The sequence below is a fragment of the Salmo salar genome, chromosome 17 (assembly GCF_965601325.2).
Source record: "Salmo salar chromosome 17, fSalSal1, whole genome shotgun sequence".
NCBI classification, from domain to species: Eukaryota; Metazoa; Chordata; class Actinopteri; order Salmoniformes; family Salmonidae; genus Salmo; species Salmo salar.
In genome coordinates this window covers 58775189-58834465 of record NC_138307.1, presented here as the reverse complement: position 1 = coordinate 58834465, position 59277 = coordinate 58775189, and the positions used below count along the sequence as shown (strand labels likewise).

The window sequence follows — 59277 nt, the reverse complement described above, 5'->3', positions numbered from 1 at the left end:
GCATGTCTGCCAATCTATCCTGATGGTGTCACGCCCTGACCTTAGAGACGTTTATTTTCCTCTAGTTTGGTTAGGTCAGGGTGTGATGTGGGGTGGGCAATCTCGTTTATCTATTTCTTTGTTTTGGCGTAGTGTGGTTTCCAATCAGAGGCAGCTGTCCATCGTTGTCTCTGATTTGGAACCATACTTAGGCAGCCTTTTCCCACCTGGGTTTGTGGGTAGTTGTTTTGTTATCTGTTACCTGACAGAACTGTTGGTTTTTTGTGTTTGTTATTTTTGTTCGAGTGTTCTCAGCATTAAATAATTATGAACTCTTACCACGCTGCGCTTTGGTCCCCTTCTTCTAACGACAGCCGTTACAGATGGACCTTATGGGAGCTTGAGGCAAATTTGTTCAGCATGAGGAAAGATGCCTACATACAAAGTTTCAAGTCTCTAGGACAACTGGAGCAGTGAATATGAGGGTTTAACATCTCAATCACACCTACAGCATCATTGCATTTTGGTACTCCAGAAGTACATTAATTTCCAATGGAACGCTGCGTTTGCCTTGCAGCATTGCATTGCAGAGGCAGTCACGCAAAATTGTCATTGCGCAAAATGGTAAGCATCAACATCTGGACATGTGTGCAACAAAAATCCAAGGTATGCACCACACAGAACACACTGCAACTGCCTCTGCAATGCAATGCTGCAAAGCAAGCGCAGCATTCCATCAGAAATGAAGGTACTTCTGGTGTACCAAAATGGAATGATGCTGTAGGTGTGATCGAGGGGTTAAACCCTCATATCCACTGCTCCATTTGTCCTAGACTTGAAACTTTGTATGTAGGCGTCTTTCCTCATGCTGAACAAATTTGCCTCAAGCTCCCATGAGGTCCATCAGGATAGATTGTCAGACATGCATTTAAGTTATGTACCCAGTAGGTCCCTCAGGTCCTCTGGCACTGGCTTTCAACTATCCTATCCTAAACTTTGTCTTGCCTCATGCTGAACAAATGTGGACCCATAAGGTCCATCAAGAGAGATTTTCCTCCATCTTGAACATTTTTGAAAACCTTTGAAAAAGTCAGAATAAAACAAAATTCAGTATGTATGTCTATGGTACATCTCTTAACTTAGTATGAGAAAAGCTAACGTATTGGTTAAGAGATCAGATATGACGTGTTTAAATCCTTTGTAAATCCACTCCACAATGGCCTATCAACTTTTGAGGGGCAAAGCCATTACCTGTTACATTTGTCCAGTGGTTTAAAGTACTTAAGTAAAACTACTTTAAAGTACTACTTAAGTAGTTTTTTGGGGTATCTGTGCTTTATTTTACTATTTATATATTTGACAACTTTTACTTCACTACATTCCCACAGAACATAATGTACTTTTTACATTTTCCCTGAAACCCAAAAGTACTTACATTTTGAATGCTTAGCAGGACAGGGAAATGGCCCAATTCACACACTTATCAAGAGAACATCCCTGGGCATCCATATTGCCTCTGATGCTTCATTTGTAAATGATGTCTGCGTGTTGTAGTGTGCCTCTGGCTATCTGTAAATAAAATAAAAACTAGACAATTGTTCTGTCTGGTTTGCTTAATATAAGCAATTTGAAATTGTTTATATTTTTACTTTTGATATTTAAGTATATTTTGCAATTACATTTACTTTTGATACAAAAACCAAATACTTTTAGACTTACTCAAGTAGTAAGTATTTTACTGGGTGACTTTCACTTTTACTTGAGTCATTTTCTATTAATGTATGTTAATTTTACTCAAGTATGACATTTGTGTACTTTTTCTACCACTGCATTTGGCATTGATATTTAAAAAATATATAGCTATGAGCAGCAATGAACAGGGTTTATAGGATGACAGAAAGGACACAATATCAGTTGTATAAGCAATCCCTAGGTGTAGCCTAGTGGTTGAGTGTTGGGCCAGTAACCAAAAGATTGCTGGTTTGAATCTGTGAGCCGACTAGGTGAAAAATATGTCAATGTGCCCTTTAGCAAGGCACTTAAGCCCAATTGCTCCTATAAGTCAATCTGGATGTCTACATGATTTGAATCATAGTTGGTATACTCCACATTAGTGTTCCAAAATACATCAATAAACTATACCAAACATAGTTGTACTCCACATTAGTGTTCCAAAATACTTCTATAAACTTTCAAAGCTGTAATACGTTGACTGCGCAAGCAGCAGGACTTCCAGTTTCCAATTTTCCTGAATAAAATATTCACCTTTCACAACGTTCAGACCACATAATAGGGCAACAATATGTGATTAAAAAGATATAATCACAATATTTCACATTGTCTGTATAATTGAAATCTAACATTAATTTGCATGAGACAAAGCTCCCTTGCTCAAAAGTTATTGCTCTAGTATCCTATGGTGCCACTGGTGCCAATAACATATATATAGTGCCACCAACTGGTCTGGTGCAGCCATCAAAGGTTGCAGTGAATTTATATCCACACAGCTTCTAAGGACATATACATAAGGTTTACATACCCAATGTCATGACCCATGTCCATCGGTTTAGTTCTTATAGCCCTGCTGCTATATTTAGCTGAATATAAACTAGTAGCTAGCTGTTGTTGCCGATGGTGGAATCATCTAAACCACTGGCTCTTGAAGCCCCCATGAGCTCCCAAGTCTATAAGTAGTCAAGCTAACACATTAGCTAGCTAGCATTGCAAATTAGCATTTCAATAGCTAGCTGGGCTGTTTTACAAGAAAATGACTGATATGAGTCAAACACTGTAGCTAGCTAGCAAGCCTTCCTCTGAGGTAATGTAATTTGGGCACTGGAATGCTAGATTTGTCTTTTAATTTTAAATTGACTGTCATTGAAGTTGGTGGTTACTCGTGGTTCAAATCCAAGGTGAGAGAAACTGTCCGTCATTATTTGTATTTTGGTAGGGGTCGGAGTGACGTCACGCACCTGTTACACCCCTTTTCCTAATCAGGGTTAATTCTGGTTGTCAGTGGTCTAAGGGGGGGTCTGGGGTCTAACTATACTGAACAAAAATATACAGTGCCTTCGGAAAGTATTCAGACCTATTGACTTTTTCCACATTTTGTTACGCTACAGCCTTATTCTAAAATGGATTAAATAAATACAAATCCTCGTCAATTTACACACAATACCCCATAATGACAAAGTGAAAACAGGTTTTTAGAATGTTTAGCAAATTTATTCCAAATAAAAAACAGGAATACCTTATTCACATAAGTATTCAGATCCTTTGCTATGAGACTTGAAATTGAGCTCAGGTGCATCCTGTTTCCATTGATCATGCTTGAGATGTTTTTACCTGTGCTAAATTCAATTGATTGGACATGATTTGGAAAGGCACACACCTGTCTATATAAGATCCCACAGTTGACAGTGCATGTCAGAGCAAAAACCAAGCCATGAGGTCGAAAGGAATTGTCCGTAGAGCTCTGAAACAGGATTGTTTCAAGGCACAGATCTGGGGAAGAGTACCAAAAAATGTCTGCAGCATTGAAGGTCCCCGAGAACACAGTGGCCTGCATCATTCTTAAATGGAAGTAGTTTGGAACCACCAAGACTCTTCCTAGAGCTGGCCGCCTGGCCAAACTGAGCAATCGGGGGAGAAGGGCCTTGGTCAGGGAAGTGACCAAGATCCCAATGGTCACTCTGACAGAGCTTCAGTGTTCCTCTGTGGAGATGGGAGAACCTTCCAGAAGGACAAACATATCTGGCGCACTCCACCAATCTGGCTTTTATGGTAGAGTGGCCAGATGAAAGCCACTCCTCAGTAAAAGGCACCTGACAGCTCTGGATAAGAGTGTCTGCTAAATGACGTAAATGTAAATATATTTTTCAACTGTACTGTGATGTTTCACAAAAGTTCTGAACCTTCCTATTTTCAGTTTCTACAGATTGTAAATTAAAGATAAACATTTTTGCTAAGAGCATTATTATATTATTGATCGATTTACTTTTTAAATCACCCAGCAGTGCTATTTGCAGAGTTAGCTCCAAGTAAATGTTGCAATTCTTTCGCCATTCCTGAACCTGCGACCAAAACAAGCTACAGTACAGATGGACAGTACAAAAACAAAGGATCTAATGATTCTGTCTCGCAGAGCTGGGATGGATGTATCCCCCCATATATATATATAACATTCTATTGAACTAATTTACATGACCCATTAACTTAGCCATGTGTGTCTGTGTAAGTCTCATATTTTACTAAGCACATTTTTGGTCTGGAATTTGTCTTTCAGCAGAAAGACCAGAGTGAACACTTTGTGAGAGATTGCTGGCGTGGTGAAGGACAGCACTGTGACGGGTCAACCAATGATTTATATATACACTAGATGGCTGATAGGGGGTGATGTGTTGAAGCCACTGTGCCTCCATCTTGGCACTCCGTCATGAGTGTAAAAAAGATTTTTGGAAGCTATAGAAATGTATTTATTAATGTGTACGTTCATTTTTGCTAAATTGTTCTATTACACGGCTAAACATTGACCTCCTGAGTGGCACAGCGCAAGAGACGCCACTGCAGTCCCTGGTTCGATTCCAGGCTGCATCATATCCGGCCGTGATTGGGAGTCCCATAAGCGGTGCACAATTGGCCCAGCTTTGTCTGGGTTTGGCCGGGGAAGGCTGTCATTGTAAATAAGAATTTGTTCTTAACTGACTTGCCTAGTTAAATAACGGTAAAAAAATTATAATCCTTAAAGTATCATTTTTAGAGATGACTAATGTTACTGTCCCCACTACTACAAAAATGTAACTTAAATAAATGTAATTTTGTCCTTGAAACATTTAATTGAAATGGAGCACCTCCTACTGGGGAGTGGCAATATGTCCAACCAGTGGCTTCATAGCCTCTCAATGGTAAATACATAGCATCAGCAATCCAGAGTTTATATACAACATTGGGGTCAACATCCCACAGCTGGTTGGACTGGAGGACGGTACAGTGCAGTACAGTACTGGTGGAAAGTTTGGACTAGCAACATCAACTGAGTCCGTACTTCAGGCCTCTGCCACAGATCAAGCTGGACCAGTAATTATCATTGTCATTACATTGAATGAGCTTATTCGTATCAGATGAAAATAGAGGTCAATTTATGTTATACACTGTCTTCAGAAAGTAGTCACATCCCTTGACTTTTTCAACATTTTGTTGTTACTAAGTGGGATTGAAATGGATTTAATTGTCATTTTCTGTCAACGATCTACACAAAATACTCTATAATGTCAAAGCGGAAAAAAGGATCTATAATTTGTAAAAAAAAAAAAGACAAATAAAACACTAATATTTCTTGATTTAGATAAGCATTCAACCTCCTGAATCAGCGATTACAGCTGCGAGTCTTTCTGGGTAAATCTCTAAGAGCTTTCCACACCTGGATTGTGCAATATTTGCCCATTATTCTTGTCACAATTCTTCAAGCTCTGTCAAATTTGTTGTTGATCATTGCTAAACAACAAATTTTAGGTTTTGCCATTGATTATCGAGCAGATTTAAGTTAAAACTGTAACTAGGCCACTTAGGAACATTCAATGTCTTCTTGGTAAGCAACTCCTGTTTAGATTTGGCTTTGTGTTTTAGGTTATTGTCTTGCTGAAAGGTGAATTCATCTCCCAGTGTCTGATGGAAAGCAGACTGAACCAGATTTTCCTCTAGGATTTTGCCTGTGCTTAGCTCCATTCCGTTTATTTTTTATCTTGAAAAACTCCACAGTCCTTAACAATTATATGCATTAACAATTACATGCATACCCATAACATGACACAGCCACCACTACGTTTGAAAATGTGGAGCGTGCTAGTCAGTAATGTGTTGTATTGGATTTGCCCCAAGCATAAGACTTTCTATTCAGGATAAAAAAGTGAATTGCTTTGCCAATTTCTTTTGCAGTATTACGTTAGTGCCTTTGTTGCAAACAGGATGCATGTTTTTGAATATTTTTATTTTGTAAAGGCTTCCTTCTTTTCCCTCTGTCAATTAGGTTAGTATTGTTAATTACAATGTTGTTGATCCATCCTCAGTTTTCTCCTATCACAGCCATTCAACTCTGTAACTGATTTAAATTCACCATTGGCCTCGTGGTGATATCCCTGAGCGGTTTGACTCCTCTCCAGCAACTGAGTTTGGAAGGACGCCTGTATCTTTGTAGGAACTGGGTGTATTGATACACCATCCAAAGTTTAATTAATAACTTCACCATGCTCAAAGGGATCTTCAATGTCTGCTTTTTATTTTATTTATACCCATCTACCAATAGGTGCCCTTCTTTGCATGGCATTAAAAAACCTCCCTAGTCTTTGTGGTTGAATCTGTGTTTTAAATTCACTGCTCAACTGAGGGACCTTACAGTTAATTGTATTTGTGGGGTACAGAGATGAGATAGTCATTCAACAATTATGGTAAACACTACTATTGCACACAGAGGGAGTCAATGCAACTTACAGTATGTGACTTGTTAAACACATGTTTACTCCTGAACTTATTAGGCTTGCCATAACAAAGGGTTTGAATACGTATTGACTCAAGACATTTCAGATTTTCATTTTTAATTCATTAGTAAAAAAATATACAATACCGTTCAAAAGTTTGGGGTCACTTGTCCTTGTTTTTGAAAGAAAACCAATTTTTTGTCCATTTAAATAACATCAAATTGATCAGAAATACAGTGCAGACTTTGTTAATGTTGTAAATGACTATTGTGGCTGGAAATGGCAGATTTTCAGTGGAATATCTACATAGGCGTACAGAGGCCCATTACCAGCAACCATCACTCCTGTGTTCCAATGGCACGTTGTGTTAGCTAATCCAAGTTGATCATTTTAAAAGGCCAATTGATCATTAGAAAGCCCTTTTGCAATTATGTTAGCACAGCTGAAAACTGTTGTACTGTTTAAAGAAGCAATAAAACTGGCCTTCTTTAGACTAGTTGAGTATCAGCAGAATAACAGTTACATGTAGTGGAGTTACTTTTAGTCATTTCCATATTAATTCAACATTTACCAATATTTTTTTTGGCAACGTGAGAAATTGCCAAGAAACTGAAGATCTCATACAACAATGTGTACTACTCACTTCACAGAACAGCGCAAACTGGCCCTGACCAGAATAGAAAGAGGAGTGGGATGCCCCGGTGCACAACTGAGCAAGAGGACAAGTACATTAGAGTGTCTAGTTTGAGAAACAGACACCTCACAAGTCCTCAACTGGCAGCTTCATTAAATAGTACCCGCAAAACACCAGTCTGAACGTCAACAGTGAAGAGGCGACTCCGGGATGCTGGCCATCTAGGCAGACTTGAAAAAAAAAAGCCATATCTCAGACTGGCCAATGAAAAGAAAAGATTAAGATGGGCAAAAGAACACAGACACTGGACAGAGTGTCACGACTTCCACCGAAGTCGGTCCCTCTCTTTGTTCGGGCGGTGTTCGGCGGTCGACGTCACCGATCTTCTAGCCATCACTTATCCATTTTTCATTTTCCATTGGTTTTGTCTTGTCTTACTTCACACCTGGTTCCAATCCCATCAATTACATGTTGTGTATTTAACCCTCTGTTTTCCATCATGTCCTTGTCAGAGATTGTTTGTTTTGTATGTTCGTGTATTATGCATTGGTGCGCGACGGGTTCTTGAACCCACTTTTATTTATCATGTAACTTTGGTTTTGGAGTTTTGTTAAGTCTATTAAACGACTCCATTTATACCAAGTTCGATTCTCCTGCGCCTGACTTCCCTGCCACCTACGCACACGACATTACACAGAGGAACATCCCGGAGTCATCTCTTCACTGTTGATGTTGAGACTGATGTTTTATGGGTACTATTGGATTAGCTAACATAACGTGCCATTGGAACACAGAAGTGATGGTTGCTGTTAATGGGCCTCTGTACGCCTATGTAGATTTTCCACAAAAAATCTGTCGTTTCCAGCTACAATAGTCATTTACAACATTAACAATGTCTACACTGTATTTCTGATCAATTTGATGTTATTGTAATGAACAAAAAATGTGATTTTCTTTCAAAAACAAGGACATTTCTAAGTGACCCCAAACTTTTGAACAGTAGTGTATATATATCAAAAACATAATTCCACTTTGACATTATGGGGTATTGTGCGTAGGCCAGTGACAAAAACATCTAAACGTGTTCTATTTTCAATTCAGACTCTAACACAACAAAATGTGGAAGTCAGGGAGTGTGAATACTTTCTGAAGTCACTGTAGCTGGTATTCAAGGTTTTAATGTCTTGTCTGTTTTCGGTCTATATTCCTGTTTTACAGCTTTAATGCTCTGGAACCTGGTGTTGTTGTCAGCAAGGAGTGTTCGGACTCAATCGGGACTAGGTTTCAGCTGCTGTACAATGCTGATGCTTCCTCCCAGAGATGGTCTGCTTGTACAAACACAAACTGGACACAGCTTGACAACCATATTTTTTGGAGAGGATCTTTTTTTTGTCATTGTCTGCAACACGCACAAAAACATTCCAAAAGGAACACACAAAAAAACATGATATTAGGTCAGATAATGTTTATGACAGCATAAAAGTTAAAGTAGTTGCTAAAATGTACAATCATGAGATTTCTGCTGTACCTTCCACCTTTACGGACTTGGTGACCACCTCAAAATGAGTTGAGACCGTATTCTGAGCGTGGCACATAATCTTCTCTGACTTCACATGTCGCTCGACCGTCATCTCCATCTCACTGCCGTGGACAGTGAGACCATCAATGGTCCAGCGGTAGTCACAAGCGGGAGTGCATTTGGCAGTGCACTGAAACATGGACTTGAAGCCGACTGCAACAGAGTCTGGGCCTATGACGTGGACCTCTGATGGACCAGCTGATAGGAGACAAAAATTAGAGGAAGAAACTGGTTCAAGTATCACTTCAACCAAAACCCCCAAATCACTCTTGAATCATCAAATATAAACTACATACTATATAAGGGAATGTGTGTATATTGATAGATGAAGCTATTGGTGTGGATATGGACAATTGCATTACACTAACAACAAGAGGGAATCTACAATTGTTAGAGGAAGCTCTAAACCTCAGAATAACCTACATGTCACAGGTATTGTCCTGGTTTCCATGGCATAGAGCCCAGACACACTGTTGATGGCCTTGCAGTTCAGGGTAACAGAGGTGGCCAACTCTTCGGGAGTTACAGTAATCTTGTTCCCCTGCCCCCCGAGCCATCGGCCCTTTATCTTCCAGGTGTAGTTGCAGGAGGGACGGCAGTCTGCGTTACACTTGAAGCTTTGTGGGGCCCCTGGTGACATCAGGGCAGGGCCTGTGATCGATACGTTGGTTGGTCCAGCTAAAAGGAGGAAACCACACACATTTAGATAATAGTCTAGATCCTACGACCAATGTGAAAACATGAGCAAAATAATTTAATCTAGCACTAATCCAGTAATTCAGACATTTTGTCAGTAAATTACAACACATTGAATTATCCCTCCATTCCTAATATCATAAAGACCATCACCTCTAATTTCAAGTGAAGTGTCATAAAAACAACAAACCACCAACACACCTAAAACCTGCAGTATCTTTGTTACTGTAGAGGACCTCCCAGAGTCATCATTCCTTGCAGTGCATGTGAGGTTTAGGGACTCCTCCCATTGGCGAGCTGTGAACAACAGCTCGTTGCCATGCCAAATCTGCCCGTCGATACTCATTCTGTAGCTACAGGAGGGAGAGCACTGGGCAGCACAGTCAAAGCTGCGTGGCACACCCACTTTAACAAAGTCAGGTCCCACAATGGTTAGTTCCAAGGGACCATCTGAAAATTACAGTGCACAATCAGGCAATGTAGGCCTACTGGTTTTAGAATGAAGGATTTCTTGGATACAGGGTGTAAATGTATTCTTGTAACAGTGATAAATTACTACAAAGATAATCCAATAAAAGGCCTTCACTTCTGTAGTTGGCTGATAGCTGATAGCACTACCCTACTATCACAGTCATTATTCAAAGTACCCAACATTCCCATCAATGCAGTGATGTGGTCCATCCTGTAATAATTTGGCTTGGCTATTATGTGATGTGGTTCACTTACTGGTACTGCCACTCCCTCCATCAGTGGTCAGAGCTGATCCTGGAAGTTCATTAAAACAGCCACAGTCTATAATCAACACATTGTAATGTAACACTATTTTCACCCAAACAAAAGCTGGACTTCTGTAGACATTGAAAGTAAATGTAGTTATAGAGCTTAACAGGAAGTGTCCAGACCTACTGACTGATGTTAAACCGATTTTGGCATCCTCAAAAATAAATGTTATCATAAAACAATGTTGTTATATATTTTTAAATCATATTACCTGCTAGGTACACTAGCAGCAGAAGCAGATTGAGCAGGGTGTGTGTATCCTTCATTGTCTTGCAGCGATGGAGTGAGGTGAATGGACACCAGGAAATATGGGACTGTTACAGAGTCAAGTAGTAGAGTGAGAAGGTAAACAAACACACCTTATCAGAGAGAACAAACTGAGAGCAAACCTGCCCTGCCCATTCATACCTGGCCATTAAAAAATATATTATTTCTGTAGTGAACAGGACGAAACAGAACTGGCAGCTTTTACTATGAACTAACATGTAGAGGGCAATGTACTGAGGTATAAAATAAATGGTCTCCAACTCTCCATCCCTGGTCCTGGGGAGCTGAAGTCAGTTAATTTACTATTTTTAATAGACAGAACCAATTGGAGGGAAAGATTAGAGACTATATGTGTAATACATGAGTGTATGACGAATATAGGAGTGTCGAGAACTTGGTTTCAGGGCATGGCTTGTACCAGAATCTCTTATCAAAAGTCAAATACAGTCCAATGATGTCATACCTTTCGTTCTTTTAATGTAATTACCTTTAACCTCAAAACGTTGTGTATAATACAAACTTTTACTTTAGCTTTAGGAAAGCAGACTGAACCACTAGGATTTTCCTCTGTGATTTTGCCTGTGTTTAGGTCAATTCCTGTCACGAATCCCACCGAAGGTGGCTCCCCTGCCTGCTCGAACGGCGCTCGGCGGTCGTCGTCGAGGGCCTACTAGCCACCGCTGATCCCTTTTTCCTTTTTTTACGCGCCCGTCTGTTTTGGCGTGACCGGTTTGTGCCGGAAGAAATAAAGGACGTTATACTATACCTCTGCTCTCTGCGCCTGACTCCTACCACCACTCCTAGTATCCCGTGAAAATTCCATTTCCTTTTTATCCTGAAAAACTCCCCAGTCCCAACGTTTACAAGCATACTTTTAACATGATGCAGCCACCAGTGGTACTCTGTAGATTATATTGGATTTGTCCCAATCATAACACTTTGTATTCAGGACAAAAAGTTAATTGCTTTGCCACATTTATTGCAGTTGTACTTTAATGCCTTGTTGCAAACAGGATGCATGTTTTGGAATATTTGTATTCTGTACAGGCTTCCTTCTTTTCATTAGGTTATTTTTGTGGAGTAACTATAATGTTGTTGATCCATCCTTAGTTTTCTCCTATCACAGCCACTAAACTCTATAACTGTTTTAAAGTCACCATTGGCCTCATAGTGAAATCCCTGAGCGGTTTCCTTCCTCTCCGGCAACTGAGTTAGGAAGGACGCTTGTATCTTTGTAGTGACTGGGTGTATTGATATACCATCCAAAATGTAATTAATAACTTCACCATGCTCAAGGGTATATTCAAACATACAAAGTATTGACTCAGGGATGTGAATACTTATGTAAATGAGATATTTCAGTTTTTCATTTCTTTATTAAATTATTATTATTTTTTAAACATAAAACCACTTTGTCATTATGGGATATTGTGTGTAGATTGGTGAGAAAAATTATCAATTTAATCAGTGTTGAGTTCAGGCTGTAACACAACAAAATGTGGAATAATGAGATCGTTGGTACTGGTGGCTTTGTAGGTGAATGCATCATCCCAGTACTGTAGTTGACCCAGGGTGTAACCTGGCAGTCAAAGGTACAAATCTTAAGGACAGAACTGCAGTAAAACCTCCAACTGAAAAGGGACAGACAATAAATTAATATTAATGTTAGTTAATTTACTATACTTTCTCCCTTCATTAAACATTCATTTTGGCAGTTAAGTAGTGGAGAGTGGAGTAACATGAGGGCACTGATCTTGTTGGTAGTTTATCAGGATTCTCAGACATTTGTAACCGAGGATACTAGAGAAACTGAGTAAAGAAGGTACTGTAATGTTTCGTAGGCCTCATCTGACTTATTACAATGTAAATTGTTCCTCAGCCTTGCTCAAAATGACTAAGACAAATTTGTGTTCCTAAGAAATTCACAAAATGCCTGAAAATCTGAATGTGATTATTCTATATACTGAAATGAAAAGACCCACCTCCTGTCCTCGTGGTGGTTACTGTGATAGCTGTACATCCCAGCAATTGCATGGTTGGTTCAGCATGTAAAGTCCATAAAGTTGTCGTAGTTATTAGCATAACCTGTCCTCGTGGTGGTTACTGTGGTATCTGAAACAAAATAATATCAGATGGTATAAGTCAGCATACATCACTATAAAACAAAAGGTATGGCCGATACTGACTAAGCATCTCTTCAGCATTACAGTTACAATTGGGGCAAAATAAAATGTTTTCCATAACACATGAAACACAAATATTTCCTACCAGTCACCCCCTTTTACCTTAATAACTACATAGATTGGAAAGGACATAAACGGTGCATCATAGTCATTATCCCACCCAGCAACTCTATATCCTGCTGGGAAACACCAATTTGTTGGCACCAGAGCTCTGTTCCAATATCCACACCATCATACTACTTAGAATGCATGCCAAATTCATTTGTTCATTCTAAGTGGTCTGCTACTATGGACATTGGAACGTAACCATTGGCAATGTTATCTATACACTACAGTAAATGGATCGAGATGACTGCTCTTACCTGTTATAAGGATGAGAAGCAGAGAGAGGTGAAGCCTGATGAAGGGATTCTCTATGTTTGGCCCTCTGCAGAGAATGTTGTCTCCTCAGACAAGGGATGGTATTTTCTACCCTTACATTAGGTAATAATCACATATGTGATTAAATCTACTTACCCAATCATCTGACAGATCAGATATCTCTGGGAAAAGGCAAGAAGGCATAGCTACAAACCTGTGACAACATTTCAAGGAATGTGGAGTAGGATCTGTGGCATAATAAACATTGCATGAGCCATCTTATCAAGCCAGTAATTTACCACACAAAGCGACACACTTTTTTGTTGTTGATTCCGTCTATACAAAGGTCTTTCTGAAGTTTAAGCCAGTCTACATGACTGTAATAAACATTAAATGTACAATGAGAAAATAATCTTTCCAGTGCACATACAGTAGCTTGATTGTCAATTGAAAATATGAACTATGAAATAGAATGTTTTCTGTCAGCTCAAAAACAATAGAACAGTATTTCAGAGTGCATTCTATATGATCAGCATATACAAATAGCACTTAATGTAAGATAATATATCTAGTGGTCAATGAATTACATTCCTTCAGATAAACATTACTTGTTAAATATCACAAAGCTATATTGTTTGTGTCTTATTAACAAAGCAATCATTCTAGTCCGGATTAAAATGCAACGGCTGTTAGGCGTATTGATCGGCTGGCTTTAGGATCATGCGGAGAATCGCTCAAAGAGAAGCTGCTAGCCTGTGCCCTTGAGCGATATTCCAGGGTGCGTTCTCAGAACATGAGCAGATCAGCTGGCAGGCATGTTCACAGTCATTTTTTGTTTAGTCCCCTCCTGTGCTCCCTGTTCACCCACGACTGCGTTGCCAAGCACGACTCCAACACCATCATTAAGTTTGCTGACGACACAACAATGGTAGGCCTGATCACCGGCAACAATGAGACAAACTACAGGAAGAAGGTCAGAGACCTGGCAGTGTGGTGGCGGGACGATAACCCCTCCCTCAACGTCAGTAAGACCAAGGAGCTGATCGTGGACTACAGGAAATGAGGGGCCGAACACACCCCCATCCACATCAACAGGGCTGCAGTGGAGCGGGTCAAGAGATTCAAGTTCCTCGGTGTCCAAATCACTATGGATTTAAAATGGTCCACTCACATGCGCACAGTCGTGAAGAAGGTGCGACAGCACCTCTTCCCCCTAAGGAAGTTGAACAGGTTTGGAAAAGGCCCTAAAATCCCCCAAAAGTTCTACAGCTGCACCATTGAGAGCATCCTGACTGGCTGCATCACTGCTTGGTATGGCAACAGCACTGCCCTCGATCGCATGGCGCTACAGAGTGTGGTGCGGACGGCCCAATACATCACTGGGGCTGAGCTCCCTGCCATCCAGGACCTCTATATCAGGCAGTGTGAAAGGAAGGCCCAGAAAATCATTAAAGACTCTAGCCCCCAAGCCATAGACTGTTCTCTTCTTCTGCACAGCAAGTGGTACTGGTGCATCAAGTCTGACACCATGAGCAGCTTCTATCCCCAAGCCATAAGACTGACAAATAGTGCCTTCAGAAAGTATCCACACCCCTTGACTTTTTCCACATTTTGTTGTGTGGGATTAAAATGGATTTAAATGTCATTTTTTGTCAACGAACTACACAAAATACTCTGTATTGTCAAAGCAAAAAAATGTATTCGAACATTTGTAAATGATTAATGAAATATAAAACACATATAAAACACTAATATATCAACCCCCTAAGTCAATACATGTTAGAATCACCTTTGGCAGAGATTACAGCTGTGAGCCTTTCTGGAAGCTTTGCACAACTGGATTGTACAATATTTGCACATCATTCTTTTTAATATTCATCAAGCCATGTCCAAGTCTTGCCATAGATTTTCAAGCCGATAAAAGGTAAAACTGTAACTAGGCCACTCAGGAACATTTAATGTCATCTTGGTAAGCAAGATATTTTTATATTTGGCCTTGTGTTTTAGATTATTGTCCTGCTGAAAGGTAAATTTGACTCTCAGTGTCTGTTGGAAAGCAGACTGAACCAGGTTTTGTCTGTGCTTAGCTCTATTACATGTATTTTTTATCCTGAAAAATTCTCCAGTCCTTAACGATTAAAAGCGTACCCATAACATGATGCAGCCACCATTATGCTTGAAAATATGGAGAGTGGTACTCAGTAATGTGTTGAATTGGATTTGCTCCAAACATAACACTGTAAACTTTAGTGCCTTTGTTGCAAACACGATGCATGTTTTTGGAAGCTTCCTTCTTTTCACTCAATTAGGTTAGTACTGTGGAATAACTACAATGTTGTTGATCCATCCTTAGTTTTCTCCTATCACAGCCATAAAATGTTTAAAGTCAGTATTGGCCTCATGGTGAAATCCCTGAGTGGTTTTCTTCCTCTCTGGCAACTGAGTTAGGAAGGACGCTTGTATTTTTGTAGTGACTGGGTGTATTGATACACCATCCAAAGTGTAATTAATAACTTCACCATGCTCAAAGGGATATTCAATGTCTGTTTACATAATTTTTACCTATCTACCAATAGGTGCCCTTCTTTGCGAGGCATTGGAATACCTCCCTGGTCTTTGTGGTTGAATCTGTGTTTTAAATTCACTGTTCCACTGAGGGACCTTACAGATAATTGTGTGGGGTACAGAGATGAGGAAGTCATTCAATGTTAAACTCTATTATTGCATACATAGTGAGTCCATGCAGTTTATTATGTGACTTGTTAAGCACATCTTTACTCCTGAACGTATTTAGACTTGCCATAACAAAGGGGTTGAATACTTATTGACTCAAGACATTTCAGCTTTTCATTTTTTATGAATTTGCAAAAATGTCTAAAAACATAATTCCAGTTTGACATTATGGGGTATTGTGTGCAGGCCCGTGACACAACTCTCAATTGAATCAACTTTAAATTCAGGCTGTAACACAACACATTTTGGAAAAAGTAAAGGGGAGTGAATTCTTTTCTGAATGCACTGTAGCTTCCCAGAGGTGTGGGATCTGACCAAAGCACAACAAGCAGGGCTAAATATATATTTATAGAAACTGATAGGATGACTGAGCTAAAGACCTTGGTGGTTTTTCAGCCACGTACATGGGTAATCTCAGTGTTTGAACAGGTGTGCTGAAATGGAAAAGTTTAACATAAATACACTAAATAACAGCATAATCTCTCAGGAATTACATAACAGGATGGTTTTTGTGTGCTAGAAATGTTTCCCAACTATTTTTAATTGACCTCTGTGTTACAGTGAGAACCATGGGTCAAGTGTAAATGGGTCAGGGGTTACTTGGCTGCTAGTTTGAAAAGAAACAGACACCATTGGGAAGATCTTTCAAAATGAAAAGGTTTAAATATGTTAACTTCATAACTAATCAACCAATAAACTACATTATGTACATCACATTCTCTCCACTGATGTGATCACGGTTGACAACTCCCTTGTGTCCTCCTCCCAGAGTGCTAAGAGCCTTGGCGTGACCCTGGACAACACCCTGTCGTTCTCCACTAACATCAAGGCGGTGACCCGATCCTGTAGGTTCATGCTCTACAACATTCGCAGAGTACGACCCTGCCTCACACAGGAAGCGGCGCAGGTCCTAATCCAGGCATCCAGGCACTTGTCATCTCCCGTCTGGATTACTGCAACTCGTTGTTGGCTGGGCTCCCTGCCTGTGCCATTAAACCCCTACAACTCATCCAGAACGCCGCAGCCCGTCTGGTGTTCAACCTTCCCAAGTTCTCTCACGTCACCCCGCTCCTCCGCTCTCTCCACTGGCTTCCAGTCGAAGCTCGCATCCGCTACAAGACCATGGTGCTTGCCTACGGAGCTGTGAGGGGAACGGCACCTCCGTACCTTCAGGCTCTGATCAGGCCCTACACCCAAACAAGGGCACTGCGTTCATCCACCTCTGGCCTGCTCGCCTCCCTACACAGTTCCCGCTCAGCCCAGTCAAAACTGTTCGCTGCTCTGGCACCCCAATGGTGGAACAAGCTCCCTCACGACGCCAGGACAGCGGAGTCAATCACCACCTTCCGGAGACACCTGAAACCCCACCTCTTCAAGGAATACCTGGGATAGGATAAAGTAATCCTTCTAACCCCCCCTTAAAAGATTTAGATGCACTATTGTAAAGTGGTTGTTCCACTGGATATTATAAGGTGAATGCACCAATTTGTAAGTCGCTCTGGATAAGAGCGTCTGCTAAATGACTTAAATGTAAATGTAAGTAGAGTCCCACAAGATCTGTCCAAATATGATTGTGTGAAAACAATCAACAGAATTAGATGTTTTCCTAACAAGCTGAAAGGGTTCAGAGCAATTTAAGCCCAGCTGACTAGATAAACATTTTTACACTACCAAACTGGGGGGAAATCAACTTTATATCAGGTCAGTTTAGGACCGTTAGGCAGGCTCGAGAGGACACGGCCACTTAGGCAGACTAGAACAGCATACACTTTTCTCAATGCATACATGCCTGACTGCAGTATCTCAGTAAATGCCTTAAAGGGGAAGTTCAGTATTTTACACCTTCATGTTAGATGGATCCTCCCCTGAAGGTTGTCTATGGGCCAGGAGAAACTGTAATTCATGGTTAAGGTGTTTAAGAATTGAAGAAGTCTAATCACTTAAAGTAACGTCAAACCAAATAATTCAGTTAATTTGTCTATGGCTTTGTTAACAGGCACTGCATTTATTTAGTTACCTTTAGGCTAGTCAGTTAAGAACAAATTCTTATTTTCAATGACGGCCTAGGAACAGTGGGTTAACTGTCTTGTTCAGGGGCAGAACAACAGATTTTTACCTTGTCAGCTCAGGGATTCAATCTTGCAACCTTTCGGTTACTAGTTCAACGCTCTAACCACTAGGCCCACATCACTCCCATTGATTTTAAACCAGCAGAGGCTAAAGTTAGCTGAAGTTTCTAGTGGCTGTTAGATGAAAAACCAAATCATGTATTACAGTTTCTCCTGATCCATAGACTACTTTCAGGGGCAGGAACCATCTAAAATGAAGTTGTAAAATACTGAACTTCCCCTTTAACCCCAACACTTTTTTTTGTGTGTATTTTCTTAAAACTGCATTGTTGGTTAATTAAGGGCTTGTAAGTAAGCATTTCACTGTAAGGTCTACACCTGTTGTATTCGGCGCATGAGACAAATACAATTTGATTTGATTTGGCTAACTCTATCCCTAAACCTAACCATAGCAAGCTGTTGCATATCAACAGAGTTGCAGTTGATAGTCTGTTGATGGTTTGAGCCGCTGTAGATCATCTATAGGGGACTATCCAAATAAAGTGTGACCCAATGTTTTAGTAATTATTGTCTGAGATAACCATTTGCCGTCCATTACAGTACTGTATACAGTTTATACAATGGGGCAAAAAAGTATTTAGTCAGCCACCAATTGTGCAAGTTCTCCCACTTAAAAAGATGAGAGAGGCCTGTAATTTTCATCATAGGTACACGTCAACTATGACAGACAAAATGAGAAAAAAAATCCAGAAAATCACATTGTAGGATTTGTTATGAATTTATTTGCAAATTAGTTGAAGTATACCTATGATGAAAATTACAGGCCTCTCTCATCTTTTTAAGTGGGAGAACTTGCACAATTGGTGGCTGACTAAATACTTTTTTGCCCCACTGTATCTTGACCAGAAACCAAGCATAATCAATAATTTAAACGTTAGTGCAGTGAAATGAAACACAATAATTTGTTACATGTATCTTTAATCATGAATTTCTTTCAAGATTATCAAGCGACAACAATGGATCAAATAATCTGATTGTAGGAAGAATCAGTTATAGATTCAGCATGACCTTCTGGTACAGTATTGGTATTTCCAGCGACGATCTCTGAAAGTACACAAGACAAACAGACATTTTGTTCCTGTTAGTTTTGTAGTCAATTCATCCTTTGCTGAAGCTTGTTTCATCCAACAGCAAAAATATGACACACAGATACTGTAGACACACACACACACACACACACACACACACACACACACACACACACACACACACACACACACACACACACACACACACACGAGAGAGAGAGAAAATACTTGGAATCCGTAACATTAGCATACAGTACCAATGAATAATCATACTCACTCATGCTTGTTTTCATGGTAGCTTTCAGCTGCAATCAGGTAGGAATTTGGTGGGACATCAAAAGTGAAGGCCTCATCAAACCAGTTTACGTAGTTGGTCCACTGGCAGGTATCAGTACAGAAGTTGCTGGTTCCACAGCAGGTGAACTTCCATCTGTACAATGGTGGAAATGAGGTTTGAATTATGATATATTTTTTGTATTGACCTTGTAATTCACATTATAGTAGGGTTGTTCAACAAAAACAGTGCCTCCGTCAACCCTGTGTCACTTCTAGGAAGATCTTACACATTTTAATCCCCAAATGTCTCAAAGTTTCACCATCATTGTAAAGCCCTAGTTATTTGGTTTGATTTCTTGAAGATTTGTATTTATTTCATGTTAATAGTGATTCATTTACATCTTACCTTCTGTCCTCATGCTTGTTCTCATGATAGCTGTTCATCCCTGTGATGACCTGGTGGCTTGGGCATTGGTAGCTGAAAGGTTTGTCGAAGTCATTTACGTAGGAAGATGTGAAGCAGTTAGTTGCTGAGTCAAACGTGGCTTTGCACCCAAAGTCCCACAGACGGTCTTCATGTTTGTTGTGATGCTCACTAAAATTGGATAAATACATTACAATGCACAAATTAATAGTTGAATTTATACGAAAACAAACATTTATGCAGGTTGAAGGTTTTATTGTTGCCCAACATATTTTGTCTGGAATGCAATTACAATAACCTAAATCCAAAATACAGAGTTAAACCAGAGTTTCATTTCTCAAAATGGAAAATTGCAAATCTGAATCAGCAGCAACTCTGTTGATATGCAACAGCTAGCTAGGGTTTGAGAAAGGGTTAGGGTTAACTCAGCACTGCAGCAGTAAAAAGCACACTCTGATTTGGAACTCTGTGCTTGTGAGTCAGTGCAGAATTCAGGTTTTGCAGAAGATTGGTTGTATGGAATATAAGGAATCACCTCACTATGCGAGAGATGGATTGCCCTGAGGGGCAATTAAAATCTAACGGCTGGTCATAGCTGTTCTGCCAGCGGAGGTCTGCAACACACAAACAAGGGCACAATAAAAACGTAATTGATTACCGTAGTAATCAGCACCTCCTTCTCCTTTTTTAAAGATTTCTGACCACACACATTGCTTTTTGATTGAAATATTAAGTCCACATTTTGAGTTACTCTGCTACACATATGCTCAGGCTTTAATCCACAACCTCACATGTAACATAAAGCATACCTTTTCCATTGACCAACACACCAGCAAGAAGCAGAATAAAGACGTCGGCTCTCTTCATGGCTTTCAGAGGCTTTTGAGGGGGCCAAACTAAAATCAGCAAGGTTGGTGCTCCATTTATAGACAGACGCGATCTGTGTCCTTGCTGGACCTTAGGCCACGTACGTGGGTAATCTCAGTGTTTGAGCAGGTGTATTGCAGTCTAAAAAATATTGCAGTCAATTCATGTTATATTGAACATGCAACATGCAACAATTTCAACGATTTTACTGAGTTACAGTTCATATAAGGAAATCAGTCAATTGAAATCCATTAGGCCCTAATCTATGGATTTCCATGATTGGGCGGGGGGCTCAGCCATGGGTGGGCTTTGGAGGGCGTAGGCCCATCCACTTGGGAGCCAGGCCAAGCCAATCAGAATTCGTTTTTCCCCACAAAAGGGCTTTATTACAGACAGAAATACTCAATTTCATCAGCTGTCCGGGTGGCTGGTGTCAGACTATCTGGCAGGTGAAGGATCCGGATGTGGAGTTCCTGGGTTGGCGTGCTTACATGTGGTCTGAGGTTGTGAGGCCGGTTTGACATACTGCTAAATTCTCTAAAACGACGTTGGAGGCAGCTTATGGTAGAGAAATCAACATGAAATTCTCTGGCAACAGTTCTGGTGGACATTCCTGCAGTCAGCATGCCAATGGCACTCTCCCTCAAAGCTTGAGACATCTGTGGCATTGTTTTGTGACAAAACTGCTCATTTTAGAGTGGCCTTTTATTGATGAACATTTGATGAACTATCCCTCTAAAGTCTCAGTTTACAGTCATTCTCATGGTTTACGGGGAAGTAAGCAATAATTTATTTCCCAGGGGCTCATTGGTTGGCTGTTACAGTAGTTCCACAATTACACAAGACAATATCTTTGAAAATGTTTATTTGTCAGAAAATCAATTTATAATCAATAAACTACATTCTGTACATTGGATTCGCATTACATCTGTACAACAATACAACAATGCCTTATAATAATCATTGACAGGTATTGAGAGGTATGTGTGTACTCTCAGAGTGATGTCTCTTTGGGGTCCTTGATCTCTGTTGCTGCAGGCCTGAAGGACAGAATCTCTGTGAATGTGTAACCTGTAGGAGATATTATCACAAGAAATTACTAATTAGTTACTCTGTAGACTCTATAGGTTTTTCTTCCTCTTTCTTTCTCTCAAGCTGAACGTGTTATCATACATCCATCTCCCTCATCTTTCTCTCCTTCTATCATGTGGAATGACCAAAGGAATGTTTTTCCTTAAGCCCTCTTCCTAGGGAAAGAGATACCTAGTCAGTTGCTGAATGCGTTCAACCGAAAAGCATCTTCTGTATTTAACCCAACCCCCCAATCAGAGCGATGCAGGGGGCTGCCTTAATTGACATCCACATCATCAGCACCCAGGGAGCAGTTGTTGCTCTGCGCATGGGCAGAATTGCATAGTTTTCTACCTTGCCAGCTTGGGGATTCAAACCAACAACCTTTCAGCTACCTGCCCAACGGTCTTAACCTCTAGGCTACCAGCCACTTCATCCTCCATCTCTCCCCCTTTTTTCCTCTGCCTGTATCTCCTTCTCTCTCTCCCTCCCTCCTCCCCAGCTCCCCCTACATCTCTCTCACTCTCTCTCCCATATCTTCCTCCTCCCTCCCCCTGCTCTCCATCTCTTTCTTCAGCTTCCCTCCATCCATCTCTCACGTTTCCACTGCTCCAGGAGTAGGTCTGTGTTGTCCATGGAGTGATCGTAGGGCTGGGCCTCAGTCTCCTCCTCTGGTTCTCTGAACTCGCTGAAAAAGGGCATGGCCAGCGCCTCCGACGCACTCACCCTCCGCTCAGGGTCCAGCAACAGCATGCGCTCCAGCACACACACCGCTGCCACACAGAGGTATACAGTGTCAATAGCGGTGTTATGGTCAGAAGGACACTCCTGACAATAGTTAGAAACAGTTGCTGTTTTGTAAACCTCCGTTTTGATCCTTTAGTAATAGACTGTCAAATTCAACTAACTGCGTGTTCACATCATAGTATTGAATGTCTGCTCACCGTCTGAGCTAGCTTTGGAAAAAAGAAAGTGCAAATCTTTCTTTGGTACTTTGGGAAGGCTCCGTATGTAGTTTTTGGCCTGTTGGAAGAGGAGCAGATTTACCTGGGAGTGTATGTGGTATTCTATTCCTATGTACTCTAGTAGGCTGTGTTTTCTTTGAATGTGTACTATCTGAATGTATTTTGAGCGTCCACATGACTTACATCTTGGCTTTGTAGCTTCGTAACAAAGTCTGCAGTGGGTGTACCAGTGATCTTCATGATCTCTTTCAGTTGGTCCAGGTCTGTGCTCACCCAGGGGTCAAGGCTCATAGCTCATGTGGTACAGGAAGTCACATTCACATGGTGCTCATACTATATATGCTTAGCCATAATAAGCTTACAGAACTAGTCTTTGACAGGTTGATAACATATAATTATGACTAATGCACCTGCTGATTTGCCTAGCAGGATCATTATTCTGCAATAGTTGTGTGGGGTGAAGACAGAGTAGTAAACACTGAAAAAGGATACGGTCATTTCCTTTGAACAGCGGCTTCCCCAGCAGCATCTCCGCCATGATGCAGCCCACCGACCAGATATCCACTGACGCGAGGACAAAGACATATATAGGATTGAATGGTCTTTCAGTACCACATTGCTACCAAACTGCTACCATACCAGTGAGTTCAGTTACAAATATATTTAACACAAATTGTACAAAGAGATAGATCTCCATAGGACCTCATACTGTAGGACATTTTTCTGGTTACAATAGCATGATTAATCATGGCGATAACACAGTTTTTGACATTAGAAAGTACTGCCATCATGTGGACAAAGAAGGCAGCCATGAATGAGTGTATGAGAGAGACTCACCAGTCTGGGTATAGTGCATCCAATTGAGGATTACCTCAGGGGCTCTGTACCAGCGAGTGACGACGTACCCCGTCATCTCTGTGTCCGTCTGCCGAGCCAGCCCGAAGTCAAGGATCTGAGACAGACAGAGAGAGAGTTGCTTTGGCTACATTGGATTGTCCCTTTTATGACAATAAAGTACAGGAGGTTGGTGGCACCTTAATTGGGGAGGACGGGCTTGTGGTAATGGCATGAGTGGAATAGTAGAATGGTATCAAATACAGGGTTTCCAGGTGTTTGATGCCATCCCATTCCATCTGCTCCGTTCCAGCCATTAGTATGATCTGTCCTCCCCTCAGCAGCCTCCACTTCAATAAAGTGTATTTCAGTTAAATCGAGAGAGAGCGAGACTGAACAGGTAAAGCACAGTGCTTATCACAGGTCTGGTGATACATGTAGTACCTTTAGCTCGCAGTCTTCGTTGACAGATAAATTTCCAGGTTTGAGATCCTGTTGGTATTTAGAAAAATTACATTATCATGCTGCCAGATTGACGCAAACACACGCAAGCACCCACACAAAGAGCTTCTGATATGGAAAACGGCATGAATAGCAGTGGGCGTCAAAAAGAGCAAGGGCCCCAAACCCATTGCACATAGTTGAAAGGTCAGAGGTTACGCACCCTGTGGATGATCCCTGCAGAGTGGATATACTGTGGGGAGTCACAAAAGACCAGGAAAAGAGAACGTCTTAAAATTAGAAAAAGAAGGTGGTATTCAAGTATATTCTGGGAAACATTTAAACCTTCTGTATAAACTGCCTTTTTTTGGTATCATATTTGAATGTTGGGGATAAAAATCAGCATTTGTAGGTATATCTTTTAAACTGCTTAGAATTGTATATATATATATTGTTCTTTTGAGTGCATGTGTATGTATGCAACTCTAACCTTGAGTCCTTTCAGCATTTGATAGACGAGGAATTGCACCCTGTCCTGTGACAATCTCTCCATCTTCATCAGTTTCCCCAGATCAGTACCCATGAATGGCATTACCAGGTAACTGAGAATGACAGGAGAAAAGGAAAAAATGTATACTTCACTGTGAATAAAAACATTCAATATATGAACAGGAAGGGTATTGGACAAAGAGGTACTTACAAGTCATGAAACCTGTCCAATGAGATCTCAGAAGTGAACACATCCAGCAGTCCAATCACCTAATCCAAGCCAATCAAAGAATAACAGAAAATAAATAGAATAGCTCAATTATAGACTAACTGGAGATTATTTTATTTTGCATCATTATGATGAATTACAGTATCAGGAAATGATTCCCACTTGAATTCCCACACACACACACACACACACACACCACACACACACACACACACACACACACACACACACACACACAAAATTGTGATATGGGGTGTGTCTCTGTCGTTCTAGAGTGAGCCACTGACTAAAGTAGATGTTGCTATGAGGCATTTTTCCCACAACATGGATTGGCTTCCTTCTCAGACTTTCCTTGTGTACCATTATTAAACTCTACCTACTCCCTGTATACCCAGTAGACCTCTGAAATCAGTGGTCACCAAGTCCAACCCTGGTCCAGGAGAGCTACAACATGTAATTTAACCTTTATTTAACTAGGCAAGTCAGTTAAGAACAAATGCTTATTTACAATGACAGCCTACGGGGGAACAGTGGGTTACCTGCCTTGTTCAGGGGCAGAATGACTGATTTTTACCTTGTCAGCTCAGGGATTCAATCCAGCAACCTTTCAGTTACTGGCCCAACACTCTAACCATGAGGCTACCTGCCGCCCCAAATTGAATGCCTGATTCAACTTCTCAAATCAAGACTCAGAACCTGTGCCTGCCTCAAATGAATATCTCTATAATCTTGATATGATGTGTTTCTGTTTAGTATTATGGGTTGTGATGTGACTATTACCAATGTGATCTTTCTGACTACTCTGCTACTGACTAATTGCCAATCATAAGGAACAGCTGTGTTTGTCTCACTCTGTGCAAAAAAGAAACTGTCACTGCTCTCTGCACGCAGCCTAGGCCATAAGGATTTGAACAGTTTGCTATGGATAAAAGTGAGTTTTAAACGCAGTACTGCAGAGTTGCGCCATTTCGTTTTTAGACAAGGCCTAATTAGTGGTCTGAAACAGACACATTTTCTATTTATGTGCATTTATGTGCACCATTAGGTGCATATTTCAGGAAAGGCCCTCACATTTTCGTGCTTCATGTGCTTGAGGAGTCGGAGCTCTCTGTAGGCCCTCTTGGCGAAGAGCTTTGACTGGAAGGGTCTGTGGAGCTTCTTGATGGCCACCCTCACCCCAGTCCTGTGGTCCTGGGCGGAACTGCAGCAAGAAATGTAGGTACAGGGAAGAAAACATTTTATCAATGTTGGCCATTGGTGGTGGTAGCCTACTGAACAAGGACCCAACTCTTTTTTTTTTCTTTTTTGAATGCTTGATTAATTATTTCTTTAAAATAATTTACATCCAAATATCATGTTTTATAATCAAGTGGTTGGGCCTACTTCAAAGACATTCTTGGGTATTTCTGGAATTCAAGTAGAAACATTTGGTCGGCATATCCCAAGAAACATTGCGCAAAGACCCAGAACAGATGTAGGCCGATGCACTTAAATCGAAATCTTCTGCTCACTAAAATCCAACAAACAATGAGGCCAATGGGGGTTCTTTGTTATGCTTTTCCCGACTTCACAAAGCCCAAAAAGTCCCTGCGGTGTAAGCTATGTTTAGGAATGAAACAGAAACCGCATAATGTAAAGGTTGTTTCTTCACTATTCATCAAATAGCACCGATGTTTGTTGATGACTTAATTCGGACACAATCCAGCGCTCCACTGCACAAAAACTTCACTTTAACCACATGAAGAATGCATGAGATGAACAGTTCCTAAAAAAAAAACGATGCTAATTTTAGGAACGAGTCACGTCTTGTTGTGGCTTGGTTTGTATTGCCTTCACATAGGCTATTGTTAACTCCAAATTCGACATTTACGAAGAGTAGCCTACCCATGTTTGATGATTAAACTCGTATAAAACTCACCATACTGTCCCATACGCGCCAGTCCCCACCTGCTTTAGCTCGCGGTATCGCTCGGGAACCTCCCATGCCGTTTTGTTTACCTCCTGACGGTAAAATCCTGTCCGCGTGCGGACCGACATATCCAAATCGATTTGGGGGTCAATGTATTCCCAGCTAACTCTTAATTCAGGGATAATGAGGCGTTGTTGTGCATGAGACACTACGTTCACTTGCTCTCATGTAGCCACCTACACACTCTAGCACTCGGCTAATGCGCAATGCATTCCGTTGCCCGACAGTGGTCTCCAGTGACACGCCTAAAGAACAGTAACCAGTGGCTGGTCTCACTCGTTTTTAATACCTGAATCGCCTAGTGGCATGACCTCTCTGGATTATGTCAGAAAAAGTTAAACACTAGAGCCGCCCTGTGCTATTGATGGGCGTCTGTGTCCAGACTCATTTTAACATTTTAGTAATTTAGCAGATGCTCTTTATCCAGATTAAAGGCACATGGGCATATTTTTCACCTAGTTGACTCAGGGATTCGAACCAGCAACACTCTTAACAGCTAGGTTACGTGCCGCCCTGGCTCTTTACAAGGAATGTTGCCAAAATGCTGTCTGTTGCCATGAGATAGCGAAGAGAGCTAGCCTAGCCTAAAGGTGGGGATGAAATTTATTTTAGTATTTCCCTGGCCTCCCTTGGTCACCCTTCCTTTCTGTTTTGCTGATAGTGTTGTTGCTGTTAATATGCAGGCTCAGAAGTAAAAATGTACATGTAGGCCACACACACACAGTAAGATAACTGGTGATGAATTTAGCTTTTATTGATGACGAGGAAGAAGAGGATACATGCGTTGTCATGATGATCAAAGGATGGTCTCTCATAATACTGTCTCTGTTCTGTGGCTGAGAGATTATGACATAGTTCGATGCCTGCAGGCATGTTTGTTGGAAACATGCAAGAATGGACCTTGAAGGCAAATTGACACACACATAAACACACACGGAAAAGGCCATGTATACTCAAGACTTGGAACCCAGAAAGCACTGGAAAGCTACTGTGTGTGTGGGCTGGGAGTATTGATGGAACTTTGGCCATGTGGAGGAGGAATGAGTAGGCAGTAACTCTGAAGTAAAGTGGTCTTTCATAATGCCACAACATGCTATGCCCATGACAGATTCTCACAACTAACATAGTGCTGCATACCAGCTGATAGGCTGCTGTGTGATACTTGGAAAACATAAAGGAATTTGTCCATACAACAACAGACGTAATCATTTTTGGGAGAAAACAAGACTGGATTGACGCACGCATTCATGACGTTAACAAGACAGGGAATAGATCGATTTGATTTATTATGAATATGTGTAACCAAATGTTTACTTGTTCATGCTGCATAATGGTGTTATAACTGTTGTAATAGAGTTGAGTTGGTTGACATCAACTGTCATGAGTTGTCATGGCATTATGACACAGAGTTGACATTCGGTTATTGATTGGAAATGCATATGGCAGAAATTTTACAGTTAAAATTCATGCCACCATTGAATGAAAAGACACTTGTTTTTTTTAAACATACAGTTTTGTATACATTCATCTTTTTTGCATTTCTATTTAAATCCACAAAGTTCCCAAAATCAACGTTTGTACATGACACATACAAGACCGTAAATGGTCAAACATCAACCGAGAAAGAGTATTTTGGATTATCTCTACTGTAATTGAGACATTGTGTATATGATTGTTGTTGTAGTTCTTGGGGTAGTATATGTTGCAATTCCAGAACATGTTTTTACTGAAAATTGAATTATTTTACTCCCCTGTAATTCGTTCACCTCAGTCCCCCCCCCCCCCCCTTTAAAACATGCTGAATATTAGACCTCTGAAACTACAACATTCAGACCTATTGTAAATCCAATTTAATCTGCATACTGCATCTGGGAGTCACTGTGGGTAATAGTATCTGCTGAATGTTCAGATGTAAACTTCAGCTATAGGTTTGGGTTTCTCAACAGAGCCAGGGACTAGTAAAACCTGTTGGACTGGAGCCAAGTGGAATCTGTAATGGGTGATACCAGCAACAAATGCATAGCCTACATACAGGTAACTGCAAAAATCATGGAAACACTTGGGTTAATAAGAGATACAAAGCATATTGAAAGCAGGTGCTTCCACATAGGTGTGGTTTCTGAGTTAATGAATCAATTAACATCCCATCATGTTTAGGGTGATGTATAAAAATTCTGGGCAGGTCATTATTTTGGCCACCATGGCTATGCCCCCATAGGATGACAATGCCCCCATCCACAGGGCACGAATGGTCACTGAATGGTTTGATGTGCATGAAAACGATGTAAACCATATGCCATGGCTGTCTCAGTCACCAGCTCTCAACCCAATTGAACACTTACAGGAGATTCTGGAGTGGTGCCTGAGACAGCGTTTTCCACCACCCTCAACAAAACACCAAATGATGGAATTTCCCATGGAAGAATGGTGTCGAATCCCTCCAACAGAGTTCTAAAAACTTTGCCAAGGTGCATTGAATCTGCTCTGGCTTGTGTTGGCCCAATGCCCTATTAAAACACTTTATGTTGATGTATTCTTTATGTTGGCAGTTACCTGTACATTGGGACATATCTACATAGCATTTGCAGCAATGCAGTTATGTCTCCGTAACCAAAACACTACCACCGGTGTTGTTCTGTAAAAACAGGTGTAAATGCTTAGTGAATCTGGCCAATAGTTGTACATGATGCAAAGTTTTAAACCCTACAGCCACTAATCCTGTCCATGTACAGTAGATCTCTGTCATTGGTCATTCAGTGGCATATTGGTGGGTGTTGGGGGATGTAGTGCAGTAACAGCACAAATGGCATTCATTGGTCTATATCGAGGGAGGAACCATCTTATGTCAGTTTCTGTGAAATAACAGATATTTGCTACAACTAAAATAGAAATATGATAAAATGTGTGAAATTCTCGACAACAATTCACTAGAACCCTCTGTCATAAAACTGTCATTACCATGACATAACAGGTGTTATAAGCAGACTTAAACTGACATCCGTTATGACTGCTTATAAAATGTCTTCATGACGAAAGATTTCCAGTAACCTATAGCCAATGACCATTTACCAGTTGGACCCTTAGGTAGGTTTGAAAACCCTAGTGCTACTTTCTCTCTCTGTCTCTGTCTCTCCTACCTCTCTTCAACAGACTGTAAACATATACCTATCAAAACATGCTCCCTGTAATTGTCGTAATGTGCGTATTCTCATCACTTTCAGTTCAACTAGACCTCCCCTCTCCCTGCTCCCCTTTTACAAAACTCATGACAGGCAGTCAAATAGCCAGTCACAGTGAGCAAGGGGAGGGGTGTCATGCCTCTAGGGGACACAGCGTTGTTTCTGATTGGCCCGCGGTCTCTCTTTCTCTCGGATCCTCCCGCCTCCCCAACGCCGGCCGACAGACAGACGGAGACAAGACGGCGGTCCTTCCTCAGCTGACAGGACAGACCGAGAAGAAGGAGGCAGGGTTTGTCTTTCACTGTTCCACCTGTAGACTACTCGTCTCGCTGACAGGCGCTTTGATTCCATTCATCTCCTCGAACACCAGCTCTGTATAGGGGGATGGAGAGAGAGAGAGAGAAAGATAGAGAAAGAAGATGAGGTGAAGAAAGGGATGAACAAAAGGTGAGGAGGAAGAGAGCATTTATGTGTGGTCAAGAACACAGCAGAAAATAACTGTTGAATCTTTAAAAAGGAATATCCCTCTTAACCTCCTCCACTCCAGCCACCATCCATCTCTCTCTCTCGCTCTCTCACCTTTCCACTCCTCTAGCGTGCGGTCCTTGCTCTCCAGCGTCTGGTCGTAGGGCAGGGCCTCTGGTTCGTCGTCCGGGTCGTGGTACTGGGAGAAATAAGGGTGGGAGAGAGCCTCACTGGCAGAGATACGCCCGTCACAGTCCAGAACCAGCATGCGCTTCAGTAGATCCACAGCTGAGGGAGAGAAGGAGAGGGAGAGAGAGAAGAATAGAGATGCAGAGAGAAAGATGCAGGCACAATGAGAAAAATACTAACAAAGCTGCCTTATGTAATCCATAGCCTTGGGTGACTATAGCCTTGGGTTAAAATTTGCCTCCGGCAAATTCAGTTATCGGGTATGACTCAGTCTCACCCATTGGGTTGGCTCCTCTGAATATCTTCTCTAAGTCCTGCTGGGGCATGAAGGGTAGAGACTGGATATATTTCTGAGCCTATGAATAGGAAGCAATGTACAACAACACACGTGACAATGTGTACAGTACATTGCAGGGCCAATTGATTCATCAATTGAGAAATCAATCATGCTACAAGCAAAATATTGAATAATCGATCATCAAATTAGTCAATCAATTACACCGATCAATGGATGTCAGGAGATCATCAGTGTCATTAAAGCATTGCTATAGCTAATGATCCATTCAACTTTCCCATCTCTCCCTCTATTTCTCCATCTTCTTACATGTTCAGAGGAGATCTTCTGTAAAAGGTCAGGGGCCGGGGTGCCCACCACCTCCATAATCCTCTTCAGCTGGTCGATATCTTAGATCAGGAGGGGTTAATTAAGGGCCATCATGATCGGGAAAAAGTCATTTGGTTGGCAGGACCAACTCTTTAGGTAGAACAACTGACTGAGGATAGGCATACTTGACTTTGCTAGAACAGTGTTCTAGTGTTCGTTTTATGCAGACAGCAGACTCCTACATACTCCTACATTTGAGGACCCAATACAGATATACAAAGCAGTAAATCACATTCCTATTTGTATCCGTCTTTAGACTCTGTACAGTGATAGCCAATACAATTCAGTCCATTGTGAACTTCCTTTCCTTTCAGTCACTCTCAATACACCTCCCCTTCAGACAGAAAGGCTATATCTCTAGACTGGATTGTGATGCAAATCTGGGAGGAGCCGATGTGTGTCCATAGAGCAGTATTGGTGGCAACAGCGCTCCAGAGTGGTTGTGGAGTGTAGTGCACTCATTTTCAAGCCATGTCCGTGTTAGTGAAGGATACAGTCGTTGCCTGGAAACAGGACCTTCCCCTTCAGCAGCTCTCCCATGATGCATCCCACTGACCAGATATCCACTGTAACAGAGGCGTTAACATTCAGTCGTCATAACAACAGGATTTTACGATTAGCCATAACAGCACAGATATAGCTAGCTAATTTTTTTTTCTGGATAGAACTGCATGATGATCGAGTATGTGTTTGGTTGTAATATTGGGTGTCTGGTAATATGTGGTGTGAAATGAGGATCTTGGTTTTATGATCATTTTTGGGTTGTGTGAGTGTGGATCTGTACCTGTCTGATTGTAGTGCATCCAATTAAGCATGATCTCTGGCGCTCGATACCAGCGAGTCGCCACGTACCCTGTCATCTCATCATCCGTCTGTCTGGCCAATCCAAAGTCAAGGATCTGGGGGAGAGAGAGACACAAGTTGTCATGGTGATAGCCATTTCTGAGTGGGGGGGAGGTTGTGTTGTGATTGTCTGAGGCGTTGAGGAGTTGGGCGGCTGGGTCACTGGTCTTACCCTCAGCTCGCAGTCCTCGTTCACTGCCACGTTACTTGGTTTCAAGTCCTGTGAGACAGACACATGAAAAGACAGACTGGTCAACACAAAGACTGTCTGAAGGACAGGGGGAAAGAAAGGGAAAAAGTCATGTAGACAGACAGACAGACAGACAGACAGACAGACAGACAGACAGACAGACAGACAGACAGTGATGTATGGATAGGGCAGACAGATAGACAGACAGGTTGAAACATATACTGGGTTTTACAAGCTGGGTGTAAGGCCTACAAGCACATGCAACAAGAAGCTCTCACAATCTCTCTCTAACACACTCACACAATATGATATTATCTACTTTCACACATACCGGTACATTCTAAATACAGAACTGCCTTTTAAAGCCAACAAAGCACTCAGGAGAGGCAACTGCTATCCAGGAGACTGCCTTTATGAAAAGAGGGGCTGAGGAAAAAGGAAAAGAGTGGGCAAGTAGAGAAGAGAAGAGGAAAGCCACCACTCACTCTGTGTATCAGTCCTGCTGAATGGATGTACTGTTCAGGGGGAGACGGAAAAGGGACATGGCAACGGGACGGGGGAGGAGTGGGTGGAGAGAGGAAAGAAAGGAGAGAGAGAGAGAGGTCAACAGTGTATTCCAACATTGGCCCCTGTCTAGAAGGGTCTACATTTTTTGTTAATTCCTTGGTAACTAGGTTTGCTAGTTACTTGGCTGGCTGGTCAGTCCCCTGTTAACTGTGTTGCCTAGTGAGCCAGGCATAATGTAGCTTTCAAACTTAGCAGTATATCCGAGTTTATAATCAAATGTGAAGGTACAGTATATATACCATTTCAGAGGATGTTAAGGGTTATTCTAGTAAATTATAGCCAGCAGTTTTATAGTATAAAAAGGATCATCATGGTGTTTGAGGTTCAACTGTGGCACATTGAAATACTTAACAGTTGCCTGTGAGTAAAAACAATTATTATCAAGGAAGGTTGCTTTGTACTGTCAGTGTATGGGATAGTATGTCAAAAAAAATATGTCTAAACATGATACGCTGGGGGGTTAACTACCTTGAGGCCCCTGAGCAGCTGGTAAATAAGAAACTGCACATGCTCATCAGAGAGACGCTGGAATTTCACTATGTTGTTCAAGTCTGCCCCCATCAAGTTGGTTACCAGGTAGCTGGAAAGAGGAGGAGGAGGAGGAGGACACTTTTAGAGCAGTGCGTGGTGATGTTCCAATTCAGTTATACAGTACATGCCTTGAAACATGATGAAAAGCTCTATTTAAATGCAATATGTCATCATCAGAATAATCATGACAGTATAATCACTGTATGGGGTATGTTGGACATCCTAGTGCTCTTTCAGTAGCCACTCACACTTCATGGAAGTCCTCTAGCGATGCAGCAGGGGAGAATACATCCAGTAGTCCTATTACCTGTTCAGGGAGAAGGTTGATGCCAAATAGTTACAACTCTATTGTGCATTATCAAGGCAATTTAGGTCAACTAGCCAACATGGGAGGGCTTCAACCACTCCTTACTCACGTTCTCATGTTTCATGTGCTTGAGTAGCCGGAGCTCACGGTACGAGCGCCTACTGTGGATAAGGGACTGGAAAGGCCGAGACAGCTTCTTCACTGCCACCTTCTGTCGTAGCCGCACGTCATATGCTGAGCTGTGTGGGGTGTGGGGATGAGCGACAGCAGATTACAAAATGAAATGCATTGCTTTTAAACATGTTGATCATTCAATTATTGGATTCATTATTGTTTCCTTTGAAGTGCAAATGTATGTCTGAGTAGTGTACTGGTGTTGTGCTGCCATCTCCGTTGTTGACAGTGTTATTTCTACTTAGGCAGTATTTGGTGCAACATCTTACTCAATTCTGATGTTGCACAGAGAAGGAGTGTTATGGGAAATGAAAAAGAGACTAGGCAATAACATTATAGAGGAATGAAGAGACAAAGGAGTGTACTGTAGAAGGAGTAGAGAAGGTCAGAGAGAGATTGAGGGAGAGCAAGAGATGAGGGAGGGGACAGGAAGTACCAGACAGGAAATAAGTGTTTGAGAAATCGAAAGAAACTGGACAGAAGGAAAAAAGAAGCAGTAAAGGAGATGAGAAAGAGGAAGTGTGAAGAAAAGAGGAAGGGGAGGCAGCACAGAGCCACAACGGCACAAGAAGTTAAAACAACCACGTAAATCACTGTCATAATCAACCTGACCTTTAACCCCTTTAACCAGCCTGCGAGGAGCACTACACCATTACTACGTTGTTACCTGCGGCCTGCCATGTGTACAACACAAGGCCATGCACACATACCTGAAGGCATTGCCTTCAGACAAGGCCAAGTGCATTCATTTCATTCACAGCCACAGAAGCACCTGCTGCTACCCCAGATGCCCCTGTTAAATGTTAGCCAAACAGGCAGCTAGCATACCATCATCTTTCCATGACACAAGCCAGACCTCTCCGTCTCACACACACACACGCACGCACACACACACACACACACACAGTCCTCTTGCCATCTCATCTTCCATACATGGCTGTCCACCTCACTGCCCACAACTCCACAGGCAGGCTATGCATCGATTTCTGCAACTGACTCTGTCTTCCATCTCAGCACGTTTTATCAGCCGTTACAGTAATGCAGCGCAATATCTGATGCAAAGTAATTTGGCTTTCTCTCTCTCTCTCTCTTCATCTAGCTATCTATATTGACTTTAGACTTAAGCATATGCAATCATTCAAAGGAAAGTGGGGCATACATGAAAGCATCTTCCAGAGCATCCTGTTTGCACCTAGAATTCAAAATGAAGGATGCTTGCTTTTATTCTCCAGCATCTTGCTCCCCACAGCGGCTTGCATGTTAACACTGATATAAAGTTCCATGTACTTGAGATTCTATTTCATGTGTGCTTTCATCCGAGAGCTTCGGCGGTCATCGCTTGTCCTCTCACGTTGTAAACAAACTCTGCACAACAGCGTCGGCTAAATGGCACCGAAGCGACATGATAATAGCTCTTTAAGCAGCCACGCCCCTACAAATACCACACACTCACAGTAGCCGTGATTTGCATAGTGTTGCTGCAACAGTTGAAATGGGCACATGGAATTGAGTTATTTTGACTAAATGAAGCATTCATGATGCAAGCGCAAACATTTGCACAACGCTATATTACTGTTACATAACGTTACACCAACAAAGAGTTTCCCAGTTCCATTGTGAAGAATATGTTCAGTGTCATGGACAAGTTCTAAACCCATCATTCACAACGAATTAGAGTTATATTACTGGCCAAGACGTTTCAACTTCCTTTCAGGAGACCGATGGAAGGAAAAGTAACCATTGAAATTGAATTAGGGGTTTGCAGTCTGCATGCTGAGCGGGAAATGAGAAATGATACGACTTGGGAAAGCGCAGGGAAGTGCCAGTACGATGTCTCAAGAATGACAACTATTGTCATTACATGTGACTGGTGTTTTGCAGTCTATGAAAAGCGTTCCAGTTATTGGAATAAATTCTATTTGAAGTAGCAACCACATTTGTGAAAATCTCTGACATTCCAATGCATTTTAAATGTGCATGTTCATTCAGATATGAGTTTTGATGTCTGCTGGTATAATGATGGAAAACGAATACATGTGCCTATGTGATGTTCTGCATGGTATGCAGTCAATGTGTGATATTAGTCTGCTTTAGTGCATGTACAATAATACCTCTGTCTGGTGGCTACACCATTCAGACAGCTTGGCTGGCTGCATCACCGCTTGGTGTGGCAGCTGCTTGGCATCCGACCGTAAGGCGCTACAGAGGGTAGTGCGTATGGCCTAGTACATCACTGGGGCCAAGCTCCCTGCCATCCAGAACCTCTATACCAGGCGGTGTAGGAGGAAGGCCCTACAAATGGTCAAAGACTACTGCCACCCAAGTTATAGACTGTTCTCTCTGCTACCGCAGGGAAAGCGGTACCGGAGCACCAAATTCTAAGACCAAAAAGCTCCTGAACAGCTTCTACCCCCAAGCCATAAGATTGCTGAACAGTTAATTAAATGGCTACACTGACTATTTGCCAGGGGTGTAAAATACTTTAAAGTACTACTTAAGTCTTTTTTTGGGGTATCTTTACTTTACTGTTTATATTTGACAACTTTTATTTTACTACATACATTTTCCCTGACACCCGAAAGTACTCGTTACATTTTCAATGCTAAGCAGGACAGAAAATGGTCCAATTCACACACGTATCAAGAGAACCTCCCTGGTCATTCCTACTAAACACAAATGCTTTGTTTGTAAATTATGTCTGTTGGAGTGTGACCCTGGCTATCCGTAAATGTAAAAAAAGAAAATTGTGTCGTCTGGTTTGCTTAATATAATGAATTTTACTTTTGATACTTAAGTATATTTTAGCAACTACATTTACTTTTGATACTTAAGTATATTTAAAACCAAATACATTTAGACTTTCACTCAAGTAGTATTTTACAGGATGACTTTCACTTTTACTTCAGTCATTTTCTATTAAGGTATCTTTACTTTTACTCAAAGTATGACAATTGGGTACTTTCCCCACCACTGCTATTTGCATTGATCCCCTTTTAATTTGCACTGACTCTGTTGCACTGGCTCTATGCATACTCACTGGACTCTACCCACACACTCACTACACTGACACTCCAACACACATACACACTGCGTACGCTCACACACACAAAACACACACATACACTCACAGATAGACACACTTTCACACTCATCACATACGCTGCTGCTACTTTGTTTATCACCTATCCTGATTGCCTAGTCACCTTTACCCCTAACTACATGTACATACTATATTACCTCAACTACCTCGTACCCCTGCACATTGACTCGGTACCGGTGCTCCTTGTATATATTTGTCTTACTTTTTAACTCAAGCATTGTTGGGAAAGGGCTCGTAAGTAAGCATTTCACAGTAAAGTCTACATCTGTTGTATTAGGCGCATGTGACAAATATTTCATTTTGATTTGATCTGATGATATGCATTATATGGACCTTTCTGATCAGATCCTGGACAGGCAAACAATCTCAGGAGGCTTTGCAGGGAGATTGAGGAGCACCAAGGATTAATATAATGACTCCAATTCCCCTCTGTATCCTCAGAAGTAATGTCCCTGGACCCCCAAGGCTCTCCCCGTCCCAACCCCCTATAAAATACCTTCCCAATTCCCAAACCCCCACCCCTCTGCTAATCAATCAGCTCTGCCATGGAGAAAACGGTGACAATGACTGGAGCACAGCCTGAACAATGCAGGGCTCAGAGAGAGAGAGAAAGAGAGAGGGAGATTGTGTGCAAGAATGTGAGTGTCCTTGCTGGCTAGACTGGTACTATGAGCAGTGGTGCCATTTTGTAGGTGTAGCAGATCACATGACTGCATTGCTCTGCATCTTGGTTGATGGTGTATTAGATGTGTTTGTGAATCCACATAAATAATGAGTTTTGTTTTTAACTGTATTTGAGAGAATTGTATTAGTCAAAAGAAGCAGACACAGGGATGGTCTTTGTTTGAATTGTTGCTATGCTATCATGCCTATCTACTCAGCTTCCAAGGTCTTCATCAAATCAAACAGACATAACTGTGCCGACTTCACCATGATTCCTCAGCGGAGTAGTAAAACACTGCAGTTCTTCCCATCAATCAGCTAGGCTAAACTTCCATTAAATCTAATTGACCAATAAAGGCTTAGATATTGCTAGAGCTAACATGTAGTTTCTGTGCCTTCCTTCTCTTCCATGTCTGCTGCATCACAGATGTCTGTGTTCTGTCTCCCTGGGCTGATCCTCAGAAGATCACATCCTCACTTCCCTCTGTCCTAGGAGATGCAAAAGCATTGGATTGACAGGCCATGGTTGGCTGTTTTACCAGCATATAAACAACAAAGAGAGATGTGCCCACAATGAAAATCTATCTACCAGTGCTTTTATAGTAAAAGCAGACATTGAAACCGCCAAGCACTTAATTTCCCTTCCCATGCATGGATCAATATGGATTGCGTGTATGACACTCAAGCCGAGGTGCACACATCACCATGACACCTCGCCATGGCAACAGTGTCTATTCTCCCGCAACAGACAAAGAGTGATCCAAAATTAAAACAAGGAAATATTGCCCAACCCACTAGTGAGAAAAAAGGAACTTGTTCATGTGGAAATGTAGACCATAAGAACCACCTCATTGGGCTAGACAGCGGTGTGTGTGCGTGAGAGAGAGAGAGAGAGAGAGAGAGAGGTATTTACTGTATGGGGAGGAGATCAGGTTGTGAAATTTAAGTCTGTTATTCGGTCAACAGACTGGTAGTCATGAATACAATGTTGAGATTGATTCCCTAGGTCCCTCTTCACTGTCTGAAGTGAACATAAGCATATCAAAGACAAAAGTCCATAACAGCACAAATGTCTGAAAAAAAACGAAACAATTCAAGATATTTGCAGTCAGAAACACTGAGGTGGGCCCTACACATGCCCATGGCTATACAGATGTGTCATGCATCCGTCAGTTGTTCAGTGCAGATCCCCCCCCGAAGTGCTGCACCTGTTATTAGTAGCCCAAAAAGTCTTATGGAAACTAAATGTATCCTATTGAGAACTGTCACGATTCAGAGGATCTCCCGTAGCGCGTGGTTGCAGGTGCGATGCGCCGATAACTCCTAATTGTTTCCTCTTTCGGTATGGGGATCGTATGGTCCAGACTGAATCAGCTACTGTACATCCGAAGCTTAAGGTGTTTAAAGCCTTCGCACCGAGAGGCAACAACTGCGGACAGTCTGCCATTGGACTGATGACGCCCAGTATTTGGGAATGGTGTCAACGACAGATAAATCAATCAAACGGAAAACGAAGCCTTTATGACAGCATCATATTGATACAAATAGAGTAGTCTAGTGAATCCACATTGAACAAACATGAAAATAACATTGACTTTCTCGTGCATAACAACTAACTGGGCCACATGAACATTAATGATATTAAATCAGCCTAATACTGCCTCAATAACCTCAATAATAATAATAATAATAACAATAGACTGGTAATTGCACAATAATAATGAGAATAGGCTATAAATAGGCCTATTGTTTTTCCAATATTATCCAATAATGCATAATCATAATACAAATCATAAGGCTAAACTATGTTTTCCCTCTGCATTGTATTGTGTTTCTGGACTTCTTTGCAGCCTCGCCCCTCCTTCTTTCATATAGCCTACTCACCATACCGAACCGTAGGCCCCCGAGCCCACGGGAGTCAGGTTCTGGTACCGCTCGGGAACCTCCCATACAGTCTTGTTCAGCTCCTGCCGATAGTAGCCTGGTCTGGCCGACATTTTTACCGTAAATAAAACGAGCTCTCAGTACTGAACTGATTGCTCTGTCTGCACAATCCGCGGTAACTGTCTCCGACTGAGTGCACAGAGACGAGCTGCTGGCCGTCTCTCTCTCTCTCTCTCTCTCTCTCCTCTCTCTCTCTCTCTCTCTCTCTAGCTCAATTCAATTCAAAGGCTTTATTGGCATGGGAAACACATTTTAAAATTGCCAAAGCAAGTGAAGTAGACAATAAACAAAAGTATCTATCTTTCTCTTCTCTCTCTCGATATTTCTGAGAAGGGGGTAGTGTAAGTAGAGATAGAGCTGGTAATAGATTCTGAGCACGATGTCTCAGACATGTGGGGTGCTGAGTGGAAGGGGGGATGAGATAGGGGAGTGATTCATCTCATTAATCTATTAGGATAGGCTACTGCAAATAATATTGTTACCCATAGCGTATGTAAACCTCATCATTAAAAAAATGAAAATGGGATTATGTCTCCAAAATGCATGTTTTGGTTCAATGGTTCAATTGATTTGAGTTTATGGCACCTTGTTGCATCAATGTGGCCCATCAGTGCAGCCGTGTCAATTTCACAGAAGTCACAGTTATCGCATGAAATGCATACATCATAACAAAATACCAATATTGTCATTATAACAATGTAGCTGTCTCCTACAATAGGCTACAGTGATCACACAAAAGTGAAATACTACATTTTAATTTTAATAATATTTTCTTTACTTTTATCTACTCTATTTTTAAACAATCAAATTAGTACAGTTAATAACAGTCACAGCCATGGTTATGAGTAAACATACAGTATCATTAAGTAATGTAATAGTAAAAATGATAAGTAAAAGTAGTAATAATAATTGTAATAATAGTAATAGTGGTTTAATAATATAATGAATTGAAATGCAGGCCCTTTTCAGACCCTGAGTGTGGTGTCTGTCTGCAGACTGTCCAGGCTGCCATGTAAAGCCCTCTAGTGGAGATCTGTTAAAACATCATAAACAGGATTATTTACCTTTTATTTATTTAACTAGGCAAGTCAGTTAAGAACAAATTCTTATTTTCAATGACGGCCTAGGAACAGTGGGTTAACTGTTGGATGAGAGGACATGGATGAGATGACATCTATGTATCTTTGACTAGACCTTGCTATTTTGTTTTTGCTTATTCAAGACTATTAAACTACAATATACTATTGGCTACAGTAAAAGTCAGAAAAGAGCAATGCAGAGAGTAGTCAGCTGTAGAGAGGGGGTTTCTGGGATGTGGGTTGAGCCTTATTCAATAGGGGGGTATAATCAGAGCATTGCATAAAGTAATACATTCCATAGAGCTGACATGAGAGTCAAGAAAGTAAATCTCTATTCCACAGTAAACCAGGGCACGTCTATGTAACATTGGTCTATCTGCAACATTCTGAATGTTCCACCCCACTGAACAAGCCCTAAAATAGGAGCTCCAAAGTTGAGCAATGTACCTTGACAGATGAAGGGTAATTCCTGATGACAGGAAGCATCCAGCCACTTCAGTTCTCCGTTACCAACCCGGACCATCTTACCACAGTGGTAATTGATGGGGTTGAGGGGGAAGCAGCTGTGCCACTCGCTGTACTTCACCACCTTATCAACATCACCACTGGTCCACAGCCAGGGGGCGTTCCACTCAAAGATGGACCTCTCCAAACCAATCCACACCTCCCCACATTGCAGCTCCACGTTGGCCAGGAGCTGGGTCACGTCAGCATGCACGGTCTGGTTGGTGATGTGCACCAGGTTGGACTTGGAGCCACGACTTCTGCAGAACTCTATGGCATTGATCCAGCTCTTGGGCTCGTTGAAGTAGTGCAGGTAATCTGCATGGACAAGACACAAACACACATGAAACTGCACATGTTAATGTAAGTTAATAAACACAAAACCACAAATACACATACACTTACGGTCTTATCTGCCATTAAAACCATCACAATTGTCACTTGTGCACCTTTGTGCGGATTGGTAGAGAATGTTGCTCCATGTCTGACACTCACCAGGATGGAGTGGAGAAGTTGTACTACTGGGGGAAGATGTGTGCGTCCTGTTTGAGGAGGTGGATCCTGATGAGGTCAGTTGTCCACTGGAAGTAGTGGTAGTTGGTGAGGTGGTGGACTGTCCAGTAGTAGTGGTAGTTGGTGAGGTGGTGGACTGTCCATTAGTAGTGGTAGTTGGTGAGGTGGTGGACTGTCCCTTAGTAGTGATAGTTGGTGAGGTGGTGGACTGTCCCTTAGTAGTGATAGTTGGTGAGGTGGTGGACTGTCCCTTAGTAGTGGTAGTTGGTGAGGTGGTGGACTGTCCCTTAGTAGTGGTAGTTGGTGAGGTGGTGGACTGTCCCTTCGTAGTGGTAGTTGGTGAGGTGGTGGACTGTCCCTTAGTAGTGGTAGGTGGTGAGGTGGTGGACTGTCCCTTAGTAGTGATAGTTGGTGAGGTGGTGGACTGTCCCTTAGTAGTGATAGTTGGTGAGGTGGTGGACTGTCCCTTAGTAGTGATAGTTGGTGAGGTGGTGGACTGTCCCTTAGTAGTGGTAGTTGGTGAGGTGGTGAACTGTCCCTTAGTAGTGATAGTTGGTGAGGTGGTGGACTGTCCCTTAGTAGTGGTAGGTGGTGAGGTGGTGGACTGTCCCTTAGTAGTGATAGTTGGTGAGGTGGTGGACTGTCCCTTAGTAGTGGTAGTTGGTGTGGTGGTGGACTGTCCCTTAGTAGTGATAGTTGGTGAGGTGGTGGACTGTCCCTTATTAGTGATAGTTGGGGAGGTGGTGGACTGTCCCTTAGTAGTGATAGTTGGGGAGGTGGTGGACTGTCCCTTAGTAGTGGTAGTTGGTGTGGTGGTGGACTGTCCCTTAGTAGTGATAGTTGGTGAGGTGGTGGACTGTCCCTTATTAGTGATAGTTGGGGAGGTGGTGGACTGTCCCTTAGTAGTGATAGTTGGGGAGGTGGTGGACTGTCCTTTAGTAGTGGTAGTTGGTGAGGTGGTGGACTGTCCCTTAGTAGTGGTAGTTGGTGAGGTGGTGTACTGTCCATTAGTAGTGGTAGGTGGTGAGGTGGTGGACTGTCCCTTAGTAGTGGTAGTTGGTGAGGTGGTGGACTGTCCCTTAGTAGTGGTAGTTGGTGAGGTGGTGGACTGTCCCTTAGTAGTGGTAGTTGGTGAGGTGGTGGACTGTCCCTTAGTAGTGATAGTTGGTGAGGTGGTAGACTGTCCCTTAGTAGTGGTAGTTGGTGAGGTGGTGGACTGTCCCTTAGTAGTGGTAGGTGGTGAGGTGGTGGACTGTCCCTTAGTAGTGGTAGTTGGTGAGGTGGTGGACTGTCCGTTAGTAGTTGTAGTTGGTGAGGTGGTGTACTGTCCCTTAGTAGTGATACTTGGTGAGGTGGTGGACTGTCCCTTAGTAGTGATAGTTGGTGAGGTGGTGGACTGTCCCTTTGTAGTGGTAGTTGGTGAGGTGGTGTACTGTCCATTAGTAGTGGTAGGTGGTGAGGTGGTGGACTGTCCCTTAGTAGTGATAGTTGGTGAGGTGGTGGACTGTCCCTTAGTAGTGATAGTTGGTGAGGTGGTGGACTGTCCCTTAGTTGTGATAGTTGGTGAGGTGGTGGACTGTCCCTTAGTAGTGATAGTTGGTGAGGTGGTGGCCTGTCCCTTAGTAGTGATAGTTGGTGAGGTGGTGGACTGTCCCTTAGTAGTGATAGTTGGTGAGGTGGTGTACTGTCCATTAGTAGTGGTAGGTGGTGAGGTGGTGGACTGTCCCTTAGTAGTGATAGTTGGTGAGGTGGTGGACTGTCCCTTAGTTGTGATAGTTGGTGAGGTGGTGGACTGTCCCTTAGTAGTGATAATTGGTGAGGTGGTGGCCTGTCCCTTAGTAGTGATAGTTGGTGAGGTGGTGGACTGTCCCTTAGTAGTGATAGTTGGTGAGGTGGTGGACTGTCCCTTAGTAGTGATAGTTGGTGAGGTGGTGGACTGTGCCTTAGTAGTGATAGTTGGTGAGGTGGTGGACTGTCCCTTAGTAGTGATAGTTGGTGAGGTGGTGGACTGTCCCTTAGTAGTGAATGTTGGTGAGGTGGTGGACTGTCCCTTAGTAGTGGTAGGTGGTGAGGGGGTGGACTGTCCCTTAGTAGTGGTAGTTGGTGAGGTGGTGTACTGTCCATTAGTAGTGGTAGGTCGTGAGGTGGTGGACTGTCCCTTAGTAGTGGTAGGTGGTGAGGTGGTGGACTGTCCCTTAGTAGTGATAGTTGGTGAGGTGGTGGACGGTCCCTTAGTAGTGATAGTTGTTGAGGTGGTGGACTGTCCCTTAGTAGTGGTAGTTGGTGAGGTGGTGGACTGTCCCTTAGCAGTGGTAGTTGGTGAGGTGGTGTACTGTCCCTTAGTAGTGATAGTTGGTGAGGTGGTGGACTGTCCCTTAGTAGTGATAGTTGGTGAGGTGGTGGACTGTCCCTTAGTAGTGGTAGTTGGTGAGGTGGTGAACTGTCCCTTAGTAGTGATAGTTGGTGAGGTGGTGGACTGTCCCTTAGTAGTGATAGTTGGTGAGGTGGTGGACTGTCCCTTAGTAGTGATAGTTGGTGAGGTGGTGGACTGTCCCTTTGTAGTGGTAGTTGGTGAGGTGGTGTACTGTCCATTAGTAGTGGTAGGTGGTGAGGTGGTCGACTGTCCCTTAGTAGTGATAGTTGGTGAGGTGGTGGACTGTCCCTTAGTGTTGATAGTTGGTGAGGTGGTGGACTGTCCCTTAGTAGTGATAGTTGGTGAGGTGGTGGACTGTCCCTTAGTAGTGGTAGTTGGTGAGGTGGTGGACTGTCCCTTAGTAGTGGTAGTTGGTGAGGTGGTGGACTGTCCCTTAGTAGTGGTAGTTGGTGAGGTGGTGTACTGTCCATTAGTAGTGGTAGGTGGTGAGGTGGTGGACGTTCCCTTAGTAGTGATAGTTGGTGAGGTGGTGGACTGTCCCTTAGTAGTGGTAGTTGGTGAGGTGGTGGACTGTCGCTTAGTAGTGGTAGTTGGTGAGGTGGTGGACTGTCCCTTAGTAGTGGTAGTTGGTGAGGTGGTGGACTGTCCCTTAGTAGTGGGAGTTGGTGAGGTGGTGGACTGTCCCTTAGTAGTGATAGTTGGTGAGGTGGTGGACTGTCCCTTAGTAGTGATAGTTGGTGAGGTGGTGGACTGTCCCTTAGTAGTGATAGTTGGTGAGGTGGTGGACTGTCCCTTATTAGTGATAGTTGGGGAGGTGGTGGACTGTCCCTTAGTAGTGATAGTTGGGGAGGTGGTGGACTGTCCCTTAGTAGTGATAGTTGGTGAGGTGGTGGACTGTCCTTTAGTAGTGGTAGTTGGTGAGGTGGTGGACTGTCCCTTAGTAGTGGTAGTTGGTGAGGTGGTGGACTGTCCCTTAGTAGTGGTAGTTGGTGATGTGGTGGACTGTCCCTTAGTAGTGGTAGTTGGTGAGGTGGTGGACTGTCCCTTAGTAGTGGTAGTTGGTGAGGTGGTGGACTGTCCCTTAGTTGTGATAGTTGGTGAGGTGGTGGACTGTCCCTTAGTAGTGATAGTTGGTGAGGTGGTGGCCTGTCCCTTAGTAGTGATAGTTGGTGAGGTGGTGGACTGTCCCTTAGTAGTGATAGTTGGTGAGGTGGTGTACTGTCCATTAGTAGTGGTAGGTGGTGAGGTGGTGGACTGTCCCTTAGTAGTGATAGTTGGTGAGGTGGTGGACTGTCCCTTAGTTGTGATAGTTGGTGAGGTGGTGGACTGTCCCTTAGTAGTGATAATTGGTGAGGTGGTGGCCTGTCCCTTAGTAGTGATAGTTGGTGAGGTGGTGGACTGTCCCTTAGTAGTGATAGTTGGTGAGGTGGTGGACTGTCCCTTAGTAGTGATAGTTGGTGAGGTGGTGGACTGTGCCTTAGTAGTGATAGTTGGTGAGGTGGTGGACTGTCCCTTAGTAGTGATAGTTGGTGAGGTGGTGGACTGTCCCTTAGTAGTGAATGTTGGTGAGGTGGTGGACTGTCCCTTAGTAGTGGTAGGTGGTGAGGGGGTGGACTGTCCCTTAGTAGTGGTAGTTGGTGAGGTGGTGTACTGTCCATTAGTAGTGGTAGGTCGTGAGGTGGTGGACTGTCCCTTAGTAGTGGTAGGTGGTGAGGTGGTGTACTGTCCCTTAGTAGTGATACTTGGTGAGGTGGTGGACTGTCCCTTAGTAGTGATAGTTGGTGAGGTGGTGGACTGTCCCTTTGTAGTGGTAGTTGGTGAGGTGGTGTACTGTCCATTAGTAGTGGTAGGTGGTGAGGTGGTGGACTGTCCCTTAGTAGTGATAGTTGGTGAGGTGGTGGACTGTCCCTTAGTAGTGATAGTTGGTGAGGTGGTGGACTGTCCCTTAGTTGTGATAGTTGGTGAGGTGGTGGACTGTCCCTTAGTAGTGATAGTTGGTGAGGTGGTGGCCTGTCCCTTAGTAGTGATAGTTGGTGAGGTGGTGGACTGTCCCTTAGTAGTGATAGTTGGTGAGGTGGTGTACTGTCCATTAGTAGTGGTAGGTGGTGAGGTGGTGGACTGTCCCTTAGTAGTGATAGTTGGTGAGGTGGTGGACTGTCCCTTAGTTGTGATAGTTGGTGAGGTGGTGGACTGTCCCTTAGTAGTGATAATTGGTGAGGTGGTGGCCTGTCCCTTAGTAGTGATAGTTGGTGAGGTGGTGGACTGTCCCTTAGTAGTGATAGTTGGTGAGGTGGTGGACTGTCCCTTAGTAGTGATAGTTGGTGAGGTGGTGGACTGTGCCTTAGTAGTGATAGTTGGTGAGGTGGTGGACTGTCCCTTAGTAGTGATAGTTGGTGAGGTGGTGGACTGTCCCTTAGTAGTGAATGTTGGTGAGGTGGTGGACTGTCCCTTAGTAGTGGTAGGTGGTGAGGGGGTGGACTGTCCCTTAGTAGTGGTAGTTGGTGAGGTGGTGTACTGTCCATTAGTAGTGGTAGGTCGTGAGGTGGTGGACTGTCCCTTAGTAGTGGTAGGTGGTGAGGTGGTGGACTGTCCCTTAGTAGTGATAGTTGGTGAGGTGGTGGACGGTCCGTTAGTAGTGATAGTTGTTGAGGTGGTGGACTGTCCCTTAGTAGTGGTAGTTGGTGAGGTGGTGGACTGTCCCTTAGCAGTGGTAGTTGGTGAGGTGGTGTACTGTCCCTTAGTAGTGATAGTTGGTGAGGTGGTGGACTGTCCCTTAGTAGTGATAGTTGGTGAGGTGGTGGACTGTCCCTTAGTAGTGGTAGTTGGTGAGGTGGTGAACTGTCCCTTAGTAGTGATAGTTGGTGAGGTGGTGGACTGTCCCTTAGTAGTGATAGTTGGTGAGGTGGTGGACTGTCCCTTAGTAGTGATAGTTGGTGAGGTGGTGGACTGTCCCTTTGTAGTGGTAGTTGGTGAGGTGGTGTACTGTCCATTAGTAGTGGTAGGTGGTGAGGTGGTCGACTGTCCCTTAGTAGTGATAGTTGGTGAGGTGGTGGACTGTCCCTTAGTGTTGATAGTTGGTGAGGTGGTGGACTGTCCCTTAGTAGTGATAGTTGGTGAGGTGGTGGACTGTCCCTTAGTAGTGGTAGTTGGTGAGGTGGTGGACTGTCCCTTAGTAGTGGTAGTTGGTGAGGTGGTGGACTGTCCCTTAGTAGTGGTAGTTGGTGAGGTGGTGTACTGTCCATTAGTAGTGGTAGGTGGTGAGGTGGTGGACGTTCCCTTAGTAGTGATAGTTGGTGAGGTGGTGGACTGTCCCTTAGTAGTGGTAGTTGGTGAGGTGGTGGACTGTCGCTTAGTAGTGGTAGTTGGTGAGGTGGTGGACTGTCCCTTAGTAGTGGTAGTTGGTGAGGTGGTGGACTGTCCCTTAGTAGTGGTAGTTGGTGAGGTGGTGGACTGTCCCTTAGTAGTGATAGTTGGTGAGGTGGTGGACTGTCCCTTAGTAGTGATAGTTGGTGAGGTGGTGGACTGTCCCTTAGTAGTGATAGTTGGTGAGGTGGTGGACTGTCCCTTATTAGTGATAGTTGGGGAGGTGGTGGACTGTCCCTTAGTAGTGATAGTTGGGGAGGTGGTGGACTGTCCCTTAGTAGTGATAGTTGGTGAGGTGGTGGACTGTCCTTTAGTAGTGGTAGTTGGTGAGGTGGTGGACTGTCCCTTAGTAGTGGTAGTTGGTGAGGTGGTGGACTGTCCCTTAGTAGTGGTAGTTGGTGATGTGGTGGACTGTCCCTTAGTAGTGGTAGTTGGTGAGGTGGTGGACTGTCCCTTAGTAGTGGTAGTTGGTGAGGTGGTGGACTGTCCCTTAGTTGTGATAGTTGGTGAGGTGGTGGACTGTCCCTTAGTAGTGATAGTTGGTGAGGTGGTGGCCTGTCCCTTAGTAGTGATAGTTGGTGAGGTGGTGGACTGTCCCTTAGTAGTGATAGTTGGTGAGGTGGTGTACTGTCCATTAGTAGTGGTAGGTGGTGAGGTGGTGGACTGTCCCTTAGTAGTGATAGTTGGTGAGGTGGTGGACTGTCCCTTAGTTGTGATAGTTGGTGAGGTGGTGGACTGTCCCTTAGTAGTGATAATTGGTGAGGTGGTGGCCTGTCCCTTAGTAGTGATAGTTGGTGAGGTGGTGGACTGTCCCTTAGTAGTGATAGTTGGTGAGGTGGTGGACTGTCCCTTAGTAGTGATAGTTGGTGAGGTGGTGGACTGTGCCTTAGTAGTGATAGTTGGTGAGGTGGTGGACTGTCCCTTAGTAGTGATAGTTGGTGAGGTGGTGGACTGTCCCTTAGTAGTGAATGTTGGTGAGGTGGTGGACTGTCCCTTAGTAGTGGTAGGTGGTGAGGGGGTGGACTGTCCCTTAGTAGTGGTAGTTGGTGAGGTGGTGTACTGTCCATTAGTAGTGGTAGGTCGTGAGGTGGTGGACTGTCCCTTAGTAGTGGTAGGTGGTGAGGTGGTGGACTGTCCCTTAGTAGTGATAGTTGGTGAGGTGGTGGACTGTCCCTTAGTAGTGATAGTTGTTGAGGTGGTGGACTGTCCCTTAGTAGTGGTAGTTGGTGAGGTGGTGGACTGTCCCTTAGCAGTGGTAGTTGGTGAGGTGGTGTACTGTCCCTTAGTAGTGATAGTTGGTGAGGTGGTGGACTGTCCCTTAGTAGTGATAGTTGGTGAGGTGGTGGACTGTCCCTTAGTAGTGGTAGTTGGTGAGGTGGTGAACTGTCCCTTAGTAGTGATAGTTGGTGAGGTGGTGGACTGTCCCTTAGTAGTGATAGTTGGTGAGGTGGTGGACTGTCCCTTAGTAGTGATAGTTGGTGAGGTGGTGGACTGTCCCTTTGTAGTGGTAGTTGGTGAGGTGGTGTACTGTCCATTAGTAGTGGTAGGTGGTGAGGTGGTCGACTGTCCCTTAGTAGTGATAGTTGGTGAGGTGGTGGACTGTCCCTTAGTGTTGATAGTTGGTGAGGTGGTGGACTGTCCCTTAGTAGTGATAGTTGGTGAGGTGGTGGACTGTCCCTTAGTAGTGGTAGTTGGTGAGGTGGTGGACTGTCCCTTAGTAGTGGTAGTTGGTGAGGTGGTGGACTGTCCCTTAGTAGTGGTAGTTGGTGAGGTGGTGTACTGTCCATTAGTAGTGGTAGGTGGTGAGGTGGTGGACGTTCCCTTAGTAGTGATAGTTGGTGAGGTGGTGGACTGTCCCTTAGTAGTGGTAGTTGGTGAGGTGGTGGACTGTCGCTTAGTAGTGGTAGTTGGTGAGGTGGTGGACTGTCCCTTAGTAGTGGTAGTTGGTGAGGTGGTGGACTGTCCCTTAGTAGTGGTAGTTGGTGATGTGGTGGACTGTCCCTTAGTAGTGGTAGTTGGTGAGGTGGTGGACTGTCCCTTAGTAGTGGTAGTTGGTGAGGTGGTGGACTGTCCCTTAGTAGTGATAGTTGGTGAGGTGGTAGACTGTCCCTTAGTAGTGGTAGTTGGTGAGGTGGTGGACTGTCCCTTAGTAGTGGTAGGTGGTGAGGTGGTGGACTGTCCCTTAGTAGTGGTAGTTGGTGAGGTGGTGGACTGTCCGTTAGTATTTGTAGTTGGTGAGGTGGTGTACTGTCCCTTAGTAGTGATAGTTGGTGAGGTGGTGGACTGTCCCTTAGTAGTGATAGTTGGTGAGGTGGTGGACTGTCCCTTTGTAGTGGTAGTTGGTGAGGTGGTGTACTGTCCATTAGTAGTGGTAGGTGGTGAGGTGGTGGACTGTCCCTTAGTAGTGATAGTTGGTGAGGTGGTGGACTGTCCCTTAGTTGTGATAGTTGGTGAGGTGGTGGACTGTCCCTTAGTAGTGATAGTTGGTGAGGTGGTGGACTGTCCCTTAGTAGTGATAGTTGGTGAGGTGGTGGACTGTCCCTTAGTAGTGATAGTTGGTGAGGTGGTGGACTGTCCCTTAGTAGTGATAGTTGGTGAGGTGGTGGACTGTCCCTTAGTAGTGATAGTTGGTGAGGTGGTGGACTGTCCCTTAGTAGTGGTAGGTGGTGAGGGGGTGGACTGTCCCTTAGTAGTGGTAGTTGGTGAGGTGGTGTACTGTCCCTTAGTAGTGGTAGGTGGTGAGGTGGTGGACTGTCCCTTAGTAGTGGTAGTTGGTGAGGTGGTGTGGTAGTTGGTGAGGTGGTGTACTGTCCCTTAGTAGTGATAGTTGGTGAGGTGGTGGACTGTCCCTTAGTAGTGATAGGTGGTGAGGTGGTGGACTGTCCCTTAGTAGTGGTAGTTGGTGAGGTGGTGGACTGTCCCTTAGTAGTGGTAGTTGGTGAGGTGGTGGACTGTCCCTTAGTAGTGGTAGTTGGTGAGGTGGTGGACTGTCCCTTAGTAGTGGTAGGTGGTGAGGTGGTGGACTGTCCCTTAGTAGTGATAGTTGGTGAGGTGGTGGACTGTCCCTTAGTAGTGATAGTTGCTGAGGTGGTGGACTGTCCCGTAGTAGTGATAGTTGGTGAGGTGGTGGACTGTCCCTTAGTAGTGGTAGTTGGTGAGGTGGTGGACTGTCCCTTAGTAGTGATAGTTGGTGAGGTGGTGGACTGTCCCTTAGTAGTGATAGTTGGTGAGGTGGTGGACTGTCCCTTAGTAGTGATAGTTGGTGAGGTGGTGGACTGTCCCTTAGTAGTGATAGTTGGTGAGGTGGTGGACTGTCCCTTTGTAGTGGTAGTTGGTGAGGTGGTGGACTGTCCATTAGTAGTGGTAGGTGGTGAGGTGGTGGACTGTCCCTTAGTAGTGATAGTTGGTGAGGTGGTGGACTGTCCATTAGTAGTGGTAGGTGGTGAGGTGGTGGACTGTCCCTTAGTAGTGGTAGGTGGTGAGGTGGTGGACTGTCCCTTAGTAGTGATAGTTGGTGAGGTGGTGGACTGTCCCTTAGTAGTGATAGTTGGTGAGGTGGTGGACTGTCCCTTAGTAGTGGTAGTTGGTGAGGTGGTGGACTGTCCCTTAGTAGTGATAGATGGTGAGGTGGTGGACTGTCCCTTAGTAGTGGTAGTTGGTGAGGTGGTGGACTGTCCCTTAGTAGTGGTAGTTGGTGAGGTGGTGGACTGTCCCTTAGTAGTGATAGTTGGTGAGGTGGTGGACTGTCCCTTAGTAGTGATAGTTGGTGAGGTGGTGGACTGTCCCTTAGTAGTGGTAGGTGGTGAGGTGGTGGACTGTCCCTTAGTAGTGGTAGTTGGTGAGGTGGTGGACTGTCCCTTAGTAGTTATAGTTGGTGAGGTGGTGGACTGTCCCTTAGTAGTGGTAGTTGGTGAGGTGGTGGACTGTCCCTTAGTAGTGGTAGTTGGTGAGGTGGTGGACTGTCCCTTAGTAGTGATAGTTGGTGAGGTGGTGGACTGGTAGTTGGTGAGGTGGTGGACTGTCCCTTAGTAGTTATAGTTGGTGAGGTGGTGGACTGTCCCTTAGTAGTGATAGTTGGTGAGGTGGTGGACTGTCCCTTAGTAGTGGTAGTTGGTGAGGTGGTGGACTGTCCCTTAGTAGTGATAGTTGGTGAGGTGGTGGACTGTCCCTTAGTAGTGATAGTTGGTGAGGTGGTGGACTGTCCCTTTGTAGTGGTAGTTGGTGAAGTGGTGTACTGTCCATTAGTAGTGGTAGGTGGTGAGGTGGTGGACTGTCCCTTAGTAGTGGTAGTTGGTGAGGTGGTAGTTGTTGTGGTAAATGTTTTGGTAGACGGAGGTCCAGTTGAAGTAGGGCTGTTGGTTTCAGGTGTAACAGAAGTGGTCAAATCCCCGGTGTTGTTAAGTGCACGTTCATCTGTTAGAATGAAGTAGACTACATTTCAGCACATTTGAAGTTTCCTGTTATTTTTATCATTGATACAAAAACAAAGTAGGCCTAATCTTAATACAAATTTTCATCTCATAAAAACGAGGATTTTCTTCGTGTAGATTCCATACAACTTATTCATAGATGATGACTGACTGAAAACGTTTAGTTTGATAACAATCTCACAAGGTTCAACTTACCTCCATAGCAAAGGAAAGCACTTGGACGAGAGCAATCTTTTGGTGTCCATTTTCTGTTCAGCTGTACACAGTTTCCATCTTCCCTGGTGTTTTCCCATTGCTGAAATGGTTCTCCGTTTGACCATTCCCATAGTCCGTTGCTGTTGTTGTGGTCAAGTCCGATCCAGGTGTCCCCTTCAGTCACCTCATCAAAGGCTTCCTGTTCTTTCTGGTTAAGTATACTTGCCAGATCTCTGCCTTTGCTCTTGCAGTCTTTCCGAGCGTCCTGCTGCGTCTTTGGCCCAGGCATCAGCTCATACACCTTCTCTGTTGTTCCATTACCATGATGAACTTCTAGGAGGGAAGGTGAAAACTGACACATCAGATTTCATGAGAAAGTTAATGACTTCACATAATAAGAAATAACTTGGAAGTTACAGGTGATAACCTAATTAATCAAATGTTTGAAATTTGATTAGATGAAGACTACAGGTTTTGAGTAGGTGTTGTGCAATCAATCAATCAATCCCATTTGTTAAATGACAAGTTGGATTTTCCATTGATAAAAAGAGAGAGTAAGTGAGTTAAAGACAGTGAGTTAGTCAGTTCTTACCTCGTTGACACATATACTGTCTTGAAGCTGCACAATCCACTGGTTGCCAGTGAGATGAAATAGACAAGACACAGTCATGACCCACGGTGTGGACACCAAAACCTTTTTCCCAGTTAAAGAACATGAAGTCCTCTCCATCAGACCACTTCCACTTTTCAGTTGAACCAGGCCTATGGAGCCCAATCCACACATCACCACTGAAATTACCCAAAGAGGACTGAATTGCCTTCCAATCCTCGTCTGTGTGTATGATGGACAGGTTTGTGTAGTGTTGTCTGCAGTACTCTTGTGCATCGGTCCAGTTTTTCTCCTTAAGGACAAGACTGTAATATTTGGCTGAGTAGGTGACTGTTTAAAATACAGAGGAAAATGCTTATGAGACTGCTTGTTGTGTTGAGTGGCAAACATTACCATCTTTAGCTTCCACTTTCTATTGTAAAATATAGGCAACACATACTGTTTGATAGCAGAGTAATATCGAGATATAGATGTAATTGATGAAAGCAACAGAGCATGTGTCAAGGGCATGGAGAAATTAAAACATTTGCAAACTCATTCTAAAAATGTTTTATGAATGTGGATGTGTTTTGTAAAATCATAAATACATAGGCTACAGACTCAACTATATATTCTTTATAGACTACACTAATTCACACATCGTTAGTCTGTAGCCTTGGTTAAAGTCCCTCTTAAAGAGAGCTCTGATGTTTGCTTGGCGATATGCCTTAAATTACACCTTCAACAAAGATCATGGAATTAACAGAAACACAGTGTAGCAGAGTTTGGTCCCAATGTCTACGCTATCCTGTTTATTAGGGCCTATTAACAAAATCTACCTCTGTTCATTAGATATACTATATGAATCAAAATACGTGTGTACTCACTGATACCACTGCAGTTTTTCAGGGAGTAACCTGAGGTTGCGTGTTCAAGGTATTGTATTGTGACAGGCATATCACCAGTTGAGGCCATCAGAAAACATAAGTGTCTGTGGGATAAATATCACACAGAATCTCGTAGTAGTTATCAGAAATTAACAACATGAATGGTGCTGATCAAAAAATTCTATAGCTGCCTCGAGCACAAATTGAAGATAAAATATAAGCTTTTTGAGCATGTAGGCTACCTGTTATTTTGGTCTTTTATTCCTGCTTCTTTCCCAACAAATGTGAAGTACTGGCAATTGTAATGTTCGTTGCATTTCTGCCTGCACTGACTTGCATTAGTTACGAATGGCGGAGATTGATGTGTATCCATATTATTTATCCCAAAATCCACTCCTATCATTAGGTTCCTCTCACAACCTGTGTAACAGAGACATTTTACATTTGACACTGCTGATTTTTTGTTGTTGTTGAAACAACTCAAGTCAACTAGGCAACCAAAAATATGTGATCAGCACTACAGTAGTCTCTGGAAGGACAGAACGCAGAATAAACAACACTGGACTAGAGAGACAAAAGGTATCAAGTGGTATATTCAGGTATTCTACCTGGACAATGGATGCCAATAAATGTCCAATCAACAATGCAGCATGTTACAGTGTCGTTTACAGTATCTTATGTAAATAAACCTCAATTTTGCTCACAATTAGAATACATGCACCAAGCAATGACAATGAATCATGAACACTTGCCTTTTACAACCTTTAGATTGTAATATTCTGTATAGTCTTGGTAAAATACACTTGTGATATCTACACAACAACAGTAACTCCCCCTGTCCTTCAACTGAAGGTTGGAAATGGTGAGGTATTCCCTGCTGAGGCTGTATTTTTTGGGGTCATTAGGTGGGATGGTAGCTTTCTTGATCAGTGTGGGTCCAGAACATCCACATTCCCTCCAGAAATTGTAATAACAGTTTCTGCCCCAGCATGTGTCATACCCGTGGTCCCTCACAGAGTATCCGCACAGAAGGGTCACAGAGCTTCCCTCCAGTACTGACACCTCAGTCATCAACACTGATGAGGCCCTGACTGCTGTGGGGTCAAAGGTCACACCAAGAAAATGTTGTTACTTAGATAATAAGGCTCTGTTTTCATTTAGATTGTGTCACTGACACAGACGTGTCCACATACAGTACAAGGAGACTGCTATGTTTGATCAAAGTCACTAATTCTGTTTTTAGACACTGGATGATACTGTAGCTTTTGGATTGAAATTCTATTGCAATTGTTTATGTGTTGACCAAGACATTATACTGTGACATGAAGATAAGAAATAAATACATTCCTTATAGCTTTCATTGCCATGTCAGTATATACATACTCATGTGACTCATGTGTGTAAGTGGATGTTAACAGTAGTGACAAACTACTATTTTGTCAAAAGTCATAACAATGGAGGGGCTACTTGATAACACCAAGAGAGGAATATTCATCCCATCTGATCTCTTACCCAGTAGCAGGAGTAGAAGTATTTCCTGTATCATTGCCACTGTGAACAACATATTAAATGGTTTAAAACACAAGCCATCAATGCTCCCAACCATTCAAGTTAAGATTTTTTTATAGCATTATTTAGAAAGAAACAATTTTTGTAAAAAAGCACAACAATTTGCCAATTCACACATGTTTCAGAGATTTCATGTAGAAGAAAATGTCTAAGAAATTATTGTCTGTGTCTTGGAGGTTAATTTCATGTCTGAACTAATGTGCACAATTTCCTTCCTAGAGTAACTTCCCAGGTAAACAAAACAACGACAAGGAAGTTATGATTATTTGACTACCAAAGTAGCATTGCAGTTACTCTATGGAACATGGCATACACTTTGATTAACCAAACATGCACTTTGAAAATGTAACTTAAATATGAAATCAACCAAGTTATTCTATAGTAAATGATCTGATGGAGAGCAACACAAATGTCTCAGAGTATCCCAATCTATTGGTTTCCACATTGTCTATGATATGCTTAAGAGGTATCATATAAACAACCCACACATTTTCATCTAATATTAGATTTGACCTCTATTAAGTCTCAACTTGATTAAAATACACAGCACCATCCAAATCATTAAAAAAAAAGTTACAAAAAAAGTTACAAAGGGTTGCTAACAATGTGTGAATAAGTACCTCATCAACGAAAAGACGAGTGCAAAATCATTTCATGTTTTCAAAATACCATCTTGAACAGTAAGTTACAAAGGCGCTAAACATATCTGAATTATTACCTCTTCAAAGAAAAGCACAGTGTTTCAACATATCGGGAAATTTTTTTATAATGCAACTTGAAATGATGGCACACCTACCCAGTTAGCGGTCCTGTTCCCTCCCCAGAGTTTGGATGTGAGATGCAGAGACAGGGGAAAGAGAGATGAGTTTCTAGAGTTTCTCTCCTCCCTCTCTGCTGACCAGGTGAACACACCCAGGAGATGCTGAAACTTCAGTTCCAACATCTCCCTCTACATTAAAAAACACTGACCAATAGGCCGAATGTATTACAGTGGACTTACTACAGTGTAGTTTAGAAATACAGTACATCTAAGTTGCTTGATTGAATGTATATGTCTGTTTGCATATTAAGTTCACATTTGTAACAATAATTTGCAGTACATTTTATTTGGTACCCAGTTCATTGTATTTGCTCTGGACATGGGCTTCACTAAAGAGACTGCTACAGTAAATTACCCACTGACGTATGATTCATGAGAAATTAAATATATGTGATTAAAAAACTAAGAAAACCACCAAAGATATCTTTTTAACCTGTGTCTGTACGTTCTCCCAGCTTCATGCAAAGCAGGTAGCCTTCTGAAAACCCAATGCAAATAAAATGTATAAGGGCTACTGTTATGTGTTCCCTGCATGGCTATATGGCATTCTAATCCCCAGAAATGGTGCAATGGAATTCTAGGCAAATGCCAGATGTGCTGGTCCATTTTTAGCCCAGTGGGCCTGTCTAACTTAGTTTTTTTTGCGCAAAATGATAATTATATCTGGCTTATAATGGGGGCCTCCATTATATTTGAGAGAGCTAGGTTTAATGTGCGCAAACAGGAGCAGGGTGAAAACAACAACCGTTTTATCACAGCTGTTCACAAGCCAGCGGAACATTGTCAGTTTGGCGAACTCAGGGAAATGCTGATCCGAGAATAAGAAATATCTCACTTTTTGAAAAGTTAGTTAGTTTCCCAGCCTACCTTGTCCAAAGCTGTAAGCCAGGTTAGGAAGAGTGAGTCAGTAAAAAGACAGCAGATGATGCTGCGCTACAGCAGCTCCTTGCAGAGCGAAGAGAGTGAGGAAACAAATGCGTTTTCATACCGAGATAAAAAATACGGAGGGGAACACAGAACAGAGACAGACGTGGAGAAAACAATCACAGACAGCACTAGTAGCTAGTTCAAGTGTTTGCCGCAAATGTGGGAAATCTCCTTTCCACAGCTGGAAAGATTGCCCAGCAAAGGATGCGGAATGCAGGAAATGTCACAGGAGAGGACACTTTTCAGCTGTCTGTCGATCAAAGCAAATGCATGAGGTCTCAGAGGAGGAACAGCAGCTACAGCAGGCCAGCATCTTTCAGGGAGCAGTAAGGGAAAACGATGCTGGCTGGCACTCAGACATTAATCTCAATGGGGAGGTTGTGTCATTTAAACTAGACACAGGGGCAGCAGTGACAGCAATACCAACTAGGCTGTATAGCTATAGTAGAGATGGCCCTTTGCTCTCTACAAACAAAAAACTGTACGGGCCCAGTAATAAGATATTACCAGTGGTAGGGCAGTTGGTGAGTAAACTGGAGAGTAAAGACAAAAGTGCCATCCAGACTGTCTTCGTCATTGACTCTCTGGTCAGACCGTTGCTGGGGCTACCAGCAATTGAAGCTTTGCAACTCCTAGAGAGAGTGGGCGAACTGGAGGACCCAGCGGAGGTTTTCAAAAAGACATTCCCAAAAGTGTTTTCTGGCCTAGGAAGGCTAAAAAGTGACTAGAAAATCCACCTGAAAGAGGATGTGGTCCCCTATGCCCTTACCACCCCCCGCCGTGTGCCTATCCCTTTATTGGCCAGAGTAAAGGAAGAATTCAGCAGGATGGAAGATATTGGGTCTGTGTCTAAAATAGAGAGTCCCACTGACTGGTGTGCAGGGATGGTGGTGGTCCCAAAAGCCAATGGGTACATAAGGATCTGTGTGGACATGACTAACTTAAGGCAATCTGCAGAGAGAGACACATCAGTGGAGCAGTCACTGGCTCAGTTGGATGGCTCAAAAGTCTTCAAAGCTGGATGCCCGCTCAGGCTTCTGGCAGATGCCCTTGTCACCAGAGTAGATCGCTCACAACATTTATAACACCGTTTGGCCAGTACTGTTTTAACGTTTTGCCATTTGGAATCGCTTCTGGTCCTGAGCATTTCCAAAGACAAATGTCCCAACTTTTGGATAGGCTGAGTGGCGTCATAGTCCATGCAGACGACGTGCTTGTGTGCGGATGGGACAGAGCAGAACATGATATGCCCATCCCCCAGAACGTGGCAGAAGTCAGGACCTTCTTAGGCATGACCACATATTTGGGTAAGTTTCTCTCACAGTTTTCAGATACAACCAAACCCCTGAGAGACTTACTAGCCAAAGAGAATGACTGGTCATGGGGTCGCATGCAACAGGTGGCGTTTGACAAAATCAAAGGAGACCTGGCCTCACAGAGTGCTGGCCCAGTATCGTCCCCACGCTAAGGCAACAACGGGTGCATCATCCTTTGGGCGGTCCTCACACAGATGCAGGACAACATGGAGTGGCATCCAATAGCATACATCTTACAAAGCTTATCCGACACATAGCAAAGGTATGCACAAGTGGAGAAGGTGGAGAAGGAGGCGTTGGCTATCTCATGGGCATGTGAAAGGCTCAGCCAATAACTTATTGGCCAGCAGAGACTGACCACAAACCACTGTTGGCTCAGTTAGGGACAAAAGCACTGGATCACTTGCCTCCCAGAGTTCTGCGCTTCCGCCTCAGATTGCTGACGTTCACCTACAAGATGGTGTATGTGCCAGGGAAGGCACTGATCACAGCAGATGCCCTCTCCAGGGCCCCAATTAAATGTCCATTAACAGAGGAGGAGCAATGTCTAGAGGGTGAGGTACAGGTGTCCATTAATGCTGTAAGAGACAGCCTACCTGCATCTCAGACCAAACTGCAGCAGATTGCAGTGGAGCAACAGTGAGACCCCATCTGCCGACAGATAGTACAGCAGTGCAAAAAGGGATGGCCCAGGCAGGAACTGCCTCAGCTGCTGAAACCCTATTGGGTGCACCAAAGTGACTTCCACTGTAATGGAGACCTTCTCATGAAAGGACAACAGATAGTTATCCCAGAGACTCTATAACCAGAAATGCTAGACAGAGTGCATGAGGGACACATGGGGATAACCAAATGCAGACTGAGGGCTCAACAGTCGGTGTGGTGTCTTGGTCTGAGTACTCAGATTGCCAAGCTGGTGGCCCAGTGTGAGGTCTGTACAAAATGTCAACCTTGTCGTCCGGAGCCAATGATGGCAACGGTGCTGCCAAAACAGCCATGGCAAAAGGTAAGGGCAGATATGTTCCATTGGAAAAATGACACTTATCTGCTAGTGGTAGATTACTATTCAAGATACATTGAAATAGCAAAGACACCCATAACCTCATCAGCTGGTGTTATCAATGGATTAAAGTACATTTTTTCCAGGTAAGGGGGCGCTGAGGTCCTGGTTACAGATAACGCTCCCCAGTTCTCAGCAAGCTGCTTTTCTGCTTTTGCCGCAGAATATGACTTCATATGTGACCAGAAGCCCCTACACTGCACAGAGCAACGGTGAGGCAGAGAGTGCTGTCAAGGGACTGCTGAAAAATAACAAGGATCCATACAGGTCTCTGTTAGCTTACAGAGTTACACCACTTCATCATGGGCCGTCGCCTGCCGAGCTCCTGATGGGCAGGAGGCTACGCTCCCCATTGCCTGTCTCGCCAGCTCCGCTTAAACCCCGATGGCCTAACAGGAAGGCCTTCGCTGAGAGGGTAAAACGGCTGAG

At 43.3% G+C, this 59277-nt stretch overlaps 5 protein-coding genes across 6 annotated transcripts; all 5 read right to left on the bottom strand.

The window, feature by feature from the left end:
* Positions 1-6232: 6232 nt before the first annotated feature.
* Positions 6233-10495, bottom strand: LOC106576255 (cell adhesion molecule CEACAM5-like). The gene is made up of 6 exons (XM_014153321.3): positions 10353-10495; positions 10088-10126; positions 9563-9811; positions 9089-9343; positions 8615-8863; positions 6233-8485 (listed from the first exon to the last, which is right to left on the bottom strand). The coding sequence occupies exons 1-6, from the start codon at positions 10405-10407 to the stop codon at positions 8364-8366; spliced, it is 969 nt and encodes a 322-aa protein (XP_014008796.1). The 5' UTR covers positions 10408-10495; the 3' UTR covers positions 6233-8363.
* Positions 10496-18714: 8219 nt separating this feature from the next.
* Positions 18715-20469, bottom strand: LOC106576254 (hemagglutinin/amebocyte aggregation factor). Its single transcript, XM_014153320.3, has 5 exons — positions 20351-20469; positions 20077-20155; positions 19524-19712; positions 19119-19271; positions 18715-18857 (listed from the first exon to the last, which is right to left on the bottom strand). The coding sequence occupies exons 1-5, from the start codon at positions 20406-20408 to the stop codon at positions 18812-18814; spliced, it is 525 nt and encodes a 174-aa protein (XP_014008795.1). The 5' UTR covers positions 20409-20469; the 3' UTR covers positions 18715-18811.
* Positions 20470-21256: 787 nt separating this feature from the next.
* Positions 21257-26722, bottom strand: LOC106576243 (mitogen-activated protein kinase 12). The gene is made up of 12 exons (XM_014153309.3): positions 26356-26722; positions 25509-25638; positions 24420-24478; positions 24210-24321; positions 23943-23972; positions 23723-23770; positions 23282-23396; positions 22937-23008; positions 22628-22707; positions 22424-22502; positions 22079-22252; positions 21257-21479 (listed from the first exon to the last, which is right to left on the bottom strand). The coding sequence occupies exons 1-12, from the start codon at positions 26472-26474 to the stop codon at positions 21403-21405; spliced, it is 1095 nt and encodes a 364-aa protein (XP_014008784.1). The 5' UTR covers positions 26475-26722; the 3' UTR covers positions 21257-21402.
* Positions 26723-27135: 413 nt separating this feature from the next.
* On the bottom strand, positions 27136-39403 carry LOC106576244 (mitogen-activated protein kinase 11). 2 transcript variants are annotated; one of them, XM_014153310.3, is made up of 12 exons: positions 39163-39403; positions 33451-33580; positions 33283-33341; positions 32972-33083; positions 32422-32451; positions 31919-31966; positions 31688-31802; positions 31398-31469; positions 30844-30923; positions 30517-30595; positions 30165-30338; positions 27136-29957 (listed from the first exon to the last, which is right to left on the bottom strand). In XM_014153310.3, the coding sequence occupies exons 1-12, from the start codon at positions 39273-39275 to the stop codon at positions 29884-29886; spliced, it is 1086 nt and encodes a 361-aa protein (XP_014008785.1). In that variant the 5' UTR covers positions 39276-39403; the 3' UTR covers positions 27136-29883. The 2 variants fall into 2 exon arrangements, with proteins under 2 accessions (XP_014008785.1, XP_014008787.1); XM_014153312.3 differs by lacking the exon at positions 39163-39403 and adding an exon at positions 34675-35815.
* A 614-nt stretch (positions 39404-40017) lies between these two features.
* LOC106576253 (uncharacterized) lies at positions 40018-52285 on the bottom strand. The gene is made up of 5 exons (XM_082963334.1): positions 52273-52285; positions 51903-52013; positions 41301-49862; positions 40749-41123; positions 40018-40255 (listed from the first exon to the last, which is right to left on the bottom strand). The coding sequence occupies exons 1-5, from the start codon at positions 52283-52285 to the stop codon at positions 40245-40247; spliced, it is 9072 nt and encodes a 3023-aa protein (XP_082819460.1). The 3' UTR covers positions 40018-40244.
* Positions 52286-59277: the final 6992 nt, after the last annotated feature.

What these genes read in the sequence shown, in the direction of transcription:
- LOC106576254 (XM_014153320.3), bottom strand. Translation starts at nt 20,408, where the DNA reads ATGAAGAGAGCCGACGTCTTTATTCTGCTTCTTGCTGGTGTGTTGGTC. An exon ending in AACAAGCATGAGGACAGAAG is followed by an intron (nt 19,272 to 19,523) that starts GTAAGATGTAAA and finishes ACCATTGTACAG; the next exon opens with ATGGAAGTTCACCTGCTGTG. An exon ending in TACCATGAAAACAAGCATGA is followed by an intron (nt 18,858 to 19,118) that starts GTGAGTATGATT and finishes GTGTACTTTCAG; the next exon opens with AGATCGTCGCTGGAAATACC.
- LOC106576253 (XM_082963334.1), bottom strand. An exon ending in CAAAGGCAGAGATCTGGCAA is followed by an intron (nt 49,863 to 51,902) that starts GTATACTTAACC and finishes ACTAAGGGACAG; the next exon opens with TACACCACCTCACCAACTAC. An exon ending in AACTTCTCCACTCCATCCTG is followed by an intron (nt 41,124 to 41,300) that starts GTGAGTGTCAGA and finishes TTGTCCATGCAG; the next exon opens with ATTACCTGCACTACTTCAAC.
- LOC106576255 (XM_014153321.3), bottom strand. Translation starts at nt 10,407, where the DNA reads ATGAAGGATACACACACCCTGCTCAATCTGCTTCTGCTGCTAGTGTAC. An exon ending in CAGGACAATACCTGTGACAT is followed by an intron (nt 8,864 to 9,088) that starts GTAGGTTATTCT and finishes GTCTCCTATCAG; the next exon opens with CTGGTCCATCAGAGGTCCAC. An exon ending in CAAGTCCGTAAAGGTGGAAG is followed by an intron (nt 8,486 to 8,614) that starts GTACAGCAGAAA and finishes TGCGTGTTGCAG; the next exon opens with ACAATGACAAAAAAAAGATC.
- LOC106576244 (XM_014153310.3), bottom strand. Translation starts at nt 39,275, where the DNA reads ATGTCGGCCAGACCAGGCTACTATCGGCAGGAGCTGAACAAGACTGTA. An exon ending in GATGCACTACAATCAGACAG is followed by an intron (nt 31,470 to 31,687) that starts GTACAGATCCAC and finishes CCTCTGTTACAG; the next exon opens with TGGATATCTGGTCAGTGGGA. An exon ending in CCTGTTTCCAGGCAACGACT is followed by an intron (nt 30,924 to 31,397) that starts GTATCCTTCACT and finishes TCCTGATCTAAG; the next exon opens with ATATCGACCAGCTGAAGAGG.
- LOC106576243 (XM_014153309.3), bottom strand. Translation starts at nt 26,474, where the DNA reads ATGTCGGTCCGCACGCGGACAGGATTTTACCGTCAGGAGGTAAACAAA. An exon ending in GGCGCGTATGGGACAGTATG is followed by an intron (nt 25,639 to 26,355) that starts GTGAGTTTTATA and finishes TTCTTGCTGCAG; the next exon opens with TTCCGCCCAGGACCACAGGA. An exon ending in GCTGTTCAAAGGAAATGACC is followed by an intron (nt 22,708 to 22,936) that starts GTATCCTTTTTC and finishes GGGTGAGCACAG; the next exon opens with ACCTGGACCAACTGAAAGAG.